Below are 72,089 nucleotides of genomic sequence, written 5' to 3'. Positions count from 1 at the left end.
CCCTCCCTCCCTTCTCCTTGTTTTGTGTTAAATAAAATAAAAAAAGAGACAGAGTTAACAGTGAGTTTTAGCACTGACAAGACCTTAGAGAGGTCTGATGGGTGCCAGCAAATTGAGGGTGATGGGTTCCATAGGGTTGCTGACTTGGGATAGGCAGGGATAGGGTTAGTTGGCCTTGTCTTGGTAAGCCCTTACCTGTTTGTGTAGCTTTGACTCTCCCCTGGAGTATATTGCTGTATGGCTTTATACCCAGGTGCCTTATTGGTTGGAGTAGTCCGAAAAAATGTGAATCTCCTAAGGGCGAGAGGTCATGGCCCAAGTTACAGTACAGGGTCTGCAGTAGTGACAGTTGGGCTAATGGGCGGGGTGATCTCCCCAGGTCATGCCCTGGGAGTGCCCTGTCCCACGGGCCTGCCGGCTGAAGATCCTCTAGGGCATCTGGCACCATCTGCTAGGGGCGAGACTCTGCAGGGTCGGCCCACGTTCCAAGACCGGGTCATGACCTCTGGTCATATGGGGTTTTCTATAGTCTCATATGCTGCCACCTATGTTTTATTGTTTATTATTTATTTATTTATTTATTTATGATAAATAAATGCGGCCAGGATTGGCCTTTAACCCAGCTCTGTATGTCTGTATTTATTTATTAGATTTTTAAAGTCAGAAAGTTATTTAAGTAGGGTTAAATGTCTAGTAGGAGCTAAGCCCTTATGACAAAACTAAAGGTAATAAAGCTGATTACAGCTTCAAATGGCTAGTGTAGTTTAAAACAAAAAGTTTTATGCGACCATGAACAAACCTGAACTAAAACAATTTTTAAATGATAATTCTGGATGAAACAAAAAATGTTCCCGTGCATATCCCTACTGTTGTCTATTCCCTTGCACCTCTGAAAATTGGTAGAAGCTTAAAAAACGTATACAGCTTAAAGGGGTATTAAACACTACAGAATTATATAATCAACAAATGCATAATAAAAAGACAATGCAATAGCACTTACTCTCAAATGAGCAGTAGATTTTTTTCTGCCAAATTTTAAAATGTATTATAATTTGTCAGCCCCCTGTATCATGTGACAGCCATTAGCCAATCACAGACTCATATTATGTATACACGGTGAACTCTTGCACATGTTTAGTAGTAGCTGGTGCCTCAGGTAGCGAGCATATAAACAGATTTTATTTTGTAATGGAAGTAAATGACAGCCTACTTGATTTTTTGTATGTTTAAAAAAAAATAGATGGCTCTTCTTTTACACATCCACACACTGGTAGACAGTTCAATATTAATGGTTACTTTAACTTTAACAGTGAATATGTTATTTATTTAGTTAAATGCCCATGTGGATTGTTTTATGAAGGAGAGACGACTAGGAGGGCCCAAGAGCTCATCAATCAACATAAGTCAAGTATTAGGAGATGGTATTTGGAAGCTACTGTAGCAAACAAGGGGAATGGCGATGGGGGCCAAATTTGCCCCACTGTATGCAAACCTATACGTCAAGGCATTCAAGAACAACTACGTCTGTAAAAACAACCCATACACTAGCAACATACTATCGTATGTCAGGTACATAGATGAAATTATTATTTTGTGGAAAGGAGGGTCTGAAGAAATAGAGAAATGTGTGAGCCACATTAACAGCAATAATGTCAATCTATCATCTACAAAATCTTATTCAAAAGATCAGATTGAATTCTTAGATTTGATACTATTTAAAGATAATTCTGGTAAGATAGCAGTTAAAAATTACCGTAAAACCACAGATCGCAATAGTTTCATACAGGCGAAAAGTGCACATAAAAAGTGCTAGATAAATAATGTCCCCTATAGTAAATTTTTTGAATAAAAAGAAACTGCACCCATACAACCGACTTCGAAACAGAAGCGAAAATTCTAGAGTCTAAATTTTTGGCTAAAGGGTACAGCCAAGATGTCATACAAGAAGCTAAATTTAAGGCAATGTCTATGGATAGAAAGTATTTTTTTTCTTATGAAATCACATGCCCAGAAGGATTACGGACTAAAATCCATAATGAACTAATAAAATCCCAATCTAGCGAAAACAATCCAACAAGATTCATTACCACATATAATGAAGGTTCAAAGGTTAGAGAACATTTTTAAAAAACATTAGCCTCTTTTAAGATCAGATCCCCTCCTAGGGCCTCATTTAGATGACAAACCCACCTTTACTTACAAAAAAGGCGAAGCCTTAAAAACATATAGATTGGGTCCCTCCGTCCAAACCAAACAGGTTGTTAGAACTAAGGAAACTTGAAACAAAGTGGATCTATAAGCTTAAAACACTCCAGCCCCTAGGTCTAAATATAGATATTGATGTAGCAGCCTTTATGTAATTTAGTAATTTAAATGTATTTATTCTAACTCCTTCTCTAAAGGAGATCAGCACTAGCACTTTTGTTCATAAAAGAGGGCAGTATATGTATATTTGTATTAAATTAGGAACTTTGCCACTAAAGGGAATAGGGACCTAGATTGGTCCATTTTTCTGTCATAGGCTGATTTGTGTATATATTTTTATGTACAGTTACGTACATTAGATGGAGCTGTGAGGTTTTAAACCTAATATGATTAATTGATGAAGGGTTAGTTAAACCTGTATATAAAAGGTAGAGGTTTGTGTTCACAGTGTATCCACATGATTAAAGGAAAATACCCTAAAACATTGTGGTTATGTTTTGGTGCCAATAAATGTATTATTTGGTTACTCTGCTGCTGCCTTTGTGGATTTTGAAAGGTTTTACAAGAACCATCACTAACTGGCTAAAATAAAAGATGGTAAAAAGCAAAAAAAAATTCACTGAAATAAGGTGCAAACTGTAGGGATTAGATACAGGTAATCACAGAGGTAAAAAGTATTAATATAACAGAGTTTGTTATGCAAAAATGGGGAATGGGTAATAAAGGTATTATCTATCTTTTTAAACAATAACAATTTTCAAGTAGATTGTCCCTTTAAGTACTAAGAAAATGAATTGGGATCAACCAAACAGAAATAGCACATGTCTAGTACAGAGCTGTTTTTCAGAAAAGCAATAATAAAAAAATTCTGCCGCTAAACAATGAAAATGGCTGATAATTATCAAACAAAAATGTTGATCATCCACTTAAAAAGACATGAAACCCAAAAGATTTAATTCATGATTCAGATAGAGCATGTGATTTTAAACAACTTTCAAATGTACTTCTATAATCACATTTGGATTGTTCTATTGATATCCTTTTTTTTTTTAAATGATACCTAGGTGGGCTTTGGAGCTGCTGATTGGTGGCTGCACCTATATGCACAAACAACAACCTTCTGTGGGAGGTAGATAACCCACTAACAAGGGTAATAGTACCCAAACACCACTAACGCTTAAGTCTCTTAAGCGTTTTGCACCGACTGTGGGATGTGGTACAACCCCGATTCTCGTGGGGGACTTACCTATGCAACCTGGTCACTTCCCTCTGCGGGGTGTGTGTGGACTCCGGTCCTTCAATCCTGTGCCGCCGTGCTCCCAGCCTTCGGCTGCCAGCTATGACGTCAGCGGGATGCGTCTGGTGTCCTCTCTGTTACGTCCAGTCCGTTTTCTGGATAGAACCCTCCTGGAGTACTGCTGGATGATAGGTGCCCTGAGGAAAACTGCTGATGTGGGATCCTGGTGATAGGTAGATAGATCAATACAAAAAGAGGTACTGTCCCAAAGGTAGCAGTTGATTCAAAAGTTCCTTTATTCACAAAATTGTTAAAAACAGCATCAAAACGTTGTAGTAAAACAGGATAGCACTAGGCAAACAGTTTGCCTAGTGCTATCCTGTTTTACTACAACTTTTTGCATCATGTTATCGGCGTTCATCTAGCTCCCATTAGTGCATTGCTGCTTCCTCAACAAAGGATACCAGGAGACTGATCAAATTAGATAATATAAGTAAACCGGAAAGTTGTTTAAAATTGTTTCTCTATTTGAATCATGAAATAAAATTCTTGGGTTTTATGTCCCTTTAATGTCGTAACACTTGTTCTACAAATAGAGCTATTCATTGATTTTATAAGATGCATTTATATAACTTATTTATTTATATCTAGGATTTAGTAAGGAACTATCTGTCAGTATATTTATGAAAATCTCAGCAGTATTCTCCCAACAAGGTGTGAGTATATGGCAGGGAATATATTTAACAATCTTTCTTTAGACTGAACCCACAATCAATATACTTCTACTAAGACAACAAAATTAATATAAATACCTGAACTCTTTTATTTAGTTAATATCCATGAACATTTTTGAAATACATTTGCAATAAAAGGAATATAAAATAAATGATAAAGTTAAAACCAACTATTAAGATATGCTATCCCTTTTACAAAACCCAGAAAAATATACCTTCACAAATCAGCCTTATTTATAAATAGCCTTTTATTTAGTTAACACAATGGGATTAAAACCTTTAACATCCAAGCAATACAATTCTAAACAGTGTTTATAAACAATAGGATAATATATATATATTATGCTATTTAACTGCAATTTATCCTAATACAATATTGACTTAAAACACCAGAACTTTCCTAGATAAATCACTTAGTCTACCAGATACAAATTTAAACAATACCTAGGCTTATAAAATATTAACTTGAAATACAATTTGCTTCTTTAAATCTTTTAACTGTACTTTAAACTGCAGTGACTTAGAATTTAACTAATAGTTTTACCAATAACCTTGAATACGTTACCAGAGTAAAAAGCAGTCGATATCCAATATTCCTTGGTAGGAATTATTTTACCTCAGATCACCAATAAGTGTATATCGCAATCAATGAGAAAGGTAGATTAGCTTTGCTCGAGTAAAGTGGTATTTCACGCCCAGCAGGAACCAGTTACAAGTTTTAGCTTCAGCAGAAAATCTGTCCTTCTCTCTATTGCATTCACTTTTTATTAGTTTTCCATCATGGGTAAATTGTGGGTGGCCCTCCTGGTCCCTTCTGATTGGATATTTGGAATACCTGATTGGATTGGCCCTTAACGGAGTTGAGCATGTTTACTATGGCAACGCATCTTTTGAACAGTTAATTCCCTTAACTGTCCTACCGGTATTGGCCCTTAGGTGGCAGCATTACAAACAGACACAGCAATACATGCAAATTCATTTAACCAACATTTTTAGACAGTGAAATATTTAATTAAACTATGTAATAACTGCCATAATTTCTTGTATTAATCTCTCCCAATATTAATTATAGATGAATCAGCATCAGATCAATTTCCTGATCGTTTTGATATGAGATCGTGTTTTATATTATTAACATTTTATTATATTAAGGCAATTTAATACTGCTAATTACTACCTTAAAATGCATTATAATTTTATCAGTATCCTGGCATTCCTATAGAAATAACAGCCTATTTTTATATTTCCAGATTGGTAGTATTTAAAACTCCTGATATACTGCATTCATCCAGATATAGTATGTTACATTTCTGTGTATTTCTTCCTGAATACATCAATCCTGTCTATGTAGATCTGAAATAAAAATAAATGTTAATAATCACTTCTCTTCAGGTCCATAAACATCTATTCATGTTCTTAAACACACAGAGGCTAAGATATTCATGCCTTCTAAATATACACACACATATATATATATATATATATATATATATATATATATATATATATATATATATATATAATTCAATCTTTTACTTTCCATATATATATATATTTAGATGTTAATATTTTATATCACATAAATAGACATCTCATATCCATTAAAATATATATATTTTTCTGGAATTATATTTTATTTGAAATCTAACTACAGTTGTTGGAAGCATGTAAGTCATGTGTTTTCTCTGTGTTATCTTAATCACCACATCTGGTATATTCCAGGGTTAGTAACCACACAGCATGAGCCACTCAAACAAATCTGTGCTAATTACCAGTCCCTTTTGAAAAATGCTTGCATTTTTCACATCTCTTCAGACGGATCGGCATTTCCCTTGGAGGAAACACATATATGGGCATGTATCCTGTTCTAGGTATCAGGATGCTGTCATTTAACATTGGTTCCCAGCCAATCATACAGATGGTTCCTGAAACTGTGTTAATTTTCAGTTCCTTGCTAAATTATACAATTGCATGATTTAGCATATTGAGTGTGTGAGATCTCCCAGAAACAATCCTTTGTTCTACAAACAGTGTGCGCATCCACAGACTTACCAAATAAAGACAAATATACTTCTGTATATTATTTAATAATATTTCAAATACCTTGACATATCTTTTGATAAATAAATGGATATGTATCCTAATAATTTTATTGACTTTTTGAGGGAAAAGTTGCTCAAGATGAGCAGGAAACTGTTAGAATCAAAGTTCCCCTTTAATGTTAATGATGGCCTGAAAGTAGACTAGTTTTGGTTCTCTCTGGAGATGACATTAGATCCTTCTCCTTCAGTTCCATGTTTGTCTTCATCTCAGCAATCCATTTTAACATTTTTCTTTAGCTATCTTAAAGTCTGACTCATATTTATTGTTTGGAAGATTATTGTGGTCTTTCAACAGAGCTCAATTTAGACTTAAATTAGAATAAAAAATCAATAACATGCAGTTTGTTTTAATACAGTTTAATGCAGATTGTTTATTTAAATTGATCATTATACAGCTGCTTTTGTTTATGTTACAAACTGGACTTCCCTGAATTTCTTTCAGACAAAGCTTTAGTTGGAGGAAAAGGTCCTCTAATTTGCCAAATTAAGGGATAGATTAGGAGTGGTACTTTAATTGTTGTATGCAAGCGAGAAAGGGTTTATCACGGCTCTATTTGTGCATTGGAAGTAGCGTGCATGTTATGAGTTAAAAGTAAACACATTTGCTTAAGCACAATTTAATGCGTGTCAGGATAGCGCGACTTCAGAGCTCTGGTTAAAATACACCAATAATACATTTAAAAGTACAGTTACCTTCATAATAACACTGTCTAATAAAAAAAGAAAAAAAAACAATTGCAATAAAAATTATAAGGGCTCACAGAGATAGATAAATACATACAGTATATATAAACGTCTAAATATGTATATATTTATATATAAATATGTGTGTGTGTATATATATATATATATATATATATATATATATATATGTATATATATATATATATATATATATATATATATATATACAGGGAGTGCAGAATTATTAGGCAAGTTGTATTTTTGAGGATTCATTTTATTATTGAACAACAACCATGTTCTCAATGAACCCAAAAAACTCATTAATATCAAAGCTGAATAGTTTTGGAAGTAGTTTTTAGTTTGTTTTTAGTTATAGCTATTTTAGGGGGATATCTGTGTGTGCAGGTGACTATTACTGTGCATAATTATTAGGCAACTTAACAAAAAACAAATATATACCCATTTCAATTATTTATTTTTACCAGTGAAACCAATATAACATCTCAACATTCACAAATATACATTTCTGACATTCAAAAACAAAACAAAAACAAATCAGTGACCAATATAGCCACCTTTCTTTGCAAGGACACTCAAAAGCCTGCCATACATGGATTCTGTCAGTGTTTTGATCTGTTCACCATCAACATTGTGTGCAGCAGCAACCACAGCCTCCCAGACACTGTTCAGAGAGGTGTACTGTTTTCCCTCCTTGTAAATCTCACATTTGATGATGGACCACAGGTTCTCAATGGGGTTCAGATCAGGTGAACAAGGAAGCCATGTCATTAGATTTTCTTCTTTTATACCCTTTCTTGCCAGCCACGCTGTGGAGTACTTGGACGCGTGTGATGGAGCATTGTCCTGCATGAAAATCATGTTTTTCTTGAAGGATGCAGACTTCTTCCTGTACCACTGCTTGAAGAAGGTATCTTCCAGAAACTGGCAGTAGGACTGGGAGTTGAGCTTGACTCCATCCTCAACCCGAAAAGGCCCCACAAGCTCATCTTTGATGATACCAGCCCAAACCAGTACTCCACCTCCACCTTTCTGGCGTCTGAGTCGGACTGGAGCTCTCTGCCCTTTACCAATCCAACCACGGGCCCATCCATCTGGCCCATCAAGACTCACTCTCATTTCATCAGTCCATAAAACCTTAGAAAAATCAGTCTTGAGATATTTCTTGGCCCAGTCTTGACGTTTCAGCTTGTGTGTCTTGTTCAGTGGTGGTCGTCTTTCAGCCTTTCTTACCTTGGCCATGTCTCTGAGTATTGCACACCTTGTGCTTTTGGGCACTCCAGTGATGTTGCAGCTCTGAAATATGGCCAAACTGGTGGCAAGTGGCATCTTGGCAGCTGCACGCTTGACTTTTCTCAGTTCATGGGCAGTTATTTTGCGCCTTGGTTTTTCCACACGCTTCTTGCGACCCTGTTGACTATTTTGAATGAAACACTTGATTGTTCGATGATCACGCTTCAGAAGCTTTGCAATTTTAAGAGTGCTGCATCCCTCTGCAAGATATCTCACTATTTTTGACTTTTCTGAGCCTGTCAAGTCCTTCTTTTGACCCATTTTGCCAAAGGAAAGGAAGTTGCCTAATAATTATGCACACCTGATATAGGGTGTTGATGTCATTAGACCACACCCCTTCTCATTACAGAGATGCACATCACCTAATATGCTTAATTGGTAGTAGGCTTTCGAGCCTATACAGCTTGGAGTAAGACAACATGCATAAAGAGGATGATGTGGTCAAAATACTCATTTGCCTAATAATTCTGCACTCCCTGTACACACACACACACACAATATATATTTCTATACATATGTATTTATTTAAGCATAAAAACACATAAATACATATGTATACATACAATCCCAATTCCGAAAAAGTTGGGACAGTATGAAAAATGCAAAAAAAACAAACAAAAAGAGTCATTCGAAAATGCCATTCACCCTGTAATATATTGAAAACACATGATTAAATTTGATGATTGCAACACGTTCCAAAAAAGTTGGGACAGGGGCAAATTAGGACTAATAGCAAAATAACAAGTTGAAATAAGAAGGTGATATGAAACAGATGAGACAATCTTGTAGTATATAAGGAGTCTCCAAAAATGCCTAATCCTTCAAGAGCAAGTATGGGTCGAGGCGTGCCAATCTGCATCAGCGAATAAGCCGTCACTTTGAGAACAACATTCCCAAAGACAAATCGGTAGGATTTGGGGCATTTCATCTTCTACAGTGCACAATATAATTAAAAGATTCAAGGAATCCAGTCAAAACTCGGTGCGTAAAGGGCAAGGTTGAAAACCACTTCTGAATGCACGTGATCTCCAATCCCTCAGACGTCATTGTCTCAAAAACCATGATGAGTCTGTAGGAATCATGTTTTGTGGTCCAACGAGTCAACATTTCAAATAGATTTTGGAAAAAACAGCCGTCATGTTCTCAGGGCCAAAGAGGAAAAGGACTATCCAAGCTGTTATCAGCGCGTCAGGTCCAAAAGCCAGCTTCTGTCATGGTATGGGGGTGTGTCAGTGTCCATGGCATGGGTACCTTGCATATTTGTGATGGCACCATTAATGCAGAAATATATGTATACATTTTGGACCAACATATGCTGCCATCCAGTTGTCGCATTTTCCAGGGACGTTCCTGCACTTTACAGCAGGACAACGCCAAACCACATTCTGCCCGGATTACAAGCACATGGTTGCGTAAGCAGAGAGAGTGGGTGCTAGCATGGCCTGCCTACTGTCCTGACCTGCCTCCGATTGAGAATGTGTGGTGCATTATAAAGCCCAAAATAAGGTAACAAAGGCCTTGTACAGTTGCTCAGCTGAAGACATGCATAATGGATGAATGGAAGGAAATTCTGATTGCTAAACTTAGCCAACTGGTGTCTTCAGTGCCCAAACACTTAATAAGTGTTATTAAAAGAAAAGGTGATGTTACACAGTGGTAAACAGTTGACTGTCCCAACTTTTTTGGAGTGTGTTGCAGTCATCAGATTTAAAATGAGTGTATATTTTAAAAAATACATTAAATTCACAAAGTAAAACATAAAATAATGTGTTAATAATGTGTTTTCAATATAGTACAGGGTGAATTGAATTATCAAATGACTCTTTTTTCTTTCTTTTTTTTTTTTTGCATTTTCCATACTGTCCCAACTTTTTTGCAATTGGGTTTGTATATAGACATATATATATATATATAGATTCAGTATATTTTTATAGAAGAAAAATATATATACATAGCAGAGCTGTATGAGAATACTATGTGTAAAGAAGGGGAATACAGCACTCAGCACAAAATACTCCTAATTGATCTGATATGCAGATTACAGGCTGAAACATTAATATCCAGACACAAAAAACATCTGACACACCTCGGTTAACTCAAAAAGCCATGATATTTATTCCTAATAGAAACAAAGCTAGCATGCAATTGTCATAGCACATGTGGGGCCCCACTAAAGTGGATAAATAGACCACAGTATGTATGTGTATACAGATTACCGTAGGACATAATATGAGCCACAAAATAACAGAGATACATAGATACAAAGGTTAGCGGATAATGTCAACAAATAGTGACTGAGAACACTGAAAGATATATCAGTCTTGTTATGTAAAGTCCTGATGAAAAGACTTGATGTAGTATATTGCTTACAGTCTCTAAGTCACTGATAAGGCATTAAACACTGCTGGTCGAAACTGACATTATCGAGGTAAGAGCGTCCTCAAATATCATTTCGCCTGATATCTCCAATCTCAGCAATTTTCAGCTCATTATCCTTGAGCAGCACATGTAATTGTAACAAATGCATACAACCTTGTTTGTTGCAGCGTGATCCGGGTATGCTGGGCAAAGAGGCATTCAGGTAAGTGGACCGGGATTCCTCCTCTGACGTCCTTTCACTCCCAACAGGTAACGGTCTGTATCTTTGCTCCAGAGAACACAGGTCAGACTTGAAACTCCGTATGTCGGTAAGCTGATTTCTTACGCCTCTGCCACAGAAACTTTTCCGGCTCCTTTCGAAAATGCACCCGTCAATCTTTACAGGTGCATCTACTGCTGCTTCAATATGATTAGGTCGACGCGCGTTTCGCCCCACAATGCTGTGCGGTCGGGGCCTCGTCAGGACTGTCAATCAGGAATGGAACTTGCTGCTTTTATTGATTGCTCACCTGCCAGTATAGAGAGGTGTGTTTATACCAGCCCATTATCTTTGTTAAAGGTGTGACACCTAGTTTTAAGAAACGCTGTTCGTTTACCCTTCTACTTCACTTTAATATTTACCTATACAGAACATCAACAGGCACAGGGTTGATATAGATAAAAATACAGTGTGATATATCTCTGGCGGTTAAGCAAGGTTAGTAGCAAGTTAGGAAGGAAACAAAAAATCATGGCATTTAGAAGAAAACCGAAGTGTGCAGAGCTTGAAGCAAACTATGTCAAAAGGACACACAAAGTGAAACTAATTATTTTCCTGTGTATCTAGACAAAAGGTCTAGAGTAAATTAATGATTAGACTATACAAAGTGTTAGAAAAATAATAGCGACTTGTTCGCATTATGCCTTAATTTAAGGAGTACCATTGTTACCACTTACAGTACTTAAATCCTATGGATTGGCTGAGATGCAGCTTGTAAGCTAAGGAAATTCCTTTCCACCTTGATTATTCCATAGATATTAGTTATATAAATGATAAGGATTGTGAATAAAATAGTATGAAGAAGTAATTATGTATTTAGCTATATAATACTATCTGTATTCGCTAGGAAAACTATTTTAGTTTAAGAAGGATCCATATTCTATTCTCTCATTCAGGCCAAGAGGGGACACTGTCTGAAGCACATATGTCCATCTTGCTTCTTTTTTAAGAAGACAAGCATTATTGTCCCCACCTCTACCATTCATGATTCCCTGATCAATTGCTACGAACTTTAAGGAGGAAGTATTACTATTGTGGACATCTTTGAAATGTCGTGCTACACTAGTGTCTCTCTCATAAAGGATATCATCCCGGTGCTCCTGTATCCTGTCCTTGAACATGCGTTTGGTTTTACCTACATAGAACAGGGGACAGGAGCAGCTCAGGAGATATACCACACCAACGGTGTTACAATTAGAGAAGCATCTAATGTCAAAATGTTTCCCAGTATTTGCTGAAAATGTTTTACATTTGCGCATATAGGGACAGTATACGCAATGCCCACAGGGAAAGTTACCTTTTACTTGTTGGTGTCTATTCAACCAACATTTATCTGGTTCTGACCTCACAAATCTACTTTTGACTAACTTATCCTTTAAGTTAGGAGATTTCTTTGCAGTCAAAAGAGGTTTGCTTCCAACTTTTTCTACAATTTTGTCATCAAGGGAAAGTAAATGCCAGTTGTGTGACAAAATCTCTCTTATATTTTGCCATTGGCAGTTGTAAGTGGTTATGAATCTAATATAGTTCTTATTAATATAGTTTCTTCTTTCTTTTTTCTTCTTTCCCTTCCTTCTTACGTAAAGGATACCCCAGATCTTTTGCGCAAATTGGACGATGTAACTGTCTCCCCCAATACAATCCTTGTATCCCTTGACATAGAGAGCCTCTACTCATCAATTCCACATGAGGCAGGAATTAAAGCCAGTGAACACTTTTTGAAAACCAGGGGTGCTGGAAGTGACCAACATACAACCTTTGTAATAGTATTGTATTTTGTGCTGAGTGCTGTATTCCCCTTCTTTACACATAGTATTCTCATACAGCTCTGCTATGTATATATATTTTTCTTCTATAAAAATATACTGAATCTATATAATTTATTTTGGGGTCTGCACCAGGTCTATGTTCAGCTAAACACTGGCTAGGTATTAAATTCTGTTAGTTTTTTCAAATTTATAAACACTATTTATTAGGTGTTTTTGAAGAATATAGTTTCTCTCCCTATTGCTATTTTTAGTTCTAATATATATATATATATACAGTATATTGTAAAGCAAGCAGGGGTTGGCACTCAATAGCAGGCAATGCAGAATATGCAAACAACTTCTGGGGTGCTCTATGCAGACCAAGTATACATCAAAACAACATAGGCAAAGGCACTCACCATTTGGAATCAAATCAGTCAGTTTATTGTGACGTTTTGGGTGGTGCCCCTTCCTCAGACAGACATACATGAACAAAGAACAAAACTTACTCCTTAAATACCCCACCACCAATTAACACACTACTGAGCATGTGCGGGATTGACTATGGTGAGCCAAAAATGCCAAAAATAAAAGCAAAGCATAATATGGCTGGACATAACAGGATGTGTTGCTTAGCAACCGCAATAGAAACAATACTGAACAGAAGATGCCTAACTATGCGCCAATATTAAGAAGTAAATGCTACAGATCGTGATATATGTGAGCGAGGCAACCTTTCAGAAACTGCAAACTATCAGCCAGATTACGAGTTTTGCATTATGGCTGGCTCACTAATAACTTGCAAGTTATTTTCACCGCTCACCTTTAATAGCGCTGCTATTACAGGTTTGCAAAAACCCGGCTTGTGCGGGTAATATGGTTGCATTGAGCTCCATACTGTACCCAAATACAAGCAGTATTTTGACGTGCTTGTGTACGATTTCCCCATAGACATCAATGGGGAGAGCCGGCACAAAAAAAGCCTAACACCTGCAATCGCGGATATAAAGCTCCGTAACGCACCCCTATGATGTCTATGGGGAAAAAAAATGTATGTTTAAACCTAACACCCTTACATAAACCCTGAATCTAAACACCCCTAATCTGTTGCCCCTGACATTGCTGACACCTACATTACACTTATTAACCCCTAATCTGCCGCCCCCAATGTCGCTGCCACCTATCTACACTTATTAACCCCTAATCTGCTGCCCCCAACGTCGCCGCCACCTATAAAAATGTATTAACCCCCAATCTGCCGTCCCCAATGTCGCCGCCGCCACTATACTAAAGTTATTAACCTCTGGCCTCCTAAATCACTAACTCTAAATAAATATATTAACCCCTAACATAACCCTAAGTTTAACCCTAACACCCCCTAACTTAAATATAATTAAAATAAATCTAAATAAAACTTACTATTAATAACTAACTAATTCCTATTTAAAACTAAATACTTACCTGTAAAATAAAACCTAAGCTAGCTACAATATAACTAATAGTTACATTGTAGCTATCTTAGGTTTTATTTTTTATTTCACAGCTGTTTGTATTTATTTGAACTAGGTAGACTAGTTAGTAAATAGTTATTAACTATGTACTAGCTACCTAGTTAAAATAAATACAAAGTTACCTGTAAAATAAAACCTAACCTTAGTTACACTAACACCTAACATTACAATAAAATAAAATTAATTAAATTAACAAAATACATTTTTCTAAATTACAAAAAATAATAAACACTAAATTACACAAAATAAAAAAGAAATTATCAAAAATAAAACGAATTACTCCGAATCTAATAGCCCTATCAAAATAAAAAAGCCTGCCCCAAAATAAAAAAAAAATAGCCTACACTAAACTGCCAATGGTTCTTAAAAGGCCCTTTTGCGGGGCTTTGCCCCAAAGAAATCAGCTCTTTTACCTGTAAAAAATAAGTATAAACAACCCCCCAACAGTAAAACCCACCACCCACACAACCAGACCCCCCAAATAAAATCCTATCTAAATAAACCTAAGCTCCCCATTGCCCTGAAAAGGGCATTTGGATGGGCATTGCCCTTAAAAGGGCATTTAGCTCTTTTACAGTGCCCAAACCCTAAGCTAAAAATAAAACCCACCCAATAAACCCTTAAAAAAACCTAACACTAACCCCCGACGATTCACTTACACTTTTTGAAGACTGGACAGTGGACATCCACCCTCATCCAGGTGGCAGTAGTCTTCATCCAAGCGGGCAGCAGTCCTCATCGAAACCGGCAGAAGTCTTCATCCAAGCGGGCAGAAGTCTTCATCTAGACGGCATCTTCTATCTTCATCCATCCGGTGAGGAGCGGGTCCATCTTCAAGACAGCCGGCGCGGAGAATCCTCTTCTTCCGACGTCTGTTGAAGAATGAAGTTTCCCTTTAAATTACGTCATCCAAGATGGCGTCCCTTACATTCCGATTGGCTGAATATTATATATTTATGAATATTATATATATTATATTAGAATATTATCAGCCAATAGTAATTAAGGGGAAAAAATCCTATTGTCTGTTGCAATCAGCCAATAGGATTGAGCTTTCATCCTATTGGCTGATCCAATCAGCCAATATGATTGAGCTTGCATTCTATTGGTTGATTGGAATAACCAATAGAATGCAAGCTCAATCCTATTGGCTGTAGGTGGATCGTCAGGGGTTAGTGTTAGGTTTTTTTAAGGGTTTATTGGGTGGGTTTTATTTTTAGCTTAGGGTTTGGACACTGTAAAAGAGCTAAATGCCCATTTAAGGGCAATGCTCATCCAAATGCCCTTTTCAGGGCAATGGGGAGCTAAGGTTTATTTAGATAGGATTTTATTTGGGGGGGTTGGTTGTGTGGGTGGTGGGTTTTACTGTTGGGGGGTTGTTTGTACTTTTTTTTTTACAGCTAAAAGAGCTGATTTCTTTGGGGCAATGCCCTGCAAAAGGCCCTTTTAAGGGCCATTGGCAGTTTAGTGTAGTCTAGGGGTTTTTCTATTTTGGGGGGCTTTTTTATTTTGATAGGGTTATTAGATTAGGAATAGTTCACTTTTATTTTTTATAATTTCTTTTTAATTTTGTGTAATTTAGTGTTTATTATTTTTTGAACTTTAGATAATTGTATTTTGTTAATTTAATGTATTTAATTTTATTGTAATGTTAGGTTTCAGTGTAACTCAGGTTAGGTTTTATTTTACAGGTAAATTTGTATTTACCTTAACTAGGTAGCTAGTAAATAGTTTATAACTATTTACTAACTACTCTACCTAGTTAAAATAAATACAAATTTACCTGTGAAATAAAAATAAAACCTAAGATACAGTGGATATAAAAAGTCTACACACCCTTGTTAAAATGTCAGGTTTCTGTGATGTAAAAAATGAGACAAAGATAAATCATTTCAGAACTTTTTCCACCTTTAATGTGACCTATAAACTGTACAACTCAATTGAAAAACAAACTGAAATCTTTTAGGTAAAGGGAAATAAAAATAAACAAATAAAATAATATGGTTGCATAAGTGTGAACACCCTTAAACTAATACTTTTTTGAAGCACCTTTTGATTTTATTACAGCACTCAGTCTTTTTGGGTAGGAGTTTTTAAGCATGGCACATCTTGACTTGGCAAGATTTGCCCACTCTTCTTTGCAAAACCACTCTAAATCTGTCAGATTGCGAGGGCATCTCCTGTGCACAGCCCTCTTCAGATCACCCCACAGATTTTGAATTGGATTTAGGTCTGGGCTCTGGCTGGGCCATCCCAAAACTTTATCTTCTTCTGGTAAAGCCATTCCTTTGTTGATTTGGATGTATGCTTTGGGTCGTTGTCATGCTGAAAGATGAAGTTCCTCTTCATGTTCAGCTTTCTAGCAGAAGCCTGAAGGTTTTGTGCCAATATTGTCTGGTATTTGGAACTGTTCATTATTCCCTCTACCTTGACTAAGGCCCCAGTTCCAGCTGAAGAAAAGCAGCCCCAAAGCATGATGCTGCCACCACCATGCTTCACTGTGGGTATGGTGTTCTTTTGGTTATATGCAGTGTTGTTTTTGTGCCAAACATATCTTTTGGAATTATGGCCAAAAAGTTCAACTTTGGTTTCATCAGACCAGAGCACCTTTTGCAACATGCATTTAGGAAACTTCAGATGTGTTTTTGCAAAATTTAGCCAGGTTTTGATGTTTTTTTTTGTAAGAAAAAGCTTCCATCTTGCCACTCTACCCCATAGCCCAGACATATGAAGAATACGGGCGATTGTTGTCACATGTACCACACAGCCAGTACTTGCCAGATATTCCTGCAGCTCCTTTAATGTTGCTGTAGGCCTCTTGGCAGCCTCCCAGACCAGTTTTCTTCTCGTCTTTTCATCAATTTTGGCGGGACATCCAGTTCTTGGTAATGTCACTGTTGCACCATATTTTCTTCACTTGATGATGAATGTCTTCACTGTGTTCCATGGTATATCTAATGCCTTGGAAATTCTTTTCTACCCTCTCCTGTCTGATACCTTTAAACAATGCGATCCCTCTGATGCTTTAGATGCTCTCTGCGGACCATGGCTTTTGCTGTAGGATGCGACTAACAAAATGTCAGGAAAGACCTACTAGAACAGCTGAACTTTATTTGGGGTTAATCAGAGGCACTTTAAATGATGACAGGTGTGTACTGACTCCTATTTAACATGATTTTGAATGTGATTGCTTAATTCTGAACACAGCTACATCCCCAGTTATAAAAGGGTGTTCACGCTTATGCAACCATATTATTTTAGTTTTTTATTTTCCTTTACCTAAAAGATTTCAGTTTGTTTTTCAATTGAGTTGTACAGTTTATAGGTCACATTAAAGGTGGAAAAAGTTCTGAAATGATTTATCTTTGTCTCATTTTTTTACATCACAGAAACCTGACATTTTAACAGGGGTGTGTAGACTTTTTATATCCACTGTAGATACAATGTAACCATTAGTTATTTTGTAGCTAGCTTAGGTTTTATTTTATAGGTAAGTATTTAGTTTTAAATAGGAATTTTTTAGTTACTAATAGTAGGTTTATTTTAATTATATTTAAGTTAGGGGGTGTTAAGGTTAGGGGTTAATAGGTTTATTATAGCGGCGGAGTGGGTGGACAGCAGATTAGGGGTTAATTATTTTAAATAGTGTTTTTGATGCGGCAGGGCGACGGTTTAGGGGTTAATAATTTTATTATAGTGGCGACGACGTCAGCGATCGGTGGAATAGGGGTTAATACATTTTTTAAGTGGCGGCGATGTCCAGAGCGGCAGATTAGGGGTTAATATTTTTATTATAGTGTTTGCGATGCGGGAGGGCCTCTGTTTAGGGGTTAATAGGTAGTTTATGGGTGTTAGTGTACTTTTTAACACTTTAGTTATGAGTTTTATGGTACAGCTTTGTAACCTAAAACTCATAACTACTGACTTTAGATGGCGGTACGAATCTTGACGGTATAGAGTGTACCTCTCACTTTTGGGCCTCCCAGGCAAAACTCGTAATACCGGTGCTATGGAAGTCCCATTGAAAAAGGACTTTTTTAACCCTTTAAGGACACAGCTTTCAGTTTGCTCAATTGTTTTATGACGGAAAAATTCCGTCATATGTCCTTAAGAGGTTAAAAGTGCGGTACTGACGTTGCGTGATGGCCAACTAAATGTGCGTTACACCTATACCTGCAAGACTCGTAATAGCAGCATTAGGGAAAAAGCAGCATTATACTCATAATGCCAAACTTGTAATCTAGCTGTATGGCAGTTAAATCCTGAAACGTAGTAACAAACATACTTAAATGTGCCTATTAGCCCAAAAACGTACATCACTATGTGTAGCGTATCCAAACTGCTATTCACATAGAACTCAGCGCATGTTGAAAACTTAGAAAATAATATAGCCAAAAATGACCATAAATACATAGATACATAAAGGGTACAAATGTGGGAATAAACTTGAGCAAAGATAGTTACAAAAATATACAGTACTATACAAAAATATGCAGACACATGTAAAAATGCAAATATGCAAATATATATAGTTAGCCCAAAAGGACTGTCAATAAAGACCAAGGTGTTGGACACAATGTGATCACTATTCTTGTTAGTACTGGAATATAATACACTGTATACTCATACTAAAACATTATTAAAGATGTCAATAACAATCAGCTCACAAAATGTCAAATTTACAAAAAACATTGCAAATCAAAATGGGTGAGACCCTTAGGTACACGATTCAAAGGTGAAATCGATAGATTAATTTCAGATCTTGAACAACAGGATTGGATCAACAAGAACCTGGCAGCATACTTAAGAGTGGATTTCCCAGTGACACCGATCCTATATACTCTTCCTAAAGTACACAAGGATCCATGCCATCCACCGGGGAGACCAATTGTCTCCGCAAGAGGCTCAATTTTACAGCCAATTTCAACCTTCCTGGATGCTACACTACAACCATTAGTGCAAAATATACTATCCTTTATTTTGGATTCAATTGAGGTTATTGATTACTTAAATAAGAGAGCTGCATTGTAACGACTACTGACATACTTGTAACACTCAATGTCAATAGTCTGTATACAATTTTCCCACATGGGGAAGGGATTGAGGCAGTATGTAAACACCTGAACAGATACCCGTATGTGGGTCCCCCAATAGAGGTATTGATGCAATTACCGGAATTCTGTCTAAAGTTCAATTATTTCAGGTTTAAACAACAGTTTTATCTTCAAGCAGCAGGCACGGCGATGGGGTCAAATGTGGCCCCATCTTACGCCAATATATATATGGCAGAATTTGAAATGTATGGCAACTCTTTCTTCAACTGCCCACACATCAAACTGTTCAAGAGATATATTGATGATCTACTTGTCATCTGGTCAGGGACTAATGACAGAGTGGTTTGGTCAGCTTAATGATCACCAGCCTAATTTAAAGTTCAAAATCAATTCTGATACGGTCAGTGACTTTCTAGACCTAAGGATTTTCAAAAATGGGAACAGGCTTAACACGACTTTATTCCAAAAGGCCACTGATCGGAATTCAATATTGAGGGCAGATAGCTGTCATCCACCAGCTCTAAAAATAGCCCTTCCAGTACAGTTTTGTAACGTAAAACTCATAACTACTGACTTTTGATGGCGGTACAGATCTTGTCAGTATAGGGTGTACTGCTCATTTTTTGACCTCCCAGGCAAACTCGTAATACCGGCGCTACGGAAGTCCCATTGAAAAAGGACTTTTTTAAAAGTGCGGTACTGATGTTGTGTGGCGGCCAAAAAGGTGTGCGGTACACCTATACCTACAAGACTTGTAATAGTGGTGTTAGGGAAAAAGCAGCATTATGAAGCATAACAATGCTTTTTCACTCATAACACAAAACTCTTAATCTAGCTGAGAGTTTGCAGTTCCTGAAAGGTTGCCTCGCTCACATATATCACGATCTGTAGCATTTACTACTTAATATTGGCGCATAGTTAGGCATCTTCTGTTCAGTATTGTTTCTATTTTCGGTTGCTAAGCAACACATCCTGTTATGTCCAGCCATATTATGCTTTGCGACACCCTCCCAGTCTATCACAGAGGAGGTGTGCTGATGCTAGGGTTTATTGCGGTAATGGGTTTAACGCTCGTATTACAAGTTGGAAGTTCGGGAACGCAATTGCAATTTACTCTTGAATAATTACCGCCTCCTCGGTGCTCTGGTAAAAATGTGTTACAAAACACATCAAAAATATATTACAAAGTACAGTTATACTCATAATAACACTATCTAATAAAAAATTATTTAAAAAAAATATTGCAGAAAAAAGTTACAAGGCCTCAAAGGTCTCGTGTTACAAAAAAAGTCAGACAAAGGGCTTTAACATAGCAATACATTTAGTACATGTCTAAATATATATATACAATTGTAGGCAAAAGTTTAGGCACCCCTGACAATTTCCATGATTTTCATTTATAAATAATTAGGTGTTTGGATCAGCAATTTCATTTTGATCTATCAAATAACTGAAGACACAGTAATATTTCAGTAGTGAAATGAGGTTTATTGGATTAACAGAAAATGTGCAATATGCATCAAAACGAAAATAGACAGGTGCATACATTTGGGCAATATTGCATCAATATTTAGTAGTGCCTCCTTTAGCAGAAATAACAGCCTCTAGATGCTTCCTATAGCCTGTAATGAGTGTCTGGATTCTGGGTGAAGATATTTTGGACCATTCCTCCTTGCAAAACATCTCAAGTTCAGTTAGGTTTGATGGTTGCCGAGCATGGACAGCCCGCTTCAAATCACCCCACAGATTTTCAATGATATTCAGGTCTGGGAACTGGGATGGCCATTCCAGAACATTGTACTTGTTCCTCTGCATAAATGCCAGAGTAGATTTTGAGGTGTGTTTTGAGTCGTTGTCTTGTTGAAATATCCAGCCCCGGCGTAACTTCAACTTTGTGACAGATTCCTCAACATTATGCTCAAGTATCTGCTGATATTGAGTGGAATCCATGTGACCATCAACTTTAACAAGATTCCCAGTACCGGCACTAGCCACACAGCCCCACAGCATGATAGAACATCCACCAAATTTTACTGTGGGTAGCAAGTGTTTGTCTTGGAACGCTGTGTTCTTTTGCCGCCATGCATAACACCCCTTGTTATGACCAAATAACTCAATCTTTGTTTCATCAGTCCACAGCACCTTCTCCCAAAATGAAGCTGGCTTGTCCAAATGTGCGTTTGCATACCTCAAGCGACTCTGTTTGTGGCGTGTGTGCAGAAAAGGCTTCCTCCGCATCACTCTCCCATACAGCTTCTCCTTGTGCAAAGTGCGCTGATTTGTTGAACAATGCACAGTTATACCATCTGCAGCAAGATGATGTTGTAGGTTTTTGGAGGTGTTCTGTTGGCTGTTTTTGACCTTTCTCATTATCCTTTGCCTTTGCCTCTCCGATATTTTACTTGGCCTCCCACTTCTAGCCTTAACAAGAACTGTGCCTGTGGTCTTCGATTTCCTCACTATGTTCCTCACAGTGGACACTGATAGCTTAAATCTCTGCAATAGCTTTTTGTAGCCTTCCCCTAAACCATAATGTTGAACAAACTTTGTTTTCAGGTCATTTGAGAGTTGTTTTGAGGCCCCCATATTGCCATTCTTCAGAGGAGTGTCAAAGAGAACAACAACTTGCAATTGGCCACCTTAGATACCTTTTCTCATGATTGGATCCACCTGTCTATGAAGTTCAAGGCTTAATGGGCTCACCAAACCAATTGTGTGTTCCAATTAATCAGTGCTAGGTAGTTACAGGTATTCAAATCAACAAAATCACAAGGGTGCCTAAATTTATGCACCTGTCTAATATCGTTTTGATGCATATTGCACATTTTCTGTTAACCCAATAAACCTCATTTCACTACTGAAATATTACTGTGTCCTTCAGTTATTTGATAGATCAAAATGAAATTGCTGATCCAAACACTCAATTATTTATAAATGACAATCATGGAAATTGTCAGGGGTGCCTAAACGTTTGCATACAACGGTGTATGTATATATATATATATATATATATATATATATATACTGTATATATACATACATAAGTGCATTCTAGCCCTTTGTAGTTAATAGATGGTGAAGGTGAGTACCTCAGTAGAATCCCTACACTGGGCCAGATTTCAATTGTCACGCTATTTAGCATTTTCGCTCATGCACAAACAACGCCAGAAGTAAACTTTTAACGCATGCAGGTTAGCGCACATATTACAAGTTGAATATTTTACATTTCAATGTTCTTCACATAGAACAAAATGTTATATTTATTTTTAAATATTAATGTATATATATATATATATATATATATATATATATATATATATATATATATATATATATATGTGATTAAGAACAGTTTTCCCCTGTGTGAAGAACATTGGAATGTAAAATATTTACAATCCATACACATTAAAACACATTATTAAATGATTTTGAGTGGAAAGGGCTCCAAAGTATAGTTACATATGTATCTAGGTGTATACATGTGTATATATGTGTTTATGTCTGTATATATGTAAGTTTATACATATATACAGACATATATACACAGGAGTCTAATGGGAGATCATTTCTTAATTCTGAGAAAAGTAAGACTTTGTTTTGCCATTATAATTTGAGGCTCAAAATATAAATAGCATTTACCGGTATCTGCTAACATATATGTAAAGACTGATATGAACTTTTTTCGAAGACTACAATAACAACTAATGGAAAGTGTTGCCTTACCGTGAAAACAGTTTACATCATTCCAAATACAATCCAAAAAACATTGGTATAGGATTCTATAAGCCTTTAAATGTTTATAGTTTTATAAGGACTTTTTTATGGTCTGTTTGTTAAGTATATGTACAAGAGCTTTTGAGTACATATTTCTCTTTCTTTAAGATTTTTACATATTGGGTTTTAAGAGATATTTCAGAAATAAACTGTGAGGATATATTATATATACAGATATATTTAATTAATTTTTGACTGGCCAGTCAGGTTTTATAGAGTATTAATTCATTTTAAACTATTGATCTAATACAGTCTATATTTAGCATAATATATAGGTTGATATTTGATTATTAATAATAAAGGTGTTATATCAATATTTGTATCTTTTATTTTTTTCTCTTTGTAGTTTTAGTGTTTAAACTTTTAGACTAACGTGCTCACTCTGTTTTAGGGTGGGTTCTTATAAGCGCACCACTCTTACACCATTCCCCTCCATTGTTTAGCCAATCAGTGCAGACTCCTAAATAACTCCACGGGAGTGCGCACAATGTTTTCTATATGACACACATGAACTAGTACTGTCTAACTATGAAAGACTGTCAAAATACTCTGAGCTAAGAGGCGGTTTTCAACGGTTTAGAAATCAGTTTGAGCCTACCTAGGTTTAGCTTTTCAAAAATTCCACCAAGGGAACAAAGCAAATTTAATGATAAAAGTCAATTGGTAAGTTGTTTAAAATTGCATGCCCTATCTGAATTATGAAAGTTTAATTTTGACTAGACTGTCCCTTTAATGTATATATGTTGTGTTTGGTGCAACTTTTTATTTACCCCTAGCCCTTAACACGTTATGAGTGCAAGTTAGCACAGGCACAATATTTCAATTTTGCTCACACCCTAGCATTAGCGTGCCACTTGTAATCTAGCCCACAGTCGGATGGAAAAGGGGACGCCACAATGGACGTAAGCAATGTCCGATGCTGAGTCATCAAGTTCAATAAAAAAAAAAAAACAGACATTGCTGTAGTAAACAACCATCAATGTTGTCTAGAGCAAAAAACAAAGAGTATGAAAATGTGTTCATTCTGGAAGACAGACACATCCCCATCAAGGAAATCATCGTAGCCACAGGCACTTAGGGCATCATTGGGACACCAAAAAGCTTGTGCAAAATAGATGCCTAGGTATTTAGGCTGTTGAAACGTGTGGATGGCTGCATGGAGCTCCTGGAGATTTGAGGTACAAGAAGAGGACTTTTTCAGTGATGTGGTCACCGGTTATGAGACCTGGGCATACCTTTATGATTAGCTGGAACTAAGCAGCATCTATGGATTGGCAACACTCCATGTCACCTAGCCCTAAAAATGTCAAAGCCCAAAGACTGGCACAGAAATTCATGACAATTGTAATTTGGGACAACAGGGTCATTATTCTCATGGGTTTTGATACTGCTCAAACTGTAAACAGCAAGACCTAAATCACACCATTATGGAAACTGAAGGAAGCCATCCTGAAGAAAAGATCCCAGAAGGACCCCTGTAATATTCAGTTGCACCAAAACAATGGCTACCCACACACATAATACATCACAACTCAAAATTGTGTGGTCTATTTTCAGATGTGGATGAGTTGAAATCAGTGTTGAAGGGCTGGGGTCAACAATGCTCAAGAGAATTTTTCCAAAAGGATTTTACAGAGTGGGTTATACTGTCACTCATGCATTCAGCACAACAAGGTTTATTTTAAAGGGTAGCATCTTATAGAACATTGTCTGATGAATCTGCTGTTATGCAGATTTCTTTTGTAGCTCAACAATAAAGGAAGTTACAGCTAAACAGGCATTACTTTTTGATATACCTTTGCAGTTAAGAACAAATTCAGTTTGTATGGGCCAATATAAGTTAATAACATGCTACAGGATAAATTATTTTAAAGGGACACTGAACCCAAATTTTTTCTTTCGTGATTCAGATAGAACATGCAATTTTAAGCAACTTTCTAGTTTACTTCTATTATCAATTTTTCTTCAGTCTCTTGCTATCTTTATTTGAAAAAGAAGGGATCTATGCTAAGGAGCCAGCAAATTTTTGGTTCAGTACTCTGGACAGAACTTGTTTATTGGTGCTGTCCAATCAGCAAGGACAACCCAGGTTGTTCTCCAAAAATGGCCCGGCATCTAAACTTACATTCTTGCTTTTCAAATAAACATACTAAGAGAATGAAGAACATTTGATAAGAAATTGGGTTCAGTGTCCCTTTAAGTGTGTAGAATGAAAATATACAGTGACAAAACATTAGAGCTGTATTTTTATCTCACCCACTGCCTTACAAATTATATATCTTGCTACCCATATTTTTTTTTTACCTGTTCTTAACATAAGATAAAAACAGGATGTTTCTAGATCCTTTGCAAAACAGTCCATTTGACTTTTGAGACTAAACATTTTCATTCCATAACATACTGTAGCCTACACATGTTCTTCATTTCTAATATTTCAAAAAATGTTTTCAATAAAAACACTTGTTAGACAGGATTATATTAAGATGGTGTGGGCTTGTGAACATCGGTCTAAAAAAGTTGATGTCTTATCTTTAATTTATGATGTAGATTAAACTTGGAAATGTATAGATGAGATGATAATAAATCAAGAAAGAAATAACAACCAAAAAATACATTTTAGGAAGCAATATTGTATAATTTACACTGTATTCATTTACTATGTTGTGTGGGCAGTTTAAAGCACGCTGAATAGAGTTTAAAATTGGTGAAGAGAAGAACTTTAAAAACCACATCTCTGCTATTAAAGTTTACACATTCTTTTAGAGATGATGATCTAAATGTTTTGCAGAATAAATCTTCCTTGTAGGTTTTTTATTTTTTATTTTTTTTATGGCACACTGTCTCTTAATTTATCTTCAAGTTGTTTCAATGATAAGGTGAACTAATGCCAGTTTCATGTTCAAATGTCAGTTTCAAGCAAAACGTGTGTCTTTTCAAAGTACAGCTTGTTTCATACAAATCCTATTAAAGATTTGCGTGCATATAGAAATACGATAGATAGCAAGGCTTTTTTTCATCTTAGCATTAGAGTCATGAGCAGTGTTCCCTCTAAGGCCAGTTTTGTGTGTGGCCCAGCAGTGAAACAGTTAATTAGGCAACCACACCCTGCAATTAGCAAACACTGCACAATGCAGATGGCAAGGTATGGTTTTCTTGTTAACTGTTTCACTGCTGGGCTCCACACAAAACTGTCCTTAGAGGGAACACTGGTCATGAGACCTACTGCATTTGTTAATTCTGTAAAACAGAAGTATTTACCAATAGCATAAGAATCGAACAACAGATTGATGGACAAGAACACCCACCCAGAAACTTTAAAAGAGCTATTCAGGCTCTCCTTCAACATTCTTAAGGTTGTAAAAAGGTTTAAGAAACTTTACACATAATCAGCAGTGACTTACTAAATGAAGAAATAGAATTTTCTGTATTCAAGGTAAGAAATGCCTTTTTTTATATTTACTCACAGTAGAAGCTAAATCACCAACAAGTTGTGCTAGATCATTACTAAGATACAACGTGGTTAACAGAAAGTAAAGACTGTGGATAACTGACACAAAATTTGTTTTATGCAAAATTAAACCAAATGCAGAATTTTGTGACAAAATCTTATAAAAAAATGCCTAGACATCAAAACTGAAGTGTTATGAAGGTATGTGGTGCATGCCACACTGCTGCCATGCATACTAAAGTGAAGACTTTCAAGGAAATGAAAAAGGATGGGCCTCTTTAATAGATGCATATTTTGTGTGTACCTCTGAAATATTGCAGGTTCAGTTCCTGACCACCGCAATAAAGCGAATATAGCAAGAAAGTGAGTCATGCTAAAAACAATTAATTAATAAAAGTTATAGTTACACTGTACTGTAGTCTGTTAAGGGTGCAATAGCATTATGTCTAAAAAATACATACCTTAATTAAAAACAACTTTATTGCTAACAACTGCTAACCATCATCTGAGCCTTTAGTGAGTCTTCATCTTTTTGCTTGTGGTGTGTATATATAGATGTGTATATATGTTGGGAAAATGGCGCTGATAGACTTGCTCGACACAGGGTTGCCACAAATCTTCATTTTGTAAAAAAAGTAATATCTTTGAAGCGCAATAAAGAGAAGTGCAATAAAACGAGGTGTGTATATATATATATATATGTCATGGGGCAAGTAAGAGAGAAAGCCAGAAACGAAATCCTGGTTAATTAAAGACAGGGAAACCAGCACTCTTTTAGAAACAAAGCTCAAAAATACAATTATTTCAAAATCAAATGCTTTAATAGTGAATTGGAGGCCTTTCGCACTGGGAGGACACTGTCAATCAAGTAACGATATGTAACAACAATATTCACTTATACGATATATACCAGCATACTGGAACATAGATATTGCAATCATATGTAAACAGGTAATAGGATGCAGGGTGCTCAAATTAACCAGTAAGTAAAAAGATGATTATATGCACCATGCATAAATAAAACCTGACCGGTCAGGGGTGCACACAAGCGCGGTAGAAAGGAACAACATCAGGCTGCAAAGTATACAGCAAGAAGTAGGAAGTCTTGTCGCTGCATGACTGCATGTAAGTCTCTGCAAGGATATCACCTTGACATGCTCTATACCTGCTACGTCTACGTTTACTAACTGTTACCATCTGCATGTCGTCTACACCTTACTGTATATAACAGACTTAAAATGTGCTTTGCTGCTGCATGTATGCATGTACGCTTCAACAAGGATACAACTTTGACATGCTGAATACTTGCTACAGTGACGCTCACTTATTGACACTCTCTGCATGCTCCCTACTATATATTTACATGTACATATTTAGGTGGTCTATCTAAGACTACTTAGATCCCTTTACTTCTCTGACCAGAGCGTAAACTCTGATGCTGAGTTCAGTTGGGTGCAGCTAGTCTGGATAGTTGTCTGCCTTAATATACCGCTGTGTATGTATGTGTACTTTGTATTATTGCTTCTTTGTTTGTTCATTATGCTTGCAGCTATACACGAGCTCTGTAATTAGCCTCTTAGATCCCATTTCTTTTCTGCCCAGGGTATACCTCCGTGCCTCTGTTGTATGGGGGCTCTGTGTGCAGTAGGGTTTAGTAGGCTAATTAAGACTTCCTATTTCTTGCTGTATACTTTGCAGCCTGATGTTGTTCCTTTCTACGGCACTTGTGTGCACCCCTGACCGGTCAGGTTTTATTTATGCATGGTGCATATAATCATCTTTTTACTTACTGGTTAATTTGAGCACCCTGCATCCTATTACCTGTTTACATATGATTGCAATATCTATAGTATATCGTATAAGTGAATATTTTTGTTACATATCGTTACTTGATTGACAGTGTCCTCCCGGTGCGAGAGGCCTCCAATTCACAATTAAAGCATTGATTTTGAAATAATTGTATTTTTGATCTTTTTTTCTAAAAGAGTGCTGGTTTGCCTGTCTTTAATTAACCAGAATTTCGTTCCTGGCTTTCTCTTTTACTTGCCCCATGACATGTTTTTTTTAAGGGTCTGCACCATATTGTCCTAGATATATACAGACATTTATGTGCCTGATATTATCATAACTTGTATAGCTCAACCAGCAGTTGCGTCCCCTCCAACCTTTTCTTGTATATATATATATATATATATATATATATATATATATATATATATATATATATATATATATTATATATATATATTGAGTTTCAAATGTGTTTCCCCTATATGCTTGATTATGGTTATAACTGTTTAATTTCTCTAGCCTATGGGCTCAAAAAGTCTATTTTCTAAGGCCTAGATTTAGAGTTGGGCGGTAGCCGTCAAAACCAGCGTTAGAGGCTCCTAACGCTGGTTTTTACCGCCCTCTGGTATTTGAAGCCAGTCATTAAAGGGTCTAACGCTCACTTTCCAGCCGCGACTTTTCCATACCGCAGATCCCCTTACGTCACTTGCGTATCCTATCTTTTCAATGGGATCTTTCTAACGCCGGTATTTAGAGTCGTGGCTGAAGTGAGCGTTAGAAATCTAACGACAAAACTCCAGCCGCAGAAAAAAGTCAGTAGTTAAGAGCTTTCTGGGCTAACGCCGGTTTATAAAGCTCTTAACTACTGTGTAACTTCAGCCCGAGGATGGACGTCACTCTTCAGCCCCCCGCTTGGGCTTGGATCAAGACTTCGGACCCTCTTCTGGACAGATCGGGACCCGGTGAGGTGAAGACAAGGTAGGGAGATCTTCAGGGGCTTAGTGTTAGGTTTAACGGGGGTTTGGGTTAGATTAGGGGTATGTGGGTGGTGGGTTGTAATGTTGGGGGGGGGTATTGTATGTGTTTTTTTCCAGGCAAAAGAGCTGAATTCTTTGGGGCATGCCCCGCAAAGGGCCCTTTTCAGGGCTGGTAAGGTAAAAGAGCTTTGAACTTTTTTATTTTAGAATAGGGTAGGGCATTTTTTTATTTTGGGGGTCTTTGTTATTTTATTAGGGGGCTTAGAGTAGGTGTAATTAGTTTAAAATTGTTGTAATATTTTTCTAATGTTTGTAAATATTTTTTTATTTTTTGTAACTTAGTTATTTTTTATTTTTTGTACTTTAGTTAGTTTATTTAATTGTATTTATTTGTAGGTATTTTATTTAATTAATTTATTGATAGTGTAGTGTTAGGTTTAATTGTAGATAATTGTAGGTATTTTATTTAATTAATTTATTGATAGTGTAGTGTTAGGTTTAATTGTAGATAATTGTAGGTATTGTATTTAATTAATTTATTGATAGTGTAGTGTTAGGTTTAATTGTAGATAATTGTAGGTATTTTATTTAATTAATTTATTGATAGTGTAGTGTTAGGTTTAATTGTAGATAATTGTAGGTATTGTATTTAATTAATTTATTGATAGTGTAGTGTTAGGTTTAATTGTAACTTAGGTTAGGATTTATTTTACAGGTAATTTTGTAATTATTTTAACTATTTTAGCTATTAAATAGTTATTAACTATTTAATAGCTATTGTACCTGGTTAAAATAAATACAAAGTTGCCTGTAAAATAAATATTAATCCTAAAATAGCTATAATATAATTATAATTTATATTGTAGCTATATTAGGTTTTATTTTACAGGTAAGTATTTTGCTTTAAATAGGAATAATTTATTTAATAAGAGTTAATTTATTTCGTTAGATAAAAATTATATTTAACTTAGGGGGGTGTTAGTGTTAGGGTTAGACTTAGCTTTAGGGGTTAATCCATTTATTACAGTAGCAGCGAGATTCGGTCGGCAGATTAGGGGTTAATAATTGAAGTTAGGTGTCGGCGATGTTAGGGAGGGCAGATTAGGGGTTAATACTATTTATTATAGGGTTATTGATGCGGGAGTGAGGCGGATTAGGGGTTAATAACTTTATTATAGTAGCGGTGCGGTCCGCTCTGCAGATTAGGGGTTAATAAGTGTAGGCAGGTGGAGGCGACGTTGTGGGGGGCAGATTAGGGGTTAATAAATATAATATAGGGGTCGGCGGTGTTAGGGGCAGCAGATTAGGGGTACACAGGGATAATGTGGCAGATTAGGGGTTAAAAAAAATATGTAGGTGTCAGCGATAGTGGGGGCGGCAGATTAGGGGTTAATAAGTGTAAGGTTAGGGGTGTTTAGACTCGGGGTTCATGTTAGGGTGTTAGGTGCTGACTTAGGAAGTGTTTCCCCATAGAAAACAATGGGGCTGCGTTAGGAGCTGAACGCTGCTTTTTTGCAGGTGTTAGGTTTTTTTTCAGCTCAAATGGCCCCATTGTTTTCTATGGGGGAATCGTGCACGAGCATGTTTTTTAAGCTGGCCGCGTCCGTAAGCACCGCTGGAATTTAGAGTTGCAGTGGCGTTAAATTATGCTCTACGCTCCCTTTTTGGAGCCTAACGCACTGAAAACCCAGCCATTCTGTGAACTCTAAATACCAGTGGTATTTAAAAGGTGTGGGGGGGAAAAAAGCACGCGTAGCTAACGCACCCCTTTGGCCGCCAAACTCTAAATCTAGCCGTAAGAAATTCTATCTGTGATACTGGAGAATAACAGATTTTTGCTATTGTTCACTGTTGACTGCAAAAGAGACAGATCTTAAGACCTCTTCAATGTTTTATATATTTAGAACATACCAGTCTTGGCACCATTTTATACTAAAGAAACTCTAAGAGCCAGATAATTATTTAACAAAAAAACAATCTTATTATAATGAAAGGTAATTTATAATATCAGCTCTATTTTTGGCAGTATAACTACTCCTGCATTTTTTTGAGTGCAATGTTTGTGGTACTTATCTCCTAGTAAGGAAAGCTTTACCTTATTTGTAGAAAAAACATAAATAACCACTTCTATCATTATTATATAGATTCCAGTCTGATATCTAAATATTGCTGCATACTGTAATCCCCCAGACCACCCATTGCTTAGATAACCCTATTTCCCCATTGCTGTTAATACTAAACAATTAGGAGCTACCCACCAGTTTCAACCCTAAATCATAATGCCCTCTACTTCTATTCACCTTTAGCTGATCCCACCCCAATCACGATCACAAAAGATTATGATAAGAGGTGTAGACAAAATGAAGATTATTTGTTGGTCTATGACTAAACAGACATTCTCATGCAAAATATCATGCTCTATTAGAGCATTTAACCTATGCATTACTGACTATAAAACTGCATCTTTAAACCCTGCAAAGAGGTTAAGCACATAGGCAAAGTTTTGCTTGAGAGCATGTCATGTGCTCATGATTGGCTCATTAGCCATGTTCTGCCACAAACAACCTTAACTATGATTCTCGTATGTTTGGTCATTAAGGAATGAGGTGTACCCTTCTTGAGAAGCTCTTAATGGTTAGGGGGTCCTTATTAATATGCATTGCATTTATGTTGGGGCATTATGATTAAATATATATATTAATATCACAGTTTATTGCCTTTGCCTGAAAAAGTTAACAACATATGCTGCAATGAAAGAATGAAACTATCACACTATCATTTCGTATGAGTAATCTTTTGGCTGGGGAAGAGAGCAAAATCTGTTTGCTGAAAAAAGATAAATCACCTCTCCTGTGAATTTCAAACTTTTAAAACATCTTCGCCTAGATTACGAGTTTTGCGTTAGCCTTAAAAAGCAGTGTTGAGAGGTCAAAACGCTGCTTTTTAACGCCCGCTGATATTACGAGTCCTGCAGGTACAGGTGTACCGCTCACTTTTTTGGCACGACTCTAAGATACCGCAAATCAACTTACGTCAATTGCGTATCCTATATTTTTATATGGGATATTATGGGATTTTCCTAACGCCGGTATTACAAGTCTTCCTCAAAGTGAGCGGTACACCCTCTCCTGTCAAGACTTCTACCGCATTTGAAAGTCAGTAGTTAAGAGTTTTATGGTCCAACGCCGTAGCATAAAACTCTTAACTAAAGTGCTAAAAAGTACACTAACACCCATAAACTACCTATTAACCCCTAAACCGAGGCCCCCCCACATCCCAAACACTTAAAAAAAAATGTTAACCCCTAATCTGCCAAACCAGACATCGCCGCCACTATAATAAACATATTAACCCCTAAAACGCTGCACTCAAATACTAGTTAAATATTATTAACCCCTAATCTGCTGTCCCTAACATCGCCAACACCTACCTACATTTATTAACCCCTAATCTTCCGCCCTCAACGTCGCCGCCACTATATTAAATGTATTAACCCCTAAACCTAAGTCTAACCCTAACTCTAACCCCCCTAACTTAAATATAATTTAAATAAATCTAAATAAAATTACTATTATTAACTAAATTATTCCTATTTAAAACTAAATACTTACCTATAAAATAAACCCTAAGATAGCTACAATATAACTAATAGTTACATTGTAGCTAGCTTAGGGTTTATTTTTATTTTACAGACAACTTTGTATTTATTTTAACTAGGTACAATAGTTATTAAATAGTTATTAACTATTTAATAACTACCTAGCTAAAATAAATAATAATTTAACTGTAAAATAAAACCTAACCTAAGTTACAATTACATCTAACACTACACTATAATTAAATTAATTACCTAAATTAACTACAATTAATTACTATTAAATAAAATAAACTAAAGTACAAAAAAAAAACAAACACTAAATTACAGAAAATAATAAAATAATTACAAATTTTTTAAACTAATTACACCTAATCTAATCCCCCTAATAAAATAAAAAGCCCCCCAAAATAATAATAAAAATCCTTACCCCATACTAAATTACAAATAGCCCTTAAAAAGGCTTTTTGGGGGGCATTGCCCCAAAGTAATCAGCTCTTTTACCTGTAAATAAAAATACAATACCCCCCCAACATTAAAACCCACCACCCACACAACCAACCCTACTCTAAAACCCACCCAATCCCCCCTTAATAAAACCTAATACTAACCCCTAGAAGATCACCATACCTTGAGACATCTTCACCCAACAGAAGTGGTCCTCCAGATGGGCAGAAGTCTTCATCCTATCCGGGCAGAAGTGGTCCTCCAGACGAGCAGAAGTCTTCATCCTATCCGTGCAGAAGTTGTCCTCCAGACGGGCAGAAGTCTTCATCCAGGCGGCATCTTCTATCTTCATCCATCCGGAGTGGAGCGGATCCATCTTCAAGACATCCGACGTGGAGCATCCACTTCTGTCTTCATCCGATGACTAAATGACGGTACCTTTAAGTGATGTCATCCAAGATGGCGTCCCTTCAATTCCGATTGACTGATAGAATTCTATCAGCCAATCAGAATTAGGGTAGAAAAAATCCTATTGGCTGATTGGATCAGCCAATAGGATTGAGCTTGCATTCTATTGGCTGTTCCAATCAGCCAATAGAATGCAAGCTCAATCCTATTGGCTGATTGGATCAGCAAATAGGATTTTTTTCTACCTTAATTCGGATTGGCTGATAGAATTCTATCAGCCAATCGGAATTGAAGGTACGCCATCTTGGATGACGTCACTTAAAGGTACCATCGTCGGATGAAGACAGAGGATGAAGAGGATGCTCCGCGTCAGATTTCTTGAAGATGGACCCTCTCCACTCCGGATGGATGAAGATAGAAGATGCCACCTGGAGGAAGACTTCTGCCCGTCTGGAGGACCTCTTCTGCCCGTCTGGAGGACCACTTCTGCCCGCTTGGGTGAAGACGTCTCAAGGTAGGGTGATCTTCAAGGGGTTAGTGTTAGGTTTTATTAAGGGGGATTGGGTGGGTTTTAGAGTAGGGTTGGGTGTGTGGGTGGTGGGTTTTAATGTTGGGGGGGTATTGTATTTTTTTTACAGTTAAAAGAGCTGATTACTTTGGGGCAATGCCCCGCAAAAAGCCCTTTTAAGGGCTATTTGTAATTTAGTATAGGGTAGGGATTTTTATTATTTTGGGGGGCTTTTTTATTTTATTAGGGGGATTAGATTAGGTGTAATTAGTTTAAAAAACTTGTAATTATTTTATTATTTTCTGTAATTTAGCGTTTGTTTGTTTTCGTACTTTAGATCATTTTATTTAATTGTATTTAATTGTAGTAAATTTAGGGAATTATTTTAATTATAGTGTAATGTTAGGTGTAATTGTAACATAGGTTAGGTTTTATTTTACAGGTACATTTGTCTTTATTTTAGCTAGGTAGTAATTAAATAGTTAATAACTATTTAATAACTATTGTACCTAGTTAAAATAAATACAAAGTTGCCTTTAAAATTAAAATAAACCCTAAGCTAGATACAATCTAACTATTTATTTATATTGTAGCTAGCTTAGGGTTTATTTTATAGGTAAGTATTTAGTTTTAAATAGGAATAATTTAGTTAATAATAGTAATTTTATTTAGATTTATTTAAATTATATTTAAGTTAGGGGGGTGTTAGGTTTAGGGTTAGACTTAGATTTAGGGGTTAATTATTTATTTTTTTATCTTAAGGGCAGACTACCACAAGCTCATGGAAGCTATTAGCGCTCCGAAAATTAACTAGAGGTCAGACCTCTGGTTCATTTTTTAAAAGTATAAAAAGAGAGAGAGATGCACTCAGCTAAGACAGAACAAAAGTTAGAAAAACTTCTGTGCCTGTTCATTTTCAGTGCCACTCAGGGTGCATAATCTTTTAGCACACTATGCCCCCTCACAGAGAAAAAATATCCTGTAGCATATCAGTCTGACCCTGCCCAATGACAGTCCAGCACCAAAATACCAGGCAATTCTTCTCTGAACAAGAGAAACAACAACACCAGACGATCGTTTAGGCCTTCTGTGGGCCTCGTCAGTGAGGTGCAGTCGCATCTCTCTAAGGGCATGTGTGCAAGGAGTCCACGTCTGGTTTCCCCTTTTACTCTTAGAGAGACCCAAGAGAAATTTGCATAATTATAAAAAGAGAGAGAGATGCACTCAGCTAAGACAGAACAAAAGCTAGAAAAACTTCCGTGCCTGTTCATTTTCAGTGCCACTCAGGGTGCATACTCTTTTAGCACACTATGCCCCTTCACAGAGAAAAAATATCCAGTAGCATATCAGTCTGACCCTGCCCAATGACAGTCCAGCACTGAAATACCAGGCAATTCTTCTCTGAACAAGAGAAACAACAACCCCAGACGACCGTTTCAGCCTTCTGTGGGCCTCGTCAGTGAGGTGCAGTGGCATCTCTCTAAGGGCATGTGTGCAAGGAGTCCACATCTGGTTTCCCCTTTTACTAGCTATTTTATAGCTATTGTTCTGTCTCAGTGAGTGCGTCTCTCTATTTTCTTGATTTTATGTAAATTGCTCTTAGGTTTCCCTAAGAGTAAAAGGGGGAAACCAGACGTGGACTCCTTGCACACTTGCCCTAGAGATATGCAACTGCACCTCACTGACGAGGCCCAAGAGAGGCTGAAACGTACATCTGGGGTTTGTTGTTTGTCTTGTTCAGAGAAGAATTGCCTGGTATTTCGGCGCTAGACTGTCATTGGGCAGGATCAGACTGATATGCTACAGGATATTTTTTCTCTGTGAAAAGGCATAGGCCTAGATTTGGAGTTTGGCGTTAGCCGTGAAAACCAGCGTTAGAGGCTCCTAACGCTGGTTTTAGGCTACCTCCGGTATTTGGAGTCACTCAAAATAGGGTCTAACGCTCACTTTTCAGCCGCGACTTTTCCATACCGCAGATCCCCTTACGTCAATTGCGTATCCTATCTTTTCAATGGGATCTTTCTAACTCCGGTATTTAGAGTCGTATCTGAAGTGAGCGTTAGACATCTAACGACAAAACTCCAGCCGCAGGAAAAAAGTCAGTAGTTAAGAGCTTTCTGGGCTAACGCCGGTTTATAAAGCTCTTAACTACTGTGCTCTAAAGTACACTAACACCCATAAACTACCTATGTACCCCTAAACCGAGGTCCCCCCACATCGCCGACACTCGATTAAATTTTTTTAACCCCTAATCTGCCGACCGCCACCTACGTTATACTTATGTACCCCTAATCTGCTGCCCCTAACACCGCCGACCCCTATATTATATTTATTAACCCCTAATCTGCCTCCCACAACGTCGCCGCCAGCTACCTACACTTATTAACCCCTAATCTGCCGACCGCAAAGCGCCTCCACCTACGTTATCCTTATGTACCCCTAATCTGCTGCCCCTAACACCGCCAACCCCTATATTATATTTATTAACCCCTAATCTGCCCCCTCAACGTCGCCTCCACCTGCCTACACTTATTAACCCCTAATCTGCCTAGCGGACCGCACCGCTACTATAATAAAGTTATTAACCCCTAATCCGCCTCACTAACCCTATAATAAATAGTATTAACCCCTAATCTGCCCTCCCTAACATCGCCGACACCTAACTTCAAACATTAACCCCTAATCTGCCGACTGGAGCTCACCGCTATTCTAATAAATGTATTAACCCCTAAAGCTAAGTCTAACCCTAACACTAACACCCCCCTAAGTTAAATATAATTTAAATCTAACTAAATTAATTAACTCTTATTAAATAAATTATTCCTATTTAAAGCTAAATACTTACCTGTAAAATAAACCCTAATATAGCTACAATATAAATTATAATTATATTATAGCTATTTTAGGATTAATATTTATTTTACAGGTAACTTTGTATTTATTTTAACCAGGTACAATAGCTATTAAATAGTTAAGAACTATTTAATAGCTAAAATAGTTAAAATAATTACAAATTTACCTGTAAAAGAAATCCTAACCGAAGTTACAATTAAACCTAACACTACACTATCAATAAATTAATTAAATAAACTACCTACAATTACCTACAATTAACCTAACACTACACTATCAATAAATTAATTAAATACAATTCCTACAAATAAATACAATTAAATAAACTAGCTAAAGTACAAAAAATAAAAAAGAACTAAGTTACAAAAAATAAAAAAATATTTACAAACATAAGAAAAATATTACAACAATTTTAAACTAATTACACCTACTCTAAGCCCCCTAATAAAATAACAAAGCCCCCCAAAATAAAAAAATGCCCTTCCCTATTCTAAATAACTAAAGTTCAAAGCTCTTTTACCTTACCAGCCCTGAACAGGGCCCTTTGCGGGGCATGCCCCAAGAAATTCAGCTCTTTTGCATGTAAAAAAAAACATACAATACCCAAGCCCCCCAAAATTACAACCCACCACCCACATACCCCTAATCTAACCCAAACCCCCCTTAAATAAACATAACACTAAGCCACTGAAGATCTTCCTACCTTGTCTTCACCTCACCGGGTTCAACGATCTGTCCAGAAGAGCTCCTCCGATGTCCAGATCCAAGCCCAAGCGGGGGGCTGAAGAGGTCCATGATCCGGCTGAAGTCTTCATCCAAGCGGGGCAGAAGAGGTCTTCCATCCAATAGAATGCAAGCTCAATCTGATTGGCTGATCGAATCAGCCAATCGGATTGAACTTGATTCTGATTGGCTGACTCCATCAGCCAATCAGAATATTCCTACCTTAATTCCGATTGGCTGATAGAATCCTATCAGCCAATCGGAATTCGAGGGACGCCATCTTGGATGACGTCATTTAAAGGAACCGTCATTCGTCGTTCAGTCGTCGGCCAGGATGGATGTTCCGCGTCGGAGGTCTTCAGGATCCTGCTGCTCCGCTCCGGATGGATGACCATAGAAGATCCCGCTTGGATGAAGACTTTAATCGGATGGAAGACCTCTTCTGCCCCGCTTGGATGAAGACTTCAGCTGGATCATGGACCTCTTCAGCCCCCCGCTTTGGCTTGGATCAGGACACCTAATCTAACCCAAACCCCCCTTAAATAAACCTAACACTAAGCCCCTGAAGATCTTCCTACCTTGTCTTCACCTCACCGGGTTCAACGATCTGTCCAGAAGAGCTCCTCCGATGTCCTGATCCAAGCCAAAGCGGGGGGCTGAAGAGGTCCATGATCCAGCTGAAGTCTTCATCCAAGCGGGGCAGAAGAGGTCTTCCATCCGATTGAAGTCTTCATCCAAGCGGGATCTTCTATGGTCATCCATCCGGAGCGGAGCAGCAGGATCCTGAAGACCTCCGACGCGGAACATCCATCCTGGCCGACGACTGAACGACGAATGACGGTTCCTTTAAATGACGTCATCCAAGATGGCGTCCCTCGAATTCCGATTGGCTGATAGGATTCTATCAGCCAATCGGAATTAAGGTAGGAATATTCTGATTGGCTGATGGAGTCAGCCAATCAGAATCAAGTTCAATCCGATTGGCTGATCCGATCAGCCAATCAGATTGAGCTCGCATTCTATCGGATGGAAGACCTCTTCTGCCCCGCTTGGATGAAGACTTCAGCCGGATCATGGACCTCTTCAGCCCCCCGCTTGGGCTTGGATCTGGACATCGGAGGAGCTCTTCTGAACAGATCGTTGAACCCGGTGAGGTGAAGACAAGGTAGGAAGATCTTCAGTGGCTTAGTGTTAGGTTTATTTAAGGGGGGTTTGGGTTAGATTAGGGGTATGTGGGTGGTGGGTTGTAATTTTGGGGGGCTTGGGTATTGTATGTTTTTTTTTACAGGCAAAAGAGCTGAACTTCTTGGGGCATGCCCCGCAAAGGGCCCTGTTCAGGGCTGGTAAGGTAAAAGAGCTTTGAACTTTAGTTATTTAGAATAGGGTAGGGCATTTTTTTATTTTGGGGTTCTTTGTTATTTTATTAAGGGGCTTAGAGTAGGTGTAATTAGTTTAAAATTGTTGTAATATTTTTCTTATGTTTGTAAATATTTTTTTATTTTTTGTACTTTAGCTAGTTTATTTAATTGTTTTTATTTGTAGGAATTGTATTTAATTAATTTATTGATAGTGTAGTGTTAGGTTAATTGTAGGTAATTGTAGGTAGTTTATTTAATTAATTTATTGATAGTGTAGTGTTAGGTTAATTGTAGGTAATTGTAGGTAGTTTAATTAATTTATTGATAGTGTAGTGTTAGGTTAATTGTAGGTAATTGTAGGTAGTTTATTTAATTAATTTATTGATAGTGTAGTGTTAGGTTAATTGTAGGTAATTGTAGGTAGTTTAATTAATTTATTGATAGTGTAGTGTTAGGTTAATTGTAGGTAATTGTAGGTAGTTTATTTAATTAATTTATTGATAGTGTAGTGTTAGGTTTAATTGTAACTTAGGTTAGGATTTATTTTACAGGTAAATTTGTAATTATTTTAACTATTTTAGCTATTAAATAGTTCTTAACTATTTAATAGCTATTGTACCTGGTTAAAATAAATACAAAGTTACCTATAAAATAAATATTAATCCTAAAATAGCTATAATATAATTATAATTTATATTGTAGCTATATTAGGGTTTATTTTACAGGTAAGTATTTAGCTTTAAATAGGAATAATTTATTTAATAAGAGTTAATTAATTTCGTTAGATTTAAATTATATTTAACTTAGGGGGCTGTTAGTGTTAGGGTTAGACTTAGCTTTAGGGGTTAATACATTTATTAGAATAGCGGTGAGCTCCAGTCGGCAGATTAGGGGTTAATAATTGAAGTTAGGTGTCGGCGATGTTAGGGAGGGCAGATTAGGGGTTAATACTATTTATTATAGGGTTAGTGAGGCGGATTAGGGGTTAATAACTTTATTATAGTAGCGCTCAGGTCCGGTCGGCAGATTAGGGGTTAATAAGTGTAGGCAGGTGGAGGCGACGTTGTAGGGGGCAGATTAGGGGTTAATAAATATAATATAGGGGTCGGCGATGTTAGGGCAGCAGATTAGGGGTACATAGGGATAATGTAAGTAGCAGTGGTTTACGGAGCGGCAGATTAGGGGTTAATAATAATATGCAGGGGTCAGCGATAGCGGGGGCGGCAGATTAGGGGTTAATAAGTGTAAGGTTAGGGGTGTTTAGACTCGGGGTACATGTTAGAGTGTTAGGTGCAGACGTAGAAAGTGTTTCCGCATAGCAAACAATGGGGCTGCGTTAGGAGCTGAACACGGCTTTTTTGCAGGTGTTAGGTTTTTTTTCAGCTCAAACAGCTCCATTGTTTCCTATGGGGGAATCGTGCACGAGCACGTTTTTTAGGCTGGCCGCTTGCGTAAGCAACTCTGGTATTGAGAGTTGAAGCTGCGTTAAAAATGCTCTACGCTCCTTTTTTGGAGCCTAACGCAGCCTTTATGTGGACTCTCAATACCAGAGTTATTTTTATGGTGCGGCCAGAAAAAAGCCGGCGTTAGTTTTTCGGGTCGTTACCGACAAAACTCCAAATCTAGCCGATAGTGTGCAAAAAGAGACTGCACCCTGAGTGGCACTGGCCTTGAGGACAAGCACGGAAGTTTTTCTAGCTATTGTTCTGTCTCAGTGAGTGTGTCTCTCTATTTTCTTGATTTTCATTTTTTAAAAGTGCCTCAAATGCCCTAAAAAAGTTATTTTTTTAATAAAAAACTATAATGCCCTCTTAAAGTTTTTTATTAAAAAAAATGTAGCATTAAAAAAAAAAAAAACTGCACTAGGCAGCTTTGGGGCTTTAAAGTTGGTGGGGGAGGGGCACTGAAAAGTGCCTTTACATTGCGGTCTATGGGAACTGTGTGTTCTCATAAACCACAATGTAAATATAGATGTATATACACATATTGACACATAAATATATTAGTATATAAACATAAACAAAAAGGTATTGGCGCACATCCATTTTCAAAAGCACAACATATTTTTTGAACTGATGCAAAAAATTGCCTGCAAACAACATCAAGGGACAGCTATTCTTTTTAAATAAAATTGGCCATATTTTGCTTAGCCAGTCATCACTTACAAGGTGCCCCAATATAGACTGGTCCTAACACTACAGTCCTTTGCCTCAGAGGGCTGAATCATTCCTGCTTCATAATAGAATGAGACTCCCTGGCTTAATTCACAACTTTATTACACTGTCATGAGCACACCTGAGATTGGGTGAGGTGCTTTAACCAATGGGAGATAGTCAGTCTCCCTGATTATGTCTTTTTAGCTGAGATTCAGACCTGGTTTATGGCATAAAAGGGATGGCTAGTGCTGTAGAGGAAGAGAGAGGTTGAGCAGCAGCATGCATGTCACACAGTGAATCCGGAAATGTAATCCTCCGACCAGAGCGCTAGCTAGTAGCGGGAGGAAAAAAGGAGTCCCATGAATAGATCCACAACAAGCACAGAGTGCCGTAGCCTAATGCAGGGGATCAGACTGCCAGACTAATAGGAGAGGAAAAAGATGGCAGACACTAACTCCAAAACTTGTACTAAAAACATCAAAATGTATTCATCAACGTTAAAAAGATAATTCAGACATGGCAGGTAAAAACAAGCAGGGCAATCTTACATGTTTCGCCCCCTACAGGCGCTTACTCATAGATATGTTCTATAGCAAGGCAACAGAAATGTGTCTTAAATTTTCCAATACCCCGGTCATTAGCATTATTATCTCACCAGCAATGTAAATCTTCCACCAAAAAATCTATTACTACATGTGATAAAGAAGCTTGGTCATGTAATAGACACTTTCTTTACCAAAATTTAGCATTAAGGAAAAATGCTGTGTGACTTGCGAACCGATTGGATGGGAGGTGAAAGCATCACCTCAGAAAAACAAAATAGAAGAATAAAGTGGTCAGGTGAAGGGGAGTCAAGAAATTAAAAAAAAAAACTGATCAAATAAAAGGTATTTGAAATTATTGTACATTCCTAATAATTTACTATCACACATAACAATGAACATATTCAGAATTTCTAATGTTTAGATAAATGTACCATCATTTTAAGCTCCAGACATTTTATTGATCAGAGGCAACTTTTTTCTTTGCTGGACTGAGCTTATTGCCTCTCTCAGACCCCTGTTATAAACCTGTAAGGTATAGATGGTCACCAGATATAGCAAAATACACATTCCTAGCAGCATTTTGTCTTGTTTGTGAGTAGTTAAAGTGGGTACTGGGATATTATGCACCTAATGTACTACACAATGAAGTACTACACTACTAAATGTAGCCACCAATAATTAAGCACTATCCAGGGTGCTGAACCTAAAATGGGCTATCTCCTAAGCTTTTACATGGCTGCTTTTTAAATAAACATAGCAAGAGAACAAAGAAAAATTGATAATAGGAGTAAATTAGAAAGTTGCTTAAAATAGCATGCTTTATCTGAATCACGAAAGAAAGAAATTGGGTTTAGTATCACTTTAACAGTGTATTGTTTCTTAAGCTACCCAATTAAAAATATATAGTATCATATCATTTTAGCTGAGATTCAGAGCTGGTTTATGGCATAAAAGGGATGGCTAGTGCTATGTTGCTTGACCCTCTCTTATTGGGAGATGATCATAAAACCTGAACTCAGCCAAAATAATGTATTTAATGTTGAATCTGGCTAAATCATATTGGGCTAGAATACAAGTGGAGCGCTAGAAATAGCATTCGTGAAAGCGAAATTTGAGCTCCACTGTGTAATGCCAGCGCACGCTAATGTGAGCTGGTATTACAAGTTGACAGCAATGGTCATGAGAGTGCGCTTCCATAGGCTCCAAAGGGAACCTTTTTCTCATGCCGTGAGACACGGCATGAGAACTAGCACAGCGAAGGGGGTAAGTCGTGCAGCTATGGAAGCAAAATATTAATACATGTATATGATTATATTCATATATATTTATGTGTTTATAGGTGTATATACACATATTAACACATAAATATAAATGTATGCAAGCATATACATAGATATTTACTGGGAACACACAGTTCCCATAGACCGCAATGTTAAGGCACTTTTCAGCGCCGTTTTTTTTCTAACACCCCACTCCTACCAACATTACCCCCAAAACACTGCCTAGAAAATGCTACAATTTTTATTTTTTTAATTATATACACACAACTGTATTTTGAAGGCACTTCGAGCACATTTATAGAAATTACCAGCGATCTAATCTCTGGTTAATTTTATAAGCGCTAATTGCTACCACTTGTAATGGTGATAAATTAGCGCTCCTGCTACAGAGTAAGTAACTATCTTCCATGCCAATCTCTCTGGCATAGTATTAGGTTCTGTTATTTTCTCATTTTTATTTAATTATTTTTAAATTGTTTGCTTTGTGTAATTTTGTTTGTTAATACTTTTTTTGTAATATATATGCACTGTGACTATTTTTGATCACAATAAATATTCCTTTATTATGTTTTGCCTTTTGTTTGAAAAAACCATGAAAATCATTATAACTGTTATAAAAACAATGGTTCTCTCTTATAGTTATTGTGTAAACTATTGTAAATCACCTACCTTATTGTACAAATGCAGTTTATGACATAATAAAATTATAATCCACTTATTCTTTTTTTCTTGGACAATGGCAGCCCCTTTTTGTCCATGCCTCCTTATTTAAAATGCAGCCAATAATGAAGCATTTAATATCATCAGATTTACTTATGTATTAGTCAACTGTGTGCTTCCGAACGCATGCGCATTAGATTATATTGTTATACGCATGCCATTAACATTTTTCTATTCAAGATGTAGCTAGTGGCATTGATCAAAATGTAGCTTGCGCGATGCGAGCAATTGGGGGAAATACAGGTGACATTAGCAAATACGTTTCCAATCACGTTTGAGAGTTTACATTGAGCATGCGTGGCAGATGCGCGCTCATGTTACTACCTATTGCGATAGATTCCAATCATTTGACTGCATAAATAATTTAAATGAGGTCTTAGAAACTATTCAAATTTCATGTGAATAATAAAAAAGAACTAATATTTGGGTTCCGGTGGAGGAGGAGCAAAGGATGTGCTGCACCTGCTGCCTGCTCGATACTCCTGTCCCATAGCTTTTTGGCGGTGAATCCTCGCGCCTTACCCCAGGCCTAGGGTTGCTGTTTTTGTATGGATTGAAACACCATCTCGGGAACCCATAACAGTGATAATACATCTCACTGTTCTGGTAAACAGGTTACCTGGAGAGACCTGGAACTTAAACTAATGTTCTCAACAGATGATCTAAGGGGATGTGATGCCTTCTCTTTGATAAACCCTGCTCTCTTCTGAAGGGCACAGGAGCAACAGTATATTTTGGCATTTTCCTTTTTCTTTTTTTTTTCTGCTTCTTGGAAAATCACCTCTCCTAACTACCTTGCAATAAAAAAACCTATAGGATAAATTCTTTCCCCTCTCCTCTCCCCCGCCTGTTGAACAGCCGCTTCCCCTAAAGAACAGTTATCCTGCAAAAGCCGATATATTCTTGCAAGTTTCAACACACCTGGGACGTTTTGCGGCTCTTTTGGCTTGATTTGCCTCTGTTTGTCCACCTCTCCTCTCTCCCTCCTCCCCCACCGGTGCTGCGTGGGAGGAGGTGAGGTTGTGGCTGTCGGGACATATACGGCTTTTTTTTCACCTTGCCTGTCTGCTTCCCCTGGCTAATCTGCTGTCCGCTGAGCCGGTTCTGGCCCTGATCCCCACTTGCCCTGTAACAACTGAGGCTTTCTTGTATTGAAAGGGACCGGTCTTACTTAGTGCCTGAACCCCCTCCTCCCCCACCGGTGCTGCGTGGGAGGAGGTGAGAATACACCTGGCGGATCAATAACAAAACCGCTACTCTGCTTACCTGCTTGCTTTCTCTCGGCCCTGATGTGCCTGATGAGCCGGTCCTGACTTGGTCCTTGAGTATTTTTGAAATTCCCGCTTCATCCTCTGACTGGACCACGATCTCCCTGCGCTTCGGAGTCTGCCCCCCCTCCTCCCCCACCGGTGCTGCGTGGGAGGAGGCGAGTTGACGTGGCCGGTGGAAGGTCTGACTCCTGCTGCGCCTGGCTGCCCTGGTTGGCTGGTGTGGTGGGACTTGGGGTGCCACTGGTCGCTTGCTGCTTGTGCTCCCTGCGTTTTTCTGTGATCGGCCCTGGACCCGACTCCTTTCTGACAGCTCTTCTGCCTCCCCCCCACCGGTGCTGCGCGGGTGGAGGTGGATTCCTGGATAGTGTTTGAGAAGGGGCTAGAGGACCGGCCCAATGATCATACCCTTACTGTGCGGCCTCCATGGGCAGGGGCATATGACTGGAAGCCTGTTCTGTTCTCTCTTCAAGTCAGCCGGCAGCACAGTTTGGATAGAAATCAATACAAAGGGGTAGCAGGTAAAAAGGTAAGCCTTATAGCGTTTTCTGCCTGATATAAACTAAAGCTTGCCAAGGACACATTATTCCTTCAAAGTTCAATATATGGAAAAATGTATTACTGAAATAAGAACTGAGTTTTTCACTTAAACTGAAGAAAAGAGTAATAAGGGGAGAGAGAGTAATAAGGGGAGAGAGGAGGAGGAGCACGGAGGGGAAGGAAAAGAGGAGAAAATTTGTATAAACACTGCTTTTTTTTCGGGGACTACAAGGCTATTTTATTAAAATGATCCATTAACCCACAAGTATTGTAAATTTAACATATAGCCTTGTACATACCAAGAAACACTGAAATGTTTAGAGTTAAATTCTGCTGAAGTATAAGTAATTGTAAATAATTGATGTTTCACTTGGTATAATTTTATTTTTTATTAGAAGGAAAACTCCCTTAAAGGATTGTTACATAATTTCTTTCTTTTTGGGACATTTTGCTACTAAGGAGGAGAAGGTTTTTTCTTAGCTAAAACAATTCTTTCAGAATCCCTTCCCAAATCACCCTAAATCTTCATTCTTAATTGGGGAGAAGAGGGGAGCGGAGGGGAGGAGGAGGGGATAGGGGGAGGGAAAGAAAAAGGGAAAAGGTAATAGTACTAAATTTAATAGTTAGAAAACGGAACACTATATCAGAGGGGACAAAACACTATTATAAAACCACTGTAGCTCTTAATAAGGCTCCTAGTCTTGGAGCTTAATAAAATATACCATAAGTTTTAAAATCATACTATACAAGTAGCTCTATCAACCCTGACCTTTACAACCCCCTTCGCCCCCACTCTGACTACTGACATCCCAGATTAAGAGATATACGGGACAAAGTGGCTGACTAAGACCAACAAATAGATCTCTTCCCATCATATATACTAATATACTTATATATCTGACATTTTTTAGGCCAGCTTATATTGTATAAAATTGTCATATAGTGAGCAGCCTTATATCCATGTAATCTATTCTAAAGAGAACCAAGGGATTACAAGCTCTCTTGTCTTCCGGCTGCGGCTGCCTGATACACCTAATTCACCTCACCCCTTATATTTTTTTTATTTTTTTTTTAACACCTTACCCTCACACTCACCTCACATCCCTCACTTTCCTTTTTTTCTTTTCCCCTGCTTGACTGGGTTTTTTTCCCTTAAAATAATAAATTACCAAATTCCACTCTAATTCACCTTGTTCACTTATAGTTTATGGATACATTTTTTCACCCTCACGGTAAAACCTCACCAGCAGCCATGTCAGCTAGACAAAGAGATAAGGAACATAAATCTGCTCCTGAGGTACAAACAGAAATGCAGGCACCTTCCTGCGATCTTATAAATATGCAGGAACATATTGATGTACAATACTTGGTCTCTAAAATTTCTGATGCCCTCACCCCTAAATTTGATTCCTTAAAGAAGGAGCTTAAACAAGACATTGCTTGCTTAACCTCAGAAGTCAAACAATTTGCTGAAAGATTTTCTGAGGTTGAGCAAAGAGTCTCTGATCTTGAAGATCTGGTCTCAATCCAAAATGATAAATTAGAAGCCATATCTTCAGCACTTATTAAAACACAAAATAGAGTCGAAGACCTTGAAAATCGTTCAAGACGTAATAATTTAAGATTAATTGGTCTTCCTGAGGCTAAGCAGCCAGAAGATCTTAACAAATTATTTACACATACCCTTCCATATTTACTACAGATGCCTGAGAACTATCCTAAAATAATAATTGAATGTGCACACAGGATAGGACCAATTTCTTCTGTCAATATCAATAAGAGGCCTAGACCTGTTATAGCCAGGTTCCTGAACTACCAGGATAAAATCATGTTTTTACAACATTATCGTAAACACCAACCTTTAATGGTTGAAGGTGCCAAAGTCCTTATATTTCAGGATTATTCAGCAGAAACGGCACAAAAAAGAAGAGAGTTGGCCCCAATGTGCACGAAATTTATACAACAAGGCCTTTGTGCTACTATCATACACCCTGCCAGACTTAGACTAATGATTGACAACACAACACATTTTTTTGATACAGCTCTTGAAGCAGAAAAATTCTACTCTACGAACTCTCCCCTTAAAAGAACTTAAAAAGTCCAGGCCTTTTAGGTTAGTGTAATAGGGTAATAAGTGCTATGGGTAGCACAATTATTGTTTATTGTACATGGATGTTCTTTTTCTTTTTTCTTTTTTTTTCCCCTTCTTCTCCTCCCTTTCTTTCCTCTCTCCCCCTCTCTTTTCTCTCTTTTCTCTCTTTTTCCCCTTCCTTATCCTTTTTCCCTTTCCTTATTTTTTTTTTCTTCCTCTTTTCTTCCTCTTCCTCTTCTTCTCTTTCTTCTTCTTTTCTTTCTTCTTTATAAAAAATGATGACGATGGGCCATAAACTTAAAATGATCTCATGGAATATTGGAGGCCTTACCTCCCCGATTAAGCGGAAGGCAATACTTCTTCAGTTAAAAAAGATTAATACTAATATAGCCCTCTTACAGGAAACACACTTAAAATCTGAAGAAATTTTAAAACTTAAATCTTCCTGGGTTAAAGATGTTTTTTTTTCCTCTACGGTAAAAAGAAAGAGTGGGGTCGGGATTCTCCTGGGGAAGAGACTCCCCTATGAGGTTATCCAGGTAGATATGGATCAGGAAGGTAGATACTTAATGCTAAAAATTAAAATTTCAAAAGTATTATACACACTCTGCAACATATACGCCCCAAATGTCTTTAATCTCCCATTCTGGGAAACATTGCAAAACAAGCTCTTCTCATTTGCTGAAGGCCATCTAGTTCTAGCTGGTGACTTCAACATGGCTCCCCAGCACCCCCTTGACAGACTTAGACAGAACTCTGTTCCAGTTAAAACCAAGAGAGACAACTTAGAGTCTAAATTATTTCTTAAACTTTTCCGCAACTTAAATCTCTGTGATATATGGAGGATCCAAAATCCGGATCTTAGAGACTATACATGCCATTCGAAAGCGCATAAATCGCTTTCAAGAAGCAATATGTTTTTGATCGATGAAAGATTTTGCAAGTCAAAAGTAACTGCTAATATTTTACCTATTACTATCTCGGACCATGCCCCGATCACTCTTGAACTTGATTTAATCTTGTCAGGGAACAAGAACTTTGGTTTTTCTTTCCCTTGTTATCTCGCAAATGAATTAAAATTTAAAAACTGGCTTATTTCTAGATTTCGGGAATACGCAATTATTAACCAACAACATACTTCTAAACCTGCTTTATTTTGGGAAACTGCGAAGGCAGTGCTTCGTGGGGAAATACTGGCCTATTCCATCTCTAGAACTAAGAAAATGAAAAAAAGGGAGACTGAGGCACTAAAGGCTGTTACAAACGCATACAACCGTTATATTTTAGTCAAAACACCTGAGAATTGGTCTAAATACAATGCGGCATTGATGGAGAGAGATTCTCTTCTGCTTTATAAAAGTACCCAAAGAGATCTTAGGTTGAAGGCTAAATTGTATCACTATGGCAATAAAACAGGGAAACTTTAAGCAAACTTAGTGAAGATTGAAAGAGGCTCTTCTATAATAAAAACTATATCATGTGGTAATAAAAGCTTTAACTCCCCCGAAGAAATATCCAGAATGTATTCTTTAAAAACTCTAATATCTCACAGCGAGAAAACTTTTGGAATCAAATAATTATTCCAACTCTGACCCCAGACTCATTGGAAACGTTACAATCTCCCTTCACCGAAGCAGAAATTGCTATAGCAATTCAAAAACTCTCCTCTAATAAAGCACCAGGACCTAATGCACTTCCAAATGAATTCTACAAAATATTAGCTCCCGAGATAATAAAACATTTAACTTCTCTTTTTAATGATATATATGTCTCAGGTAACATCCCAACTAAGGAATTCACTGCATCTTATACAACTCGTATGCTGAAACAGGGGGAAAATCCGGAAAAAAAAGAGTCATACAGACCCATCTCGCTCCTTAAAGGGACAGTATACACTCATTTTCATATAACTGCATGTAATAGACACTACTATAAAGAATAATATGCACAGATACTGATATAAAAATTCAGTATAAAACGGTTTAAAAACTTACTTAGAAGCTGTCAGTTTGGCTCTGTTGAAAAGGTAGCTGGAAAGCCCACTGCAAGTGGCAAATAAGACACTCCCCCCCTCCCCCTTCTTTTGCATATGAAAAGACCCTTTACACAAACAGGAGCAAGCTGGAATAGGTAGTCGAGCGTATTCACATAAAACTTTGGGGCTTGGTTAGGAGTCTGAAAATCAGAGCAATGTTATTTAAAAATAAGCAAAACTATACATTAATTAAAAAAAAAAAACTTTATGGGCTATATAAATAGATTATCTACAAAACATTTCTGCAAAGAAAAAATTAGTGTATAATGTCCCTTTAACACAGATTATAAACTCCTTACATCTATCTTATAAAACAGACTTCAACCTTTACTTTCTTCCATTATACATAGTGACCAGGCAGGTTTTCTTTCAAATCGAAATTCATCGGCTAAGATAAGGGAGGTATTCACGACAATAGAATATCTTAACCTGCTGGATTCGGAGGGGTTGGGGGGAGAGGACATCTCTGATAAAGCAATTATATCTATCGACACAGAAAAAGCGTTCGATTCGGTACATCATGATCACTTGTCCTTTACGCTACAACAATTTGGTCTTGGAGGTAATTTTCTCCGCTCCTTTAACAATTTATATAGTAATGCATATACAAGAATTTTAGTTAACGGGGATATGACTCCCAACATAAGATTGAGAAGAGGGACTAGACAGGGATGTCCTCTCTCCCCACTTCTGTTTGATCTGGCTATCGAACCACTCGCCATCCAGATTCGCCATCAACTTCAAGGGATTAAAATTAAAGGGAAAGAACTGCAAATTGCATTATATGCAGATGATGTACTGCTTTACATTTCTAATACGGCTAGAAACATCCCAAAACGTCTTGCTATCATAGACCAATTCAGTTCTTTTTCCGGTTATAAAGTAAATGTTCTAAAATCGGAGCTTTGCTGGCTCACACATACCAAATATTCTTGTACAAACATTCCATTCACTATAGTTCAAAATGCATTTAGATATCTAGGCATATGGATTTCCTCCAATCCTAATGCCTGGTATGATTTAAATGTTCCTCCGGTACTTAAAAAAATTACAGAAGCTTTTAAAAATTGGCAAAAACTCCCCTTATCCTTGTCAGGCCGTATTGCACTTTACAAGATGACTCTCCTCCCTAAAATCTTGTACGTACTTCAGAATACATCATTCATCCTAAAAACAAGAGATATTCTATCTTTTAATTCGGCGCTTCGTTCCTTTCTGTGGCAAAATAAGAAACCTAGGATCTCCCTATCTAAATTAATGCTTCCGGTCGAGCAGGGAGGACTTTCTTTGCCAGATATCCGATTGTATAATATAGTTTTTCAGGCTAGAACAGCAATGGATTGGTTAACCAATGCTAACTACGTAACAAGTCTTGAACTTGAAAAAAACATAGCCCATCCATGCTCCTTGATAGCCCTATTACATTGTGATAAAAAGATAATTCCACCCATATTAAAGAAAATTAAGTTAATCTTTAACCCAATCCAGATGTGGAAAAAGATTTGTTCAATGCTACATATCCAGATTAGAATATCACGACACCTACCTCTCTTAAATAACCCACATTTTCAAGCAGGTATGCAATCTGCTCTCTTCTTTAACTGGAAATCCCTAGGCCTTCAGAATATCCATCAACTACTTGACTTCCAAAATAAATGTATTAAAACTTTCGATTCTCTTAAAAAGGACTTCCATATTCCTAATAAAAACTTTTTCGCTTATTTGCAAGCACGACACTATGCCTTTAAGTTGGTAAATGACTTTGGTTGGGAATGGTCCCTAGGCATACTTGTGAACTGGATCTTATTAGCTAAGAATGGCCTAACATCCATCTCCTATATATATCAGAGATTGGCTTCCTTGAAAGGCACAGAAATATTAGAAAACCTGCAGCCTAGTGGACAAATACTTTATCAGAAAACTTAGGAGAAACTTCTGTAATTACTTCATCAATTCAAGCGATAGCTCGTGCATGTTAAATTATTATTTATGACATACTTCTCACCGGAGAAGGGAGCTAAATGCCGAAGTGATACTTTTAATAAATGTCCAAAATGCTCCTACCCCTCGGCTAACCTTATCCACATGTTCTGGTATTGTCCAAAAATAAGGAATTGTTGGCAGAAAATACAATACTGGATCGTCAACGTACTAGGAATATCTTCACTGTCATTATTTCCTCTAAATATAATTTTCCCACTGGAGGACTTCGGCCTCCCTCGAGATAAACTCAAAATAGTTACTTTGATAATTCTTGCTGTCCGATATTTAATACTGAAGAAGTGGAAATCACGAGCAACACCAAGTATATTAGAGATAAAGAATTGTTTGAAGAAACAATGTATAATAGAACAGCTAGATACCAACTTACAGAATGAACAAGAAGTGGGGAACTTTTTCTCCAAATGGACAGATTTTATTAAGGCTTTACCCACAAGCGAAATCGAACATTTAATTTATCCCTTTAGAAATACGGAGCTGGTTCTTTTGGGAGTTTGGTATATTTTTGCAAGTTAACTTATGAACAACTAAGGCCTTGATCCTTGTCTATTCAGTTTGTTCTTTCTTTTTTTTCTTCTCCCTTCCCCTTCTTGCTTCCCCCCCGTGTTTTTTTTTTTTTCTCTTTTTTTTATTATTTATTTTATTTTTAAAGAAAAAGGGTTGTGGAAAAAGAAAAGGGGCATCAGATAGACAGATATAAAGTATCATGTTATGTATTGGATGAGAGTCAAAATATACTTTATAGTTTTGATTAAGTTCTGTCATTACAAGAACCGATATTGATGTTTTTCTTTTTCTTCATTATTTTTTGTCTTTTCTCTCATATATACATGAAATTATGTTGTAATGAAATTTCTGATGCTTGTTAATAAAATTAAAAATTAAAAAAAAAAAAAAAAAAAAACTAATATTTGATAAATGAAGTTATTTGCTTAATTATTTGACTGCTTGTAAACTTTACAAAGGTTTGTAGAATACTTTTGACTTTCATGTCCCTTTAATATTTTAACCAAGTTACAGAAGAGACTATTTACAATAGTATAACATGTACTTAGATTTATTTTTGCCAAATAGTGATTTGGGGTTTTAATCTAGTAACCTGGGTTTTCCTTAGGATTTACAATATAATAATTCTAAATGGTGGCAGCAGAGATAGTTTAGTGTGGGTGGCATTAAGAGGTGTTTGGGCATTTTCTAGGTCTAGTACAGATGAGAAAGTGTATTGTTAACCCTTGCAAATACTTGCCTGAAGTGACTTGGCTGTGTCAATCTAATGAAAAGTGTAAAGGTGTAATGGTTCGGCTGGTCTAACCGTTAATACTCCGCTGAAGAAGGATCAAACAGAGCAAACAGAGAGCAGTGTGACTCCCTCAACATGGCAGCCGCTATGCTTCCCAACTGTTACAATGTTTGTGGGCGTGATCGTGAGGTCAGCACAACATCATCTGACCATGCCCCTTCAGTAAAACACTCCCTGTCAGCTGTCAGTCTGCATATTCAATAAGGGAGAAGTAAATTTGCACACCTCCTGCCAGCTGTCAGTCATTATCATCCTCCTATAAAGCACTGCCTTATACACTACACAGTTATTGAGTGAGTTTCCTTGTGAACAGTACTCTGCTTTTGGTTGCTCTGTATCCTGATTTTAATCATTTGCCTGATAAACCACTTGTAAACCTTTGCTGCCTGCCTTGACCCTTTGCCTGATTAACTACTTGTGAACCTTTGTTGCCTGCCCTCACCTTTTGCCTGTTTAAAGGGACAGTCTACACACCAGAATATTTATTGTCTTAAAAGATAGATAATCCCTTTATTACCCATTCCCTAGTTTTGCATAACCAACACAGTTATATTAATACATTTTTTTCCTCTGCGATTATCTTGTATCTAAGCCTCTGCAAACTGCACCTTATTTCACTTCTTTTGACAGACTTGCATTTTAGCGAATCAGTGCGGGCTCCTAGGAACTCCATGTGCTTGAGCACAGTGTTATCTATATGAAACACATGAACTAACATCCTCTAGTGGTGAAAAACTCTCAAAATGCCTGAGCTAAGAGGTGGCCTTCAAGGGCTTCGAAATTAGCTTATTAACCTCCTAGATTTAGTTTTCAACTAAGAATACCAAAAGAACAAAGCAAAATTGATGATAGAAGTAAATTGGAAAATTGTCTAAAATGACATGCCCTATCTAAATAATGAAAGTTTGTTTTGGACTAGACTGTCCCTTTAAACGATTAAGAACATTGCTGCCTGCACCGACTTTGGCTTGTATACTGAACTCTGATTTTGTATTACCCCTATTCTGCTGTAAATTGTGTAAGCCTATCCTGTTACAGAATCAAGCTCAGTTATCACTATTATTGTGTGAACTATTATCATTGCTGAAGCTGGGCTTACCGTTACTACACTCATCATGTCAATGGAGGCAAGTACCTTCTTTGTTATTTTTGTGATATTTATACCACTTCCCAAGCTATTGGGGTCCTATCTGGTGTCTGATCCTGACAAAATAACAGAGTCCTAAAATGGACCCTGCTGGGATATCTGCAGCACTCACGGCCATAACCCAGCATTTAGCAGCTCTCACCCAATCAGTTCAAGAGATACAAACTGCCCAAGTTTCCCTACAAAGTAATCAATCTCAGCTTGACCAGTTGCTACAGGCTTCTCAGTTACCTCCGTCAGCTTCAGCTCCTGTTGCGGTCCCCCTTGAGGCACTGCAGCTGTATCTGAACCCCGTGTACCCCTACCGGAGAGATTTAATGGGGACAGTAGTGTTACGGTTACCCTTAGTCTCGCTGAGAGATGGACCGCTTAGTAGCCTGGATCCCTATTGCTAAAGAGGGGAGAAGCTGCTTTCCATAGTATTCTATATGAGTCTCGCAAATATAGAATAATCTCCCTTAGCTGCAGTACAGCTAGGATACCCTTCTGCCCACAAAAACGAGTCAACGCTGCGATTGAGGGTCAAACAAGAACTCAGGACTGGGATGCCCAGCCTGCTTTTTATTAAGGTTACATGCACACAGGGCACTCCCAGGGGGAGAGGGGGGGAAGCACAAAATCCCCCATCACACATTTAGATAGAGAGCACTGTCCTTTGACAGGCCACAATAGGATTACAGTACTTAAGATAACAAGTTTACAAGTTCATCTTATCAATTAGCAGTCTGGCTCCAGAGGTGATTAGACAATAGTTTCTAAAAGCTGAAAAAAAAGAGTTAACTCTTTATGAAATGAAACTTGTTACGGTTTTCTTGGAGCCCTTCTTAGGCGCTGGCTTGCTGGTTCAGGCATTGCTGCTGGGAAATAAGCTCTTCACAACAAAATAACTAATGCTTCTGTAACATTGCTCCCTTTCTGTGGAACACTCTGGCAGACACGGTCTGACCCCTTTTCGGGGCAGACTAAGGCTGTCCAGACCACTGGTTATGCGGGGCTGAGGTCGGTTTGTCTGGACAACCCGTCGGCGTTGCCATTCTGTTTCCCAGGTCTGTAAGTAATGGTGAAATTGAAGGTTTGCAACGATAAGCTCCAACGTAATAGCCTGCCGTTATCTCCAGAGACCCGGTTCAGCCACACCAACGGGTTATGGTCGGTGACCAGAGTGAACTCCTGACCATATAAATAGGGAGTCAATTTCTTTAATGCCCACACCAAAGCCAAACACTCCTTTTCGACCGCTGCATAGCTGACTTCGCGGGGCAGGAGCTTCCGGCTGATGTAGGCAACTGGATGCTCCCCTCCATCTTCGCCTACTTGGCTGAGGACGGCTCCCAGCCCGAACATGGAAGCATCTGTATGGACGATAAAACGTTTGTTAAGGGCTGGGGCCGCCAAGACAGGAGCGTTAATTAGAGCATTTTTGAGAGCCTGGAAAGCCGTTTCACAGTGTGGAGACCACAGGACCTGTCGAGGTAAGTTCTTCTTGGTCAAGTCAGTCAGGGGTTTGGCAAGTGTGCTGTAGTCTGGTACGAACCGTCTATAGTACCCTGCCGTGCCCAGGAAGGCTAGGACCTGAGTCTTAGTGATGGGGGTGGGCCAATTGGCGACAGCTTCTATTTTGGCCGGCTCTGGTCGCTGCTTTCCACACCCCACCCGGTGACCCAGGTACTGTACCTCGGCCATCCCAAAGTGGCATTTTTCTGGCTTCAGAGTCAGGCCAGCAGCCCGGATCTGATCCAGAACCATTCCCACATGAGCTAAGTGGTCCTCCCAGGACTCACTGTGGATCGCTATGTCGTCCAGGTAGGCGCAAGCAAAACTCTGGAAGCCATCCAGGAGCCTATCCACCAAGCGCTGGAATGTAGCTGGGGCATTCTTCATCCCAAACGGCATTACCCTAAACTGATATAAGCCGAATGGGGGTGACGAATGCCGACTTGGGGATAGCCTCCGGGGCCAGGGGAATCTGCCAGTAACCTTTGCAGAGGTCAATAGTGGTCAGGTAATTTCCCCTGGCTATACGATCGAGTAGCTCGTCTACCCTGGGCATAGGGTAAGCGTCCGTCACAGTATTTTCATTGAGCCTCCGATAGTCTACGCAGAACCGGGTGGTCCCATCTTTCTTGGGCACCAAGACAACTGGGGAGGCCCAGGGACTATCGGAGGGCTCAATTACCCTGAGCTGGAGCATCTCATCGATCTCCTTCTTCATTCCTGTCCTAACTGCTTCGGGGATTCGGTACGGAGCCTGGCGCAAGGGAGCTTGTCCCGGAGTATCTACCTGGTGGGTGGTTAAAGTAGTGTACCCTGGCTTCGGGGAGAAGGTGAGGTGTTTGGACTGGAGGAGTTGGTTGAGCTGCTCCCTTTCAGTGGGGCTAAGTCGGTCCCCTATCTGAACCTGCGCCACTATACCTGTGGGGAGGCTCTTTTCTAATAGGTCTGGAATGGGTAAACTGTCGGGGTCTTCCTGAGGGGAACAACATACGGCCGTCACGTTCTCTGGTCGCTCAAAATATTCCTTGAGCATGTTTACATGGAATGTCTTTCTAAGATTGTTGTTGTGGCAGCTAGCTATCACATAAGTGGTGTCTCCCCTTTTCTCTACGATCTGGTAGGGACCCTGCCAGGACGCCTGCAATTTGTCTGTCTTCACCGGCTTAAGTACTAACACCTTTTGTCCTATGGTGAAGATTCTCTTTCGGGCCCCCCGATCGTACCATACTTTCTGTCTTCTCTGGGCCAACTGGAGATTAGCCCGCACGGATTTGGCTAATTGCTCCATTCGGTCCCTGAGTTCCAGCACGTATGGCACAATTGGGACACCGTCAGCCTCCATCTCTCCCTCCCAGTGCTCCCGGATCAGGTTTAGGGGTCCCCGTACCTTTCTTCCGTAGAGCAACTCGAAGGGAGAGAACCCTGTCGTTTCCTGGGGCACCTCCCGATAAGCAAATAGGAGGTGCGGCAGGAAGCGTTCCCAGTCTCGGTATTCCTGAGTGAACGTCTTGAGCATTTGCTTGAGGGTCCCATTGAACCTCTCACACAGCCCGTTCGTCTGGGGGTGGTATGGGGAGCTTAGGAGGGACTTAATTTTGCAAACCTGCCAGAGTTGTTGGGTCAATTCAGCCGTAAATTGGGTGCCTCGGTCGGATAGGATTTCTTTTGGAAATCCTACCCGGGAGAACACCTGTACTAGTGCATTCGCTACCGTATCCGCTTGTATGTTGGATAGGGCGACAGCCTCTGGGTACCTGGTAGCGTAGTCCACTACGGTAAGAATGTATCGCTTACCGGAGGGACTAGGGGTAGCCAGTGGTCCCACTAGGTCAATAGCAACCCGGCTGAAGGGTTCCTCTACAATGGGCATATTTACTAGCTGGGCTTTAGGGTGATCGCCTCGCCTTCCTACTCGTTGACACACATCGCAGGTGTTACAGTAAGTTCTAACGTCAGCGTGCACCCCTGGCCAAAAGAACGTGTGAGTAATGCGGTGTAGGGTATGGGTAACGGCTAGGTGGCCTGCTAAGGGGATGTCGTGGCCTATTTTGAGGATTTCTTGACGGTATTTGTGGGGCACTACCAGCTGTCGCCTACGCTGTCCCCTTTTCTCTGTCCAGCGGTATAGTTTCCCTTTTTCCCATAAGAATGTTTCGTTATCTGCCCCGCCCCCTCCGGTCTCTGCTCGTTCCCGGTACTTTTGTAAGGTCGGGTCAGTCTTAGACTCTGCCTCGAAAGCATCTGGGGTGTCCCAGGGTATGGGGCCTAACCTGTCAGGCAAGGTCGGGGTAGGTCTTACCTGTGCCTCCCGCACTGGTGAAAGCTCTCGCTCCGTCCGTGCTTGGGCCCGTGTAGTCACTGGGTCCGCCTCGTTGTTGCATACTGGAGCATAGGCAGAAGTCATGGGGCCCAAATCGTTGCCCAGTAGTACTTCGGCAGGTAAATTATCCATTAGGCCCACGTTCACAGCCCCCTTTCCCGCTCCCCAATCAAGATGCACTTTAGCTGTTGGAATTTTGTACACATCCCCCCCGCCACTCTAACGGCCACCGTCTGTCCGGATCGCTTGTGCTCTGGCACCAAATGACTCTGTACCAGCGTGATAGTAGCCCCTGTGTCTCGCAATCCCTCGGTAGATCGCCCCTCGAGCCATACCCTCTGCCGATGGTGCTGGCGGTTATCTGAGGCAGCATATACAGGGTCTGCCTCGTGAAGCGGCCCCACATATCCCTCCATAGGGGCCTCTTGGTTAACACAGAGGGCCCGGGCCGGACGATAGGACCCAGAGGGGTAATTGTAATTCCTGGGTGTCTGGTGCGTATTAAGGGGGCAGCTAGCCATGAAATGCCCTGGTTGCTTGCATCGGTGGCAAGTCGGTCTGGGACGCTCAGAGCTGTTATTGGGTGGTCCTGAGTGTCGGACGGGCCCTGTGGGCACCGGGGCTCGGAATTCAGCACGAGGGGGTGCACGGTAAACCTCTCTGGGTTCGACCCGTGCTGGAGCTCGGTAGTTCATGGGTTCGTGAAGACGGGAGTCATAATGTTCATCGGCCAATTTGGCTGCTTCTTCTAAGGTAGAAGGCCGCCTGTCTCGCAGCCATTCCTTCCCTTGCTGTTCCATGCCATTATAAAAATGTTCTAAGAGAAACAATTGTAAAATTTCCTCCCCAGTCACCGCTTTACTTCCGCTCAGCCAGTGATTTGCCGCTCTCCGCATTCGGTGCGCCCATTCCATATGGGTATCGTTAGGCTTCTTTTCCGTGCCCCGAAACTGTCGGCGATACGTGTCCGGAGTTACAGCGTATCGTCGCAACAGTGTCTCCTTAACTAGCTCATACTGTGTCACTTCATCAGCACCCAGAGTACGAAAGGCTTCCAGGGCTCGCCTGGATAGTTTCCCAGACAATATCGTGGGCCACTCTCTGTTGGGAATCTGGTGCAGGGCACATTGCCTTTCGAAGTCCGCCAAATATTCATCAATCCCTGTCTCGCTCTCTAGGAAGGGTCGAAATGCCGCATAGGGTATCTTGGGCCTCCCAGCATTTTCGACAGGGATGATTACCTGCGGGGCTTCAGCATTGCGGTGTGCGTTCGCTAGGTTGAGTTCGTGGGCTCGAGTCTCTCGTATATCCTTGTCCGCCTCCGCCATCAACTGCTGTACCAATTCCATGGAGGGGTTCGGCCCGTATAATGAGAGCCTTTCCCGAACAATCCTGGTTTTTTCGTCACTAATCGTGGTCGGTGTTTCCGCCATTGTGAAGCTCTGATCCAGTTCGGTCAATTCTGTGATCAGCTCTCTCCTCGGCCGGTTGCTGGCGTACCCCCCTCTGCTTTCAAGTAAATCCTTTAGGGTTGTACGCTTCAATTTTTCGTAAGCGCTCTCCATCCGTTCTGTACCTCTCCTAGGAAATCCAGGAAAATCCCGCCGCTGCCGCCAAATGTTACGGTTACCCTTAGTCTCGCTGAGAGATGGACCGCTTAGTAGCCTGGATCCCTATTGCTAAAGAGGGGAGAAGCTGCTTTCCATAGTATTCTATATGAGTCTCGCAAATATAGAATAATCTCCCTTAGCTGCAGTACAGCTAGGATACCCTTCTGCCCACAAAAACGAGTCAACGCTGCGATTGAGGGTCAAACAAGAACTCAGGACTGGGATGCCCAGCCTGCTTTTTATTAAGGTTACATGCACACAGGGCACTCCCAGGGGGAGAGGGGGGGAAGCACAAAATCCCCCATCACACATTTAGATAGAGAGCACTGTCCTTTGACAGGCCACAATAGGATTACAGTACTTAAGATAACAAGTTTACAAGTTCATCTTATCAATTAGCAGTCTGGCTCCAGAGGTGATTAGACAATAGTTTCTAAAAGCTGAAAAAAAAGAGTTAACTCTTTATGAAATGAAACTTGTTACGGTTTTCTTGGAGCCCTTCTTAGGCGCTGGCTTGCTGGTTCAGGCATTGCTGCTGGGAAATAAGCTCTTCACAACAAAATAACTAATGCTTCTGTAACAAGTAGCAAATACCACAGCTTTATAATGTCCTGTTAAATATTATTCTCCTTACAACCACGCACTTATTCTACTGAATACTCTCCAAACTCTTAAACAAGGGAAAATATGTGTTGAGAAGTATGTACCAGACATCCGTCATCTGGCCTTGGATTCAAAGTGGAATGAGCCAGCACACCTTGACCAATTCAGATGTGGCTTATCAGAGTCTCTTAAAGATGAGCTAGCAAGAGTTGGCATCCCAGATACAAAAGAGAGTACTATATCCCTATGTATTCAGATAGACAGACAGTTGAGAGAGAGAGAGGAAGAGAGAACGCCTACAGATGTACCCTTCAACTCCCAGTCATCCAACTTTCCTTCGTAGTTCACCTGTACCAGTTAATGCTCCTGAAGAAGAACCCATGCAGATCGGCATTGGCTAGAGGACCGCTGTCTGAGACAGAAAAAGCTTGGAGATGCTCCTAAGGTTTATTTTTGTATTGTGGAAAGTCAGGACACCAGGTCTGAGAATGGAAGGTTAAACCTAAATCTTCGGGAAGCAAGGAACGTTCCCCTCTTTCTCAGCAGTAAAGCCATGTTTAATAATTCTGCCTCTCATCTGTCTACCTCCCTCTCTATACAGCTGAATAATAAACCGATGATTCTTGCTGCCATGGTGGATTCTGGAGCCAGTGGATGCTACATGGACATCACTCTAGCCAGAACTTTATCTATCCCTACAACACAAAAATCAATCCATACCCACTTATATCTAACTCATTGATGGCTCCTCAAGGGGCCTATAATAGAAGAAACTGTTTAATTAACCATATTAATTGGAGGCAAACATAAAGAAAATATGTCCTTTGATTTGGTATACTCCCCTATATTTCCTCTAGTATTGGGGTTAAACTGGCTAAAGAGACATAATCCTACCATTGACTGGGAGACTGGGAGGCAAATTATGTTTTATTTCCTCCTTTTGTTTGTCACACTGCTTCCCTGATTCATGTATCCATTCCGCCTTAGAAAAAACAAACATAGATAAAGAACAAATGCTCATTCCTCCATCATATAAAGATCTCTATGGTGTATTCCAGAAAAAAAGGAGCAGATGTATTGTTTACTCATAGAGAATATAACTGTTCTATTGATTTATTACCTGGATCTACAGTACCTTTTGGGCACATATATCCCTTATCAGACCCAGTATCTAAAATATTAAAGGACTATATATAGAAGAAAATCTAGCTAAAGGTTTTATTCATCCATCAACATCTCCTGCTGAAGCAGGAATCTTCTTTGTTGGAAAAAATGATAGGAGTCTGCATCCCTGTGTTGATTATAGAGTATTAAATTATATCACTATAAAAAACAGATACCCATTACCTCTGATACCTGAGTTATTGGAAATGCTATGCAAAGCAACTGTATATTGCAAACTACATCTACATGGGGCATATAACCTAGTCAGAGTCCGGACAGGTGATGAGTGGAAGACAGTCTTTCATTTGAGGTATGGACATTTTGAATACCTTGTGATGCCCTATGGGTTATGCAATGCCCCTGCCACCTTCCAAAGATTTGTTAATGACATCCTACGAGACATTCTGTACATTTTTGTTGTTGTTTATTTAGATGACATTTTAATGTATTCAACATCATCAGACAAACATGAAGAACATGTATGTACAGTATTGTTAAATAATGGGATGATAAACAGTAAAAAAGTGTATTTTATGTTTATCCACTAAACAACCCAACTATACCAATAAAAACCTAAAAAAATGGTGGATATAGAAATCAATAGAAACACAATGAGTAAGGTTGTGCTTAAACTATTATCATAAAAGATAATAGAGTCTTAAAATGTACAGTATTGTCACTCCTCTGAAAACATTGCCTATAAGTAAAGCTAGAAAAATGCGCTTTTCATGTTACAACTGTCAAGTTCTTTGATTATGTATTATCCCACGGTAAATTGGAGATGGATCCCGATAAAATTAAAGCCATAATAATCTGGCCTGTTCCTTCAACAAAAAGGGTGTACAGTGCTTTCTAGGCTTCTGTAATTTTTACCGGAAATTCATACAAGATTTTTCAAAATTAGTTCAGCCCATTACAGTATTAACCAAAAAAGACACCCAATTCTTCTGGTCACCACAGGCACAAAGGGCATTTGAAGAATTAAATAAGTTATTCACCTCTGCCCCTATACTAATATTACCCATGGTCAATCAACCCTATTTCCTGGAGGTTGATGCTTCAGAAATAGCTGTTGGTCGGAGCAATATTATCACAAAATGCTGGTCCAAAGAATTTAATACATCCTGTGGCATATTTCTTTTGCTCCTTATCTTCAGCAGAAAGAGAGTTATTGGCAATAAAATTGGCGCTAGAAGAATGGAGACATTTATTGGAAGGTACCAGTCATTAAGTAACCATTTATACTGATCATAGGAATCTGGAATATTTACAGTCTGCATGAAGATTAAAATCCAGGCAAGCAAGGTGGGCTCTGTTCATTAGTCGTTTTTCTCTAATCATAACTTACAGACCTGATTCACGCAATGGTAAGGCTGATGCACTATCCTGTATGATCGATAATAGTCCCAAGAACACAGAAATCTCTAAACCTATCTTACAGAAAAAATGCTTTTTAGCAACCTCTATTAATTTATGGGGAAAAATCAAGTGCTATAATGATAACCATGATATACCAAATACTATTCCTCCTCTGTGACTACAACATTGTCTTTACCTTAATAAGAATAAGATATACGTTCCTCCAAAAGCTATCGCAGAAGTTCTACAATACCATCACAACACCCCTTTAGGTGGCCACAGTGGGGTCAAGAAGACCAAAGACCTTGTTTGTCATAAGTTCTGGTGGCCTACACTTTCCAAGGTTGTAATCTCTATGTATCTGCCTGCCCTATATGTGCCAGAGCTGAGTCCCCGCAAAAAATCTTCAGGACTTCTAAGACCATTGCCTGTTCCTAGTAAACCCTGGGACGATATATCCATGGATTTTATCATAGAACTTCCTAAGGCACAAGGATATAATTCCATTGTCGTCATCGTAGATCGGTTTAGCAAAATGGCACATTTCATTCCCACTAAAGGACTTCCTACAGCTAGTCAAACTGCTACTTTATTCATCAATGAAATCTTCAGACTGCATGGGATACCAGGATATATTGGCTCAGATAGAGGTATGCAATTTACCTCAAGGTTTTAGACCTCATTCTGCCATGGATTGCATATTCAAGGATCTTTATCTATAGCCTTTCCACCCTCAATCGAATGGACAATCAGAACGTACAAATCAAACTTTAGAGCAGTATTTACAACGTTTTGTATCACATCTTCAAGATGACTGGAATCAGTTGTTAGCTCTAGCTGAGTTTGCCTACAACAATCAGCTACACTCTTCTATCACTACTTCTCCATTCTGTGCTAATTATGGAAATCATCCTGTGATGTTACCTGGATCCCCCACTCCTGTTCCTGAAGCTGATAAACTAATTGATTCTCTGATCACAAATTTCAAGGTTATTAGAAAAACTTTACTTACATTTCCAGAGAGTTTCAAACATTATGTAGATCGTCACTATAATGCAGCTCCTATATATAAATTAGGTGACAGGGTATGGTTATCAACTGTAAACCTAAAGATACAATGCCCTTCTAAGAAACTCAGCCCTCGATTCATTGAACCTTTTGAAATAATCAGAATCATCTCACCTAATGCTGTTAAACTACATCTTCCAAATAGTTACAAAATACACCCAGTATTTCACACTTCTTTATTGAAAACAGCAATACCCGATTCCTTTTCTTCCAGAACTCCAGCTCCTCCTGAACCTATCATGATTGATGGCATTGAATTACAGGATATAATAGACTCTCGCCTATGCAGAGGCCGTCTAGAATACTTCATTCATTGGCGTGGATATGGTCCTGAGGAGAGATCTTGGGTGACTGCAGATGATGTTCACGCTCCTCCATATGTGTCTGAACCTTTCATAGGAAATACCCAGTGAAACCTGGTTCCTATAGCCCCCTGAGTGCTCACCTTAGGAGGGAGCACTGTAATGATGTGGCTGGTCTTACCGCTATCACTCTGCTGCAGAAGGATTTCTCAGGGAGAAGATCACGCAGAGAGCAGTGTGACTCCCTCAACATGGCGGCCGCCATGCTTCCCAACTGTTACAATGTTTGTGGGCGTGATCGTGTGGTCAGCAAAACATCACATGACCACGATCCCTTCAGTAAAACACTCCCTGTCAGCTGTCAGTCTGCATATTTAATAAGGGAGAAGCATATGCACACACCTCCTGCTAGCTGTCAGTCATTATCATCCCCCTATAAAGCATTGCCTTACACACTACCTAGTACTCAGTTATTGAGTGAGTTTCCTTGTGAACAGTACCCTGCTTTTAGTTGCTCTGTATCCTGATTTTGACCTTTTGCCTTATTAACCACTTGTGAACCTTTGCTGCCTGCCTTGACCCTTTGCCTGATTAACCACTTATGAAAGTTTGCTGCCTGCCCTGACCTTTTGCCTGTTTAACCAATTAAGAACCTTGCTGCCTGCACCGACCTTGGCTTGTGTACTCGACTCTGATTTTGGGTTATCCCTATTCTGCTGTGAATTGTGTATGCCTATCCTGTTACAGAATCAAGCTCACTCTTCACTATTATTGTGTGAACTTTTAACATTGCTGAAGCTGGGCTTATCGTTACTACACTCATCCTGTAACTGGAGGCAAGTACCTTCTTTGTTATTTTTGTGATATTTATACCACTTCCGAAGCTATTGGGGTCCTATCTAGTGTCTGATCCTGACAAAAGGGCTGATTAACCCTCTATGTCACAAACTGGTGACAGCTGCAGGTTTGGTTAACCCTTTCTGTGACCATGCTTTATTTAATCAAAGCTACAAAGCAGTGTAACAGAGCAGTCAAATTAGCAACAGATATATTGGGAATATACATGAATAGGAACATGACTGAGATAGTTTGTGCCCTTTACAAGCTGTAATCATCTGGTATGTTTTGTGCCTTATTGGTCTTCTGACCGCTGCTTCTTAACTTACTTTTCAGGCGGAACTGAAACTTTGGGGCTAGAAAGCAGCATCCGCTGCTTGTTAAATCTACCCCTATATGTAAAATGTGTGCTTTTAAAGGGACAGTCTGCTCCAGAATTATTTTTTTTTAAACAATAAACATTGAACAGTTATAATTTCCATGTGTGTCCATTAATTCTTGGTCAAAGCATACATGTAATCGTGTGTTTTTCATCTAAACAAATACATCTGGTATCAACGCAATATGACATTAAGGAGTATTAACATCTAAGCCTGGAGTGTGAAAGTCTGTGACAACCCATAGAACACAACGTCGTCTTAGGAAAGTAGAGGGATTCGTCTTGAGTAGTATGTATGTAGTTGATTAGTGTATACAAAGGAGTCATGGTAGGGCCCTAAGTGGGTCTAGAATCCCACGGAAACAATATCTCTACATGAGTGTCTAATTTATGTATTAAAAGATAGTGATATCTTTCCAGCTTGAGATTGAGTTGTATCTCTTGTACCCACTGAGCTAGGGTGGGAATTGATTCTTTTTTCCACAGTCTTGGAATTAGTTGATTTGCACTGTTAGTCATTATTTGTAGTAGTTTATAGTGTAGTTGTGAGTTAAGTTTGGGGTATTTGTGGAACAGATAGATCGTCGGGTCGTGAGGCATCGAAGTGCCAATGGTGTTTTGTATATATGGTATAATAGATGCCCAAAATGCTTGAATTTTAGGACAGGCCAACCAAATATGGAATAGCGTGCCCTCTTCCCTACACTGTCTCCAGCAGTGGTTAGAAGAACCAGGAAAGAGATGCTTGAGTCTCTGTGGTGTGAGATACCACCTAGTGAATAATTTCATGTTGGCTTCTATAAGTTTAGCCAAATGTGCCGACCGTTTCACCGCTGTGAAAATTGAATGCCATTCTGTAATTGGGATTAAAAATGGTAAGTCTTTATTCCAAGCTTTAGTAAATTTTGGTAAAACGGTTTCAATTGGTGTAGTCAATAGTTTATATGTACGAGAAATTGTGTGAAAGTTAGAAGAGGAAGAACTGCACAGTATCTCAAATTGTGTTCGTTGCCTATTTAGGTGGGATTTATGTGAGGACTGAAAGTAGTGGCTAAGTTGGAGGTACCAAAACCACATACTGAAAAATCCATTGCCCAAGGATTCCATGGAATGTCTAGGTAGTAAATTACCACCTTCTGTCAATACATAGGCTGGTAACAGAAGATGAATGTCCTTGGTACCTGTGGGGGTGAAAGTGAGTCCTGGTCGAAAGTTATCATTCTGTAGTATAGGTGTCAGTGGGGAGGGTATTGAGGACAAATTAGGGTGTGTTTTAACTATCTCTATCCATGTATTAAAAGTCTCATGTATGATTGGGTTATTAAGGTATTTGGTCTTGGATCGATATATATCAGTCCAACACATAGAGCCCAATTGGTTACAACCGGAGAGTTCATGCTCAAGTTTAACCCATTGTTTATGATAATGCTCTTCAAACGAGCACCAATCTATAATTCTTGAAAGAAATATGGCGTTTCTGTATTCCCTTATGTTTGGGACCCCTAAGCCTCCCTGGGTGGTCTTTCTGTATAGGGTTGATTTGGCAATTCTGGGTGGTTTGGCTTTCCAAATATAAGCTTTAATGATTGATTGGAGTTTTGGGATCATGGATTTTGGGAGGGGATGGGTACAGTCTGTAAAATATATAAAATCTTAGGGAGTAATGTCATTTTAGCTGCTCCTATTCTACCCAACCAGGATATAGATTTAGGGGACCAAGTCTCAGTGTTTGAGAGTATATGTGATGTTAGTGAGTCATAGTTGAGTTTGATTAACTCCTCTTGAGTTGGGGATAGATATATGCCTAAGTATTTAAAGGATTGAGTATTGAATGTCAATGGGGCAATATATTGGAGGTGTATTAAGTCTGTCTGAGTGACGTGAACTGGTAGAATGACTGACTTCTCATAATTTATAGAAAAATTAGACAAGTCTCCATAGTCCTTGAGAATTGAGTGAGCCACCTTGAGGGATCTTACAGGATTTGTGAGCGTCATAAGGAGGTCGTCTGCAAATAGGGCCAGTTTGTACTCTGAAGTTTTGATTTTAATACCTTCCACTAAATTTGAGGAGCGTAAAATAGCAGCCAGAACTTCCATAGACAAAACAAATAGCAAGGGAGAAAGATGGCAACCTTGACGGGTACCATTTCGGTTTGGGAAGGGATCTGACAAGAGGCCATTGACCTTGATTTTGGCTGTAGGGACAGTATATAGTGCAGTAATTTTAGATATAAAATCTTTTGGTAAGCCAAATTTGTGTAAGGTGCATGTCAAAACGTCCAATCCAACCGATCAAACGCCTTTTCTGCATCTGTAGAGATAAAAAGGGTTGGAATATTCTGTCTATATGAATATTGAAGTAAGTGTAATGCCTTAACTGTGTTGTCCTTGGCTTCTCTTTGCGGGACAAACCCTGTTTGGTCATTGTGAATCAGATATGGAAGTGATAAATTCAGTCGATTGGCCAGGATCTTGGAATAGATCTTGAGATCTAAATTCAGCAAAGATATAGGTCTAAAGTTTGATGGTGTATCTGTTGTTTTACCCGGCTTGGGCAGGACTGTAATAAGTGCCTCCAGCATGCTTGGTGGGAATGGATGTTCTGGGCCTATGGAATTGAAGAGTTGTAAAAGGTGAGGAAAGAGAATTGGTTTATAAATTTTGTAATAGAGATTACTAAAGCTATCCGGCCCAGGGCTTTTACCATTCTTAAGTGACTGAATAGCGATCTCTAACTCCTGAGGAGTGATGGCTTGGTTTAGGAGCTGGAGGTGTTCAGGATGGACTTGTGAAAGTTGAAGTTGGTCTAAATATTTTTTGCATTTTTGAGCGTGTTCCTTAATGGGACGGGAAGGACATAGATTATAAAGTTTATAATAATAATTAAGAAACTCATTGGCTATTATTTTAGAGTTTGTGGTTTTTGAGGATGCATTAACCTTTAAGGTCTGTACAAAGGTAGAGGATTGCTTACTTTTGAGAGCTCTAGTCAAGAGTTTTCCTGGTTTGTTCCCTTGTGTAAAGTATTTTTGGCGCAAGAGAAAGGCAGTATTCTGAGCTTTAATATCTAGGAGGTCATTAAGTTGGAGTCTAGCCGCATTTAACTTATTTCAAATATCTAAGTCTGTGGGGTGACGTTTGTGAGTGTAGTCTAGTTTAATGGCCTTATGCTTAATTAATATCCCTCTGATGACACATTTATGTGCTTCCCACGTAATAATCGGGTTAGATACACTAGAGGAATTGATATTAAAGTATTCCTGGATGTCTTTTTCTATTTCTGAAGATATTAAGGGGTCTGACAACAGCAATTCATCAAACCTCCATAGAAAAGGATGTATTGGGATTGAGGGCCAGAAAAAGGAGCTACTAACAGCTGAGCGGTCTGTCCATCTAGCAGGAATAATACGAGAATGGCATAGATTTAATAAGGATAGGTTGTCAACCATGATGTAATCGAGTCTGGAGTAGGTTTTTTTTGGGTTAGAAAAAAACGTGTAATCACGTTTCTGTGGGTTTAGATGCCGCCAAGTGTCATGTAGGGTGAGTAGTGATAGGTTATTGAAAACCGAGTGTAGAGTAGTGCCCAGAAGTTTCAGGGTTTGGTTGGAACTATCCATTTTTGGGTCTAGTGGGAGGTTAAAGTCCCCCGCCAGTAACACCGGCCCTTTAGATACATTAGTATGGAATTAGTAATATGCTGGAAGAAAGAGGCTTGGTTTGTATTTGGAGTGTAGATGTTTACAAGTGTTATTGGTTTCCCAAATAATAGGCCGTATAAGCCCAAATACCTCCCTTCCTCATCTTGGTGTTTGTGTATAAGTTCAAATGGGATTGATTTGTGTATGAGTATACTAACTCCGTTGATTTCTTTTTTTAGAGTTACTGCTATGAAAATTATTTGGATAATGAGACAAAAAGTATCTAGGTTCACTACCTTGTTTAAAATGGGTTTCCTGCAGAACCAGTATGCTGCCATTTTTATGGTGTAGGTCATGGAACGCTTTGGACCTTTTAAAGGGCGAATTTAGGCCCTTGGCATTGATTGTGAGTAAGGTAAACAACTGGTCAGGAGTCTTTTGAGTCATTATGTCAATGTATTATGGAGTGAGTTTGGAAGGTATCTCATTAATAAGTCACGGTCAAGGATACTGTTCAGGTTGTATGTATTGCATAGAGGTGTTACATGGAATAATAATGCATAATAAAATAAGATAACATCAAACATAGTAATAAAAAGTAGAAAATGTTTTAACAAAAAATCAACAGATAGTCCCTGCTTGAAATAGCAAGAATTGCGATAGAATATAGAATTAATAACCTAATGTTACAATTCATATAGATAACTTAGAGTTCCTAAAAGGGGGTTAGTGGAGCCCCAGATTTTGGTAGATCATAAGTCCGTGACGGCACATTGATAAATCTATCCATTTTCTGAAGCACTTGCTGTAGTATTTTTCTGTCTCTTATGGGTTGCTGTTTGCCATGGTGTTCTTTGAGGTTTGGGAGCTGTATGAGGTAGATTATTCAGCTGTTTGGTAATAGGTGCAGATGTGTGGTTGTGGGTTGGAGGTGCAAGATTCAACTGTTTGCAGAAGTCTTCGATATCTCCTGGATCCATGCATGTCTTCCTTTGACCTTCCCATATCAGTTGTATATGGCAAGGGAAGCCCCATCTATATGAGATGTTGTGATTTCTTAGCACAGTGGTGAGCGGGGCAAATTCCCTTCTTCTTTGCAAAGTTCTTATGGAAAGGTCAGCGTAGATGGAGAGTGCAGATCCTTGCAAGTGTAGTGGTGAAGAAATTCTGGCTTGCTTTATGATGTTTTCCTTTTGTTGATAATCTTGAAATTTTATGATCACGTCCCTAGGTGGTAAGCCCTCCTTGGGCTTGGGTCTCAGAGCTCTGTGATATCTGTCCATGACAGGAGGTGTTGTAAGTGATGAACCTTTAAGGTCTTTGAACAAATCTTGTAGATAGGTATGAAGATTTTCTGTAGTGATGGACTCTGGTATGCCTCTTATTCTGATGTTCTGTCGTCTGCTCCTATTTTCAATATCTTCCAGTTTATCTTGGAGTTGGGAAATGACAGTATTCTGAGCTTGTACAATCTGAATAAGGCCTGCAATATCTGACTGCTGTGATTCAGATTCTTCTTCAAGAAATTCCACTCTGTCTCCTGTCTCGTGCATCTCTTTACGTAGCTCTGAGATTTCTTCCTTGATATAGGATTTCACCTGGGAATTGAGAGTTGTAAAGTCTTGCTTAGACGGAAGAGTCTCTAGAAAAGCTTGTGTGATTTGCATAGACTCTGGAGCTCTGGCTGCCGTAGCAGTCTGGAGTTGTGGTAATTAATCCGCAGAGTCCATGGTCTCTGGAGATGAGTCTGGGTTTTCAAGTGGTTTGAAGAATTTTTTCATAGAGGCTGTAATACTGTGATGACTTTTGCTCACCTTATCCTACTTTGCTTGCCTCTTTGGAGACATTTCTGTGCTGCAGAATTTTGATTTGTCTGTATAACTGGGGCACTTAATGCGTAGTAAGTGATTTGAAGCAGGAAAAAATTTAGAAAAAGCAATGTTCACAATTTGAGCAATCCTGCAATAAGCGGTAGAAAACTGCCAAAATAACCCACAACCAGGATTAATGTAATATGTAGGCCTGGAGGGAAATAGGTCACCCCATGTGGATGTAAGTAGTTGCTGCTTGTTGTTCTCAGATGAAGGATGTATAAAAGTGCTGCATGATATGTGATTTGTGGTTATATTATATTTATAGCAGGCTTCTTTGTCATGGTAGTATACAGCTCTAGTTAATCCTCACAGAGATGAGAATCTTGTATAGGCCTCATGTGGGTGATGTGTGAGGTACTTTAAAATACATATGTCATGCTAGTTAACCTCCTGTAAATATATATATTAATACAAGCTTAATGTCATTATGATTCTGCTGAACAGAATTGATTTGATTACCTCCTCAGATGATTCCTCATGGTAAGAGCTGATCTTAGAGAGGCCGGAGTGGACCGGTATAGGCCTCAAGATAGCCTGAAATCAGTAGAATGTAAAGCTGGTAATCCGGTCAGGAAAAAGCAGATTCAGGTACCCTGAGGAGCCGTAGTGACCCTAAGAGGCATAGAGAGAATGACCCAGGTCTTGTCCTCCTGTTTGCAGCAGTTTTATGTTAGGCCCAAAATGAAGCCGGGGGCTGTAGTAGATGGCTGAGGCCGAATCCGGACCGGAAGTACAAGCATCTTTTTCGCGTCTTTTTCAAGTCGAATAAAGTGTGAGGATTGATCTTCAAGTGTTAGCATCCATAGTTAAAGTAAATTTCTTGTACCTTGTACACGGTTTTAGGAGTTTAATCTGGGGCTGCCTCAGGAGCTCACTCAAAGTGCAGCCATTCACCTCGACGGCTGGCTCGGCCCCCCCTGCTCCAGAATTTTTATTGTTTAAAAAGATAAATAATCCCTTTATTACCCATTCCCCAGTTTTGCATAACCAAAACGGTTATATTAATATACTTTTTACCTCTGTGATTACCTTGTATCTAAGCCTTCACAGACTGCCCCTTGTTTCATTTCTTGTAACAGACTTGCATTTTAGCCAATCAATGCTAACTCATAAATAACTCCGTGGAAGTGAGCACAATGTTATCCATATAGCACACATGAACTAGCACTGTCTAGCAGTGAAAAACTGTCAAAATGTGCTGAGGAAAGAGGCGACCTTCAAGGGCTTAGAAATTAGCCTATAAGCC

This window comes from Bombina bombina, chromosome 2 (genome assembly GCF_027579735.1).
Source record: "Bombina bombina isolate aBomBom1 chromosome 2, aBomBom1.pri, whole genome shotgun sequence".
Taxonomy (NCBI): domain Eukaryota; kingdom Metazoa; phylum Chordata; class Amphibia; order Anura; family Bombinatoridae; genus Bombina; species Bombina bombina.
This window is presented reverse-complemented; position numbering follows the sequence as displayed.